At 34.4% G+C, this 72,089-nt stretch overlaps 4 protein-coding genes and 1 non-coding gene across 9 annotated transcripts in view; 3 read left to right on the plus strand and 2 right to left on the minus strand.

Annotated features, from left to right (window-relative positions):
- LOC112738306 (nuclear transcription factor Y subunit A-3) overlaps window positions 1-873 on the plus strand; it is a 3,254-nt gene extending 2,381 nt beyond the window's left edge. For all 5 annotated transcript variants that reach the window (XM_025788686.3, XM_025788689.3, XM_025788685.3 and 2 more), the window contains exons 4-5: window positions 27-206; window positions 311-873. In XM_025788686.3, the coding sequence (XP_025644471.1) occupies window positions 27-206; window positions 311-622 (492 nt within the window). In that variant the 3' untranslated portion in view covers window positions 623-873. The remainder of the gene's footprint in view (window positions 1-26; window positions 207-310) is intronic.
- Window positions 874-21,342: 20,469 nt separating this feature from the next.
- LOC112739066 (small nucleolar RNA R71) lies at window positions 21,343-21,450 on the plus strand. Its single transcript, XR_003170006.1, has one exon. It is a non-coding gene; the product is annotated as a small nucleolar RNA R71 (small nucleolar RNA).
- Window positions 21,451-27,126: 5,676 nt separating this feature from the next.
- Window positions 27,127-35,962, minus strand: LOC112735910 (phospholipid:diacylglycerol acyltransferase 1-like). Its single transcript, XM_025785343.1, has 6 exons — window positions 35,517-35,962; window positions 34,327-34,549; window positions 33,391-33,674; window positions 31,866-32,157; window positions 29,486-29,745; window positions 27,127-27,610 (listed from the first exon to the last, which is right to left on the minus strand). The coding sequence occupies exons 1-6, from the start codon at window positions 35,960-35,962 to the stop codon at window positions 27,127-27,129; spliced, it is 1,989 nt and encodes a 662-aa protein (XP_025641128.1).
- Window positions 35,963-45,697: 9,735 nt separating this feature from the next.
- Window positions 45,698-46,045, minus strand: LOC112734068 (uncharacterized). Its single transcript, XM_025783255.1, has one exon. It carries the CDS (start codon window positions 46,043-46,045, stop codon window positions 45,698-45,700), a length of 348 nt encoding a protein of 115 aa, XP_025639040.1.
- Window positions 46,046-48,795: 2,750 nt separating this feature from the next.
- LOC112738308 (protein Brevis radix-like 4) lies at window positions 48,796-56,527 on the plus strand. Its single transcript, XM_025788691.3, has 6 exons — window positions 48,796-49,085; window positions 49,204-49,511; window positions 49,659-50,074; window positions 53,947-54,082; window positions 54,708-55,105; window positions 55,794-56,527. Exons 2-6 carry the CDS (start codon window positions 49,398-49,400, stop codon window positions 55,870-55,872), a joined length of 1,143 nt encoding a protein of 380 aa, XP_025644476.1. The 5' UTR covers window positions 48,796-49,085; window positions 49,204-49,397; the 3' UTR covers window positions 55,873-56,527.
- The last annotated feature ends 15,562 nt before the right edge of the window (window positions 56,528-72,089 follow it).

Below are 72,089 nucleotides of genomic sequence, written 5' to 3' on the forward strand. Positions count from 1 at the left end.
TTCACTGTTTGTTTAAAATATTATAGAATCAACCCCAAATGTTGCCCCAGATGCTGGGATTGCAATCCACTAGAGTTGCTTTACCACTTGATCTTGCCGAGGATGGCCCCGTTTATGTCAATGCAAAACAATACCACGGTATACTGAGAAGGCGTCAGTCGCGAGCAAAGCTTGAGGCTCAGAACAAACTTATAAAAAATCGTAAGGTATGCTCTATAACATGGTGATGGTAGCTTTGCTTTTGTTCAGTAATCTTGTATGCATGAAATGAAAGAATTCTGCAAAATATATTGATTCTCTTTCTTTTCAGCCATATCTACACGAGTCTCGCCATCGCCATGCTTTGAATAGGGTGAGGGGTTCCGGGGGACGATTCCTGAGCACCAAACAGTTTGAACAATCTAATGCTGAAGTTGTCACCGGCGCGCATTCTAGCTCAGACACCAGCAAGGATGCATCCAAGGTTGAAAGTCATCTCTTGAGAACCGCTGGCAATGCATCTTCAATCACAACCTGCTCGGATCGGACGTCCTTGTCAAGCAACAGTGTTAGCAGGCAGCCGGAAGCGCAGCTGTTCCTGGCAGGCCCTGCAAACTTGGGCCGAGCTCCAGTGGTCCGGTGAGAGGTGGAACTGGACCACGCAAGATCGATCGAGCTTCATCGGTCAGGCAACTCATCCTTGGCTCTGTCACTTTACTTTCTACTTTGTGTTTTCATGTGGTGTTGTAAAATGTTAGTTTTAAAACTGAAGACTTCTACTAATGCCTTTTCTATGACGGGGCCTTTTCTACGTATTGTAATGTTGCTGTTGCATGTACTGGTCTTGTAATCTTGTTGAAGTGGATTGGATATATATATTTGTCATTTGTGATCCATTATCTGTATATTCAAAACTTTGAAACTGTGTCACAGCTTCTTTGTCCAAATTGGCAAATATTTGAGTCATACGAGACTATGTATGTGCTTCTACACATTTTGTACAAGGGAATTGTTATTTCAACATCACAACTAAAAAAGTAGTTTTAAGTTCATATTCCGCATAAAGCAACTTACCTTTCTATCCAATACTCCCGTCCTGTGCAAAGCAAAAATCTCTTCTTTCTTTCCATGACACATGCAATTCAAGTCCGTTCTTATTTTTACATACAAATTCACACTCCATACAAGTCTTTCTTCTTCTCCGTTTCCTCATCCTCAAATCCAAATTTTAACGTATCTTTCAACACAAAATCTCTGATCTCTGTTTTGTACTGGTTCAATTTGGTGCTGGTATCAACACAGGTGACAATAATGCTGGCGCTTAGCAGTGAGATCGAAACAACATTTGCGATTAGAAATGAATTTGATTGAAGAATACTATGAGGCTGAATTTGATTTGTTTAGAATTGATGCAAAGGATAAACTGAAGGCTCAAATTAGGTGTGAATCTTGTGGAATTTGAAGTTATTTTGTTGCAAATAATGGTTGAACTTGGATTTAGAATTGTTTTGCATGTTTTGCATAAGCCATTGTAAGACAAAATATATGGAATATAAGTTCGATACGAGAAAGAGAAGCACTAACATAAAGTGAAAATTAGAGACTACCACAAGTTAAGTGATTTAAGTATCTTCCACAAGATAATAGAGAATTCAAGTAAACTGGCCAAAGAATAGAGTACGTAGTAATTAGTAAAGGTGTTTAGGGGTGTTCATGTGTCGGATAAAAGTGGATTTGATGTGATTCAGACCCGCCCCGAAATATATATCGGGCTTATTTGTTAGACTCGAACCCGGTTCTAAACCCGATGAAACCTACACACTTTTGGGTCACGATTATATCGGGTAAAAATCGGGCCGTTAACATTAGTTTCTTGTAAGCTAACATGTGAAAATATCTAAATTTTCAAGACTCAAACCATTATTTCACATGGTAAAATTCACTTGGAAAAATATAACAAGAACTAACCCTTCTCTAAAATTAAAGCATAACCACAATCAATACTAATATTGTTTAATAACACCAAATATTTAAATTAATACAATAACACAATATTATGCATTAGTCTAAAGTCTTATGCATTTTAAACATGAAATATTAACTTATAGTCTTATAATGACTAATAACACAAAATATTAAGGTTTACAATACTTAAATTCCACATAAGAATGACCATCATCCATCACTAATAACACAAAATATTAATTGTGTATGATGACCGGGCTGAGTTCGGGTGACCCGAGTTATGACCCGGACCCGATCCGAAATAATGACCGGGTCTATTTTTGAGACCCAACTCTAGACCCGGTGAAATCGCACCAAATTAGCTCCTAAAATGTTTGGGGTCGGGACGGGTCATTGAGCCGGATCGGGCCATGTACACCCCTAAAGGTATTTTTAAAAAAACATAAATTCGTTAGCTGATTAAAAAATTTTAACCAAATTATAAATAACTGGTTTTTTGAAATGGTTTATAAATGATAACCAATTTAAAAAAACGATTGACCAAATTAGTAAAAATTGATATGTAAATCGGTTAGCCAAACCAAAAACAGTTTTATTGTTTGGAGTTTTGAAATTAGTTTTTTAAATATAATTGTTTAATAGATTTAAATTGATTTTATAATATGCAAAAAAGATTAAATTGATTTTTTAGAATGTTAGAAATCGGTTTATAAATTAAAAATTGATCTTTTTATAAAATCGATTTTCAAATGAAAAAGACGATTTTCATTGAAATCGATTATTTTTTTAAATTGTTTTTATATTTAGAATCAGTTTAAAATTGGTTTATTATTTTTATAATTAGTTTTTTTTTCCATTTAAAACCAATTTGGTTTGCTAACTACACCAAATTTCTAGTTAATTAAAATCCGATTTGGTTTTTTGGTTAATCTTAATTTCTAGTTAAATTATTTCTAGCGCTTTGTTTTATATATGATAAAAAAATAATTTTAAAATTTAAGAGTAAATTTCATTGTACCACTATTAAACCAACTATTTTAAATGGAGCAAAGTATTGAGTAGTAAAAAATTAGCATAAGGATAAGTATAATGTGATAGAGATGTAGATGCTTAGCTAAGATAGATGAGTAACTAAACACGTATTGACAAAATAAAGGTGGAGAATATAAAAGAAGAAGTTAAAGTAATGCCCATTATTAAAAAAGATGAGAGAATCTTATCTTATGTAGTTTGGGTATGTGAGAAGAAGATAAGTACAGTATCGATTAAAATGATGGATCAGATAAAAGATAAACAAGTGACAAAAAATAGAGAAAAACCTAAAACGACTCTATATGAGATGATAAAAAAAATTTATGTGTAAACGATTTTAATTAATAAAAATATGATCTGACACAATAATATCATTTGATCTATGTATTTAATTGATTTAGAGAATAGTTTGAAGTAAAAATAGTTATTGTTATTATAGTAATTCTAAAATATTTTGCAGCTAAATTTAAAGTTAGAAAAAAAATTTTAATATTTCAAAATATAAATCGAGAGTTTAGGCTCGAACTATATTTTAAGGAAGGGCATTACAATTGATCATGCAATAAAGGAAGGTTGAGTGCAAATATACACTACAACATTTTTAGTCTATGGCTATGATGCGTGAGCATCTTTTCTATTTTTTCTAGTGAAATTGTATTTGAATTGTTAAGTTTAATCGAGATTTAAATATCTTTTAGACACTATGAATACTACTTTGAGTCGTGTACATTTCTGTTTATTTCAGGTAGCATTCGGATGGATTTGATGGAGTTTTTGTAGAAGAAGAGAAGAAAGTGAATGGTGCTGTCAACCCAGACCTCTCTGCACTCCAACAGAAATAACTTGAGCTACAAAGATCCAATTGATGTGATTTCAGTGGAATTGGAAAGCTAACTTTCAGATCTTTCCAACGATATATAATAGTACACACTTCTTCTCCAGCAATTGGCCATACTGGCGCCTAACTTGACTATTTCCAAGTTAGGCGCCAAAAGAAGGATTTACTTTGAGTGTACGCTGCATAGGTGGCGCCTAACTTGGCTTTTCCCAAGTTAGGCGCCAAGACAAGAGGAAACCTTCAAGAGCTCACTGCCAAGGTGGCGACTAACTTGGGTTTCACCAAGTTAGGCGCCAGGTACAACCATCAGCACTCATTCTATTTGGCCAAGCTCAAGTCCAACTTCAACATCTTCAAGTTAGGCGCCAACCAAGCATAAATACATGGTCCCCACATCTATCAAAGGAAAGCCACGAAGATTTCATTCAATTTTGATTAAACTTTGTTTTATTTACAAATAGGAAAAGATATTATTTAGCTTTAGAAAATATATTTTACATTAATTAAGATTAGATATAATAGGAAAAGAATCAGCCCTTCGGGCTCTTCTCTTCTCTTGGACCTCATTCCGCACTTTATAGTTTTTCAAAACTCTAGTTTTCTCTCTGAGCCATGAGCAACTAAACCTCCACTGTTAAGGTTAGGAGCTCTATTTATTCTATGGATTAATACTATTACTTTTCTATTTTAATTCATGTATTGATTTCAATTTCAAGAATTGTTTTCATTCTTCATCTTATGAATCTGGGTGGAACGGAAGTATGACCCTTATTCTATTTGAGTTCTTGTAAAACTTGGAAAAGTAATTTACCTGAACAACAGCTTGAAAACAAATTCTCCTAAATCACTAATTATCTGGAATTAACGGGAGACGTGACATATAGTCCTCTTATATTTGGGTAATTAGGGTTTATGTGGCATATAAACTAGATTTGAACTTAACCCTCTAATTGGAATCAAGTGACCAAAGAATTGGCAGTTGATGAAGATTAGAGGAGACTAAAAAAGTTTAAGAAATTAGGGTTTAGTCACATATAGTTTGCCATGAATTGAATCTTGCATGATTAAAATAGTTGGTAAGAAAAGTTAATACGGAAAATAAATATCTCTTAAGCTTTAACTGTTTTCTCTCATATTATTCACACCAATTTACTATTTGCTTTCTGATATTCTGAATTTACTATTAATGATTTTGAACTCTTTAAACACCATTTTCTGTTTGTCTAACTAAGTAAATCATGCAATCATTGTTGTTTAGTCCATCAATCCTTGTGGGATCGACCCTCATTCACTTGAGGCACTACTTGGTATGATATGATGCACTTGTCGATTAGTTTGTGGGTTATAAATTCTGCACCAGGCTACAGTTTTTTTTGTCATGGTAAAAAATCGTAATCATAAAGGGTCTATGATCACGATTTTGACTATGACAAAAAAAATTCTGGTCATAATTTTTTAAAAAATGATATGGTACGGTTTTAGGAGTGACTTAAAAAGATTTATAGTCACAATTTTTCAAAAACTGATGACCTAAAAGGGGTCTAAATCACGGTTTAGGTAACCATTTTTGTATGCTACTAGGTTAGTTTTATTTTATAAATCATTGAACAATGAATGGTCATGAGCAAAGAGCAATAATAGATTCTTCAGTGTATGAATGTGTAGCATATGATTCTTTATGTGATGTAGAATAATCACCATTAATAGGCTGAAGAATATAAAAATGGTTGTGTTGTGAGAAGTTTTTTCAATTAATGAAGAAAATCTCATGTCCTAAGCTATTCAAGTTGTGATGTTAATGGTTTAACGAACCAGAACAGAAAGAGGAAGAGTAAAAGTTGAAAGAGAGAAAAAAATTAGTTCTTCTCATTTTAAAAATTTCAAATGAATGAAAACTGAAAATTGAAAAAGATGTTTTTGTGGCTAACCTTATGTACTCCTACTATGATTAATTACCATCAACATTAAACTATTAAAAAAATAATAAGCTAGGTAACACCCTCCCACAAGCTAGAATTGTATAAATCTAACAATCCTAGCTTAGAAACATTAGTAAGTAAATGACCCAGTGGCATAGTTTTAGTAAGAAAATCAGCAAGTTGATCTTTAGAACGAACTGGCATAAGATGAATGAGATCAGACAAATGCTTTTTACGAACAATGTGAAAGTCTACTTCAATGTGTTTAGTTCTTTCATAAAAGATGGGATTATTTGCAATGTGAATGGATGACTGGTTATCACAGAATAGAGTGATAGACTTTTGGAGCGGCAAAATCCATTAAGAAAGATAACCAACTAGCTTCACAAGTGGCAACAGCAAGAGACTTATATTCAGCTTTTGCAGAGAACTTGACAATGGTGGTTTGCTTCTTACTCTTCCAGCTAACGAGAGAGTTCCCAAGCATGAAGCAATAACTAGAAACGGAACGACGAGTATCGGCATAGGTACCCAGTCAGCGTTGGCAAATCCGATGAGATGCAGATTAGAAGTAGAGGAGAAGAATAGACCAGTTGTAGGTTTGTCTTTTAAATATCAGAGTACATGAAAAGCAGCCTGTAGGTGAGAAGTGGTTGCACAGTCTAAAAACTGGTTCAAACGTCCCACAGCATAAGAGATATCGAATTTAGTGTTTGTGAGGTAAAGGAGTCTACCGATGAGCTATCTGTAAGTAGTGTTATCCGTTAAAATAGTACCTGACTCCTTCGAGAGTTTTTTACTATAATCAAATGGGGTGGAGAGAGGCTTACAATTTAGATAACCAAAATTCTTGAGAAGGTCTATAACATCCTAACCTCATGATCGCACTAAAAGTCCGGGCGTCACCTACCTCTACTCCTTTAATTTCATATTATATTTATTTAATATTGAACCTTTGCAAATACGAACTGAAACCTTTAATTAAGAAAATGAAGATTCTTTATTTTAAATCACTTAATCACAAAAGTATATATATTCACATGGCTTTATATACATAGACTTAGTCAAAGAACCTCAATTACAAGTCCTACCCCTCTAAAAACTAAAAGAATAAACCACGAGGGGAAAATAAATTCTACAACTCAACTCGTAAACATCATCTTCTATGCTCCTGTAGCTCCGCACTAAACCTTCGCACCTGCAGCTGAAAGGGGTGAAAATAGGGGTAAGAATTAGGGAGTTCTTAGTAGGGTCAGAGTTAGAAGTTAAGTTCATTTCATTATGTTCTCAGTCAATAACAATAGTCAACAAAGTATAATCCAACTCAGCAATTACAGAACATAGAATCTAATCACAAGCACACACAATCATAGAAAACACAATCACAAACAAATATGCGCAAACAAGTATGATGCATGTCTAGTCCTATACAAGCCATGAGCTCATGTGTCGGTTTGTTGCCCGGTTCCCAACACTGGTCCTGAGATAAGCATTTCATATTGTCGTCCTTATCTCAGCCAACATCCCCTTCATGAGTCTTATGCATCGCCGTCCTATAGTATCAAGTGAGCGTTACGCATCGCCGTCCTCACTAGACACTTGGCACTAAGGCCCAAACAACACTCAATTTCTTTTTAACATTTGCTCTCTACTCTATTGCAGCAGAGATCCCTTTAATTAATACCTTCTTTTCTATCTGCTCTACTGTGGCAGATGTTCATTAAAATATTTTCAGTCACTTCTCTCTGCTCTTCTATGACAAAGATCCTTTTACTTAATGCATCCTTCTCTTTTTATTCTTTTTCTTTTCTTTTTTTCTCATCTTTCTCTTTTATTTTCTTACTTCTTTTCTTTCTCTCTTCTTTTCTTCAATATTTTAATTCTTTACCATAATTCAACTCGCCTTTCCCTAATGACTTATGAACAAGAATCATAAAAGTCTTAAATTAACTGTGTCCTCTAAAGCTTTTTAAGGGTCCTTCTGTTTGCTCTTCTCTGACTTAAATATTCTTAATAAAAAATATAACGATAATATAAATAAGATAATTTAAATGATAAATAAATAATATTTATATCTCTCTTTTTTTAAAAAAAAAAACTTAACTTTGTAAAGCTTTTATTCTTAAACTCTTATTATTTACGTTTTAAACCTCAAACTTTTAAATGTTTTATTTTTAACCTAACAATTTTATAAAATTATATTTGAAACTTCACTTATCTCAATATTTATAAAAGTAATCCTGAATTTTTATAAAATACCCATTTTACCCCTGTGCTTTATTTATTACCTGAAATACCCGAAAAATTATATAATTACAAATTATACCTCGATTTTTATATACAAATAAAATGTTACTGTTCAAAAATAAAATTTAATTACTATCTTTCTCTTATACCAAAATCGGAAACCCTTAACCTTTCTCTTTCAGAATATTACTTGTATTTTAATCCGTTTTCGAGTTTTTTGGTTACCGATTCATTGTAACTATTAATTTAATTCCGCGGCCATCAAACCTCACCAATTTTATCTCAAAATAGCGCACCACAACAGCCCCAAAATTGCCAAAACACCCCCAACTGGCTGTTCATACATTGCAAACCCAAAATCTCAAGCAAACAACAATAATTCAACATAAACTTAATCAAACTCAAACAGTAATCAATCAAACCAACATTCACTCATCCAATTCACTTTTAATTATTATAAAATTAACAAACCCTACCTCTGTACGAAATTAAAATACTCAAAATTTCGGAAAAACTTTTTGACCGAGTTGTCGAAGAGGAAAACGTCAGAAATCGTTTGTACCTCCTAGAACTCCAATTGGCTGAACTCAAGGGGAAAAAGAGCTACATCACCGTTAACTTCTACTGAACAAAAGTAATGCCAACGTGTCGAGGAGGAGGATACGAACACTTTTATCGGATTATATTTTTTTATTGGAGTTACGAATCTCAAGAAATTAAAGCCGAAAGGTTTATGTATGTTTCCATGAAATTCACATTCTCTCTCTCTCGATTTTCTTTCTTTTTCCTCTCACGGTTCCTTCTCTATTTTTTCTTTGCTTAGTTTGGTGATTGGGAGAAAGAGAAATAAATGATGATGATGTGGTGGCAAGGGAGGGGGAGTGTGTCACGAAACCAATCTGCTGAGCCAGCTGTAACACTCTCACTATCAGAAGTCACGCTTCCGGCTGCGCTACTCTGATAGCAAGAAGTATTACGACTACTTTACATACTAAATACTAAAATATGAGCCTGTGACTCGACACTGTATCGTTGATTTCTTAGAAAACCGAAAATAAACACTTTATCTTAAGAAAAATACAAACAGGCATAAATTCATATACAAGACTCCTTACATAATAATTCATAATATAATATACATATAAAACATACAATTCCTATCCCTCTTACAAACTTGTAATAACAAAGACGAGGGAAGAAAATATCTAATTAATACAACATCTTATAAACCGAACGCAGTATAACTCTTCTTAATGCTTCTTCATTCGGTTCCTGAAAAGGTAAAGCTGTAGGGGGTGAGAACCTAACCACACGGTCTCACCACGCAGTTTCAAAGTTGTCATAAGAAGATATTTAATAAGAAAACTGTTTTCAAGCTCAATGATTATCATTGCCTTATGAATCTTTTAAAAACCAGTAGGTAATCGTTCCAAACCTTTTCAAAGAAACGTTTAATCTATCAAAAATCCGAAACCTTTCCTTTCTTATAAGAAAAATCTCAATCAGAAACCAACCACGCAATCAAACAACACAATCATTAATTCAGCACCAAAGTTCATTCTCAAATGTAGCACGCCAGAACAAACACAAGCAAGACAGGCAAGGAAAGCACAATTAGGTAGCAGTTACAGCAAATAGTTCAAGTAGCAGTTAAGAACAGTTTAGCAATTAGACAATCCAAAAACAAGTTCAAACCCAAGCAAAACATACAAATGCATATGATGCATGCCTGTCCTATGGCTGATGAGGCTCATCTGTCGGTTATCCAGCCAACCCGACAAGTCTGAATTGTACTTAGACTGTCCCCCGACGTGCATCCCCAAGAGTCTATGCATAGTTTTTCTCAAATAATCAATAATACTCAATGGGGGTAACATTCCCGGGAATTTATATAGTGCCCGGTCACACACTTACGTCGTAGGGTCAACAGAGTATCGAGTTTTCAACCTGGTACACGTGGTGGCAAGCCACGGCACTTAATCCAGGGAACCTCGTATCTCAGATCATTAAATCATTTAAGCCCAATCTCATACATAATCATTCATCAATATCTAAGCCATTCTCAAAATCATTATCATTCGTCAATCCATATCTCATTCCCAAATTCATTCAGAAATCATATTTCAAAATCAATCCTTATCATCCTTCTTTCCGTTCCATTAATCAACAAATCTCAGTCCAAAACATAATTCTTTCTTTTCTAAATAAATCAATCTTAAAACATATAACGTTCAAAAACTAAATCTTTTTAAATAATTACTTCAGGAAAAACTTTCAATTTTATAAAATTTCGGCAGCATCTCCTCTAAAACTCAGATACTGCCACCCTTTTCGGGTCCCACCCAAACATTTCTCAAACCTTTTCTCAACCATTTCCAAATTCCAAACAATTTCCAGAGTTGAACCAGTTCCAATATCAAATTATTCTCAAATCAGACCAATTCCAAAAATAAAACTCTTTAAAATAAAACCTTTAAATCATTTATAAAATCAAACCGACTCAAAATCAAACCATTTCCCAAGTTAACCAAGTTTCATATTCCAAATCATTTCCAAAGCCAATTCCTTTACATTATCAAAAATAGCTTCAAAACCAAGAAAAACCAGTTTTTATAATAAATAACTAAATAGCCTTTCAAACTAATTTCTTTTCAGCAATCACAAACTACTCAAGCAATCAAGCAATCAGTCATTCAGTCCAGCAAACAACCACATTTAGAAGACAATCATAATAAAAAACATATGTTCTCTCACATTAATATCTATTTATCACAACTCTGTAATATAAATTAGATTTTAATAAAAACCCCTACCTCGAAAGTTGAACCCATAACTAAAGGTGTCACAAGAACCATTCCTCTCCGCCCGAAATCAACTGCAGCTTCAATCGCAGGTCTGCTCACTTCTGAAATAGCAGAAACGGCTTTAATTGCAACAGGCAATCCCAATAACTCAATCCTAAAACATAAATATCGCGAAAACCTTAATAACACATAACAGGAAACTAACGGCGAGGGTTCGCAATAAAATATACCTACAGTAAGAACAAAATGGAACAGCCGCAATCTCGAGCTGACCCGGAGGCATCTCCGACAGCGGCCAGAAACTTCGATGGTCCAACTGTAACCTTAACTTTGATATAAAATCATCGGAATTCAATCCTACAATACCAACAGCTCAGAGCCTCTAATAACTTATATTGGAATATTGATTTCAGAAGTTCTGGAAGGTGACACGGATCTGGCGGCGGGACAGCGGTGGAAGGTGTCTCCCTTTACCGTCACGTTCTGACCCTTCCTTCCATAGCTCAGCTCGGCGATGAAACAGATCCACGGCGCTGATGGAAACACCGCGGTGACGAGGCAGATCTGACGGCGACGGGATCCTCGACGGCGTCTTCTCTCTCTTCCCGCGAGCGTTCCCCCTTGGTGTGACTGCGCGGCGACTTGGCGGCGAGGCTTCGGCGGCAACGTCTTGACTCAGCGGCGGCGCAGGAAACGATGGTGCTGGTTGCGGTAGAGCGCGGCGGCTCTTTTCTTCCTCGCTTCGTCGGCGGCAACAGTGATCCCTCCTGGGTGCTTCCCTCAGTCACGCGTTTTCCCCCTCCATCAATCGGTGACGGCGAGGCGGCAGCAGCAGCGGCGCCTCCTCTCCCTCGCGACGGCGCAGTAGCTCCCTCCGACTCTCTCTTCCTCAGACGAGTCACTCTCTCTCTCCCCTCGGTTCTCTCCTGCGCTGGTGGTGTGGTCAGCCCCCTCTTCCCCTTCTCTTCTTCATTTACGTTGCAACTCTCTTCTCTCTTTTCCTCTAATTCCATTTCCCTTTTTTTTTTCTTTCTTTCTTCGATGAGTGGTGTTATTGGGGGTGAAAGTAATTGGCGGCTGAATGAGGTAAGGGGCAGCTAGGGTTTCTTTTGGGGTAAAGGGAAAATTACATGTTAATTAGGGTTAGGGTTGTGTGTTTGATTTTAGGATTAGGGTTTAATTTGGGGCAAATGTGAAATTAGGGATTTTTGGGCAAATTAGAGTTTTGTTAAATTTTAATAAAATTAAGAGATATTATATTAAATTAAATATAAAATATCCATTCTTACAATATCTTTCAATTACAAATTTATAAATTAGTTTCGATTAAATGCTAATTAAATAAAAATTAGAGACAAATAAATTAATTCTCCTTCATTTATAAAATAAGGTTAAAAATATAAATATTTAAAATTAAGACATAAAATATTCACTATTTTTCAATTATAAGAACTCTAAATAAAAAAATAAGAGTTTACTCAACTTTTATATAAAAATCTCCGAAGTACATTCTTAAATAAATATAATGCATCGTAAATAATTAATTAATAACTTTTAAAAAGTTAGAGATCTTACACCAGCAATTCAAGTTATTAAAACACAAGTAATAATATATATGAGTTACTAATATAAATGACATTAGAAACATAATGATAAAAGATATATGATGAAGCATTAACAAAGCTAAGTTCATCGAAGAGTACTGATATTTACTCATATCGGCGGATATTGAGCTCGATAATAATATTATTAATTAAACTTTATTTTTAAATTAAAAATATCAATTACTCAAATTAAAATATATATATATATATATATATATATAATTTTTTTATTTATAAATTACTAAAATTATAGTTTTAATTATGTAAATATTTCATCATAATAAAAATATATATAAAAATCTGAATTTAATTGAACTCAAATAGTTATAAAATTAATTTAATTATTTTAATAAAATAATTTCTAAAAATAAGAAACTCCAATTTATGAAATGAATTATAACTTATTTATATTTATATTTTCAAAATTGTGGGTCATTACAAGGTCTATGGCATACTTCTGCTGATAAATGTGAATTCCAGAGTTAGAGCATGCTTCTTCCATTCCTAAGAAGTACTTGAGATCACTAAAATCTTTTATTTTGAATTTGTCATCCAAAATTTTCTTGATGGAATTGATTTTGCCAATGTCACATCCCCGGTTAAAACCAAGTCATCAACATATACTAGAATGGTAGTGAAGCTTTTGGATTGTTTCTTGATGAAGAGAAAATGATCATAAAAAAACTGCTTATAACCAGTATCAACAAGAGTCTGAGCGAGTTTAATGTTCCATTGTCTGCTTGATTGCTTAAGCCTATATAGAGACTTTTGTAATTTACAAACAAAACCTGGTTGTGACATAACCAAACCGAGTGGGTATCCTCATATAAACTTCCTTGTCCAAATCTCCGTGAAGGAAGGTAGTATTGACATCCAGCTATTTCAACTGCCATTTCTTTGTCATTGCTAATGCTAACATTACTCGTAGAGTAGTCATTTTGACAACTAGACTAAAAATATCACCATAATCCACTCCTTACACTTGAGTGAATCCTTTTACAACTAGCCTCATTTTGTGCCTTTCTATGGTACTATCGGAATTAAATTTTACTCGAGAAATCCATTTACAACCCACAACCTTCTTGCCTTTTGGGAGATCAGTGAAACACCAAGTTCTGTTCTGATCTAGAGCTATCAATTCAACTTGTATTGTCTTTCTTCAACATTCATGTGCAGTCGCTTCCTCATAAGTTCTAGGTTCTAGATTTGAGGTGATGGCTAGAGAAAGAGACTTATATTTTGGGGTTAGTTTATCATATGACAAGTGTTGTGAGATAGGATATAAAGAGTCAGAGTTGGCAAAGTTATTAAAGTGAGCTGCGTGGATTATCATACAATGGTAGTCCTTCAAATAAGTAGGCGATTTCTTAACTCTTTCAAATTTTCTAGTGATGCAGTCATATGTGATGTCGGAGTTTTGTTATGCAGGTGCATTGTTAGTGTGTGGTGTGGTAATGGGTGCAATGGTGTGTGAGAAAATTGGTGAGTGCATTGAGTTTGAAAAATGTTCATTTGAATCTGTGAGTGTGGTATGTGTGGGTGATTGCAAATGATGTGTGGATAGTGTATCATATTGAAAAAGATCAATGCATTGTGAAATATGAGTGGGTACCGCAGAAATGTTAGTGCTAGTAGAATGTGAAAATAGAAAATGAGTTTCATAGAAAGTTACATATCTAAATATGAAATTTTTTTTATTTTAGATCAATAAGTCGAAAACTCTTTGTTCCTAATTTAAAACCGAGAAAAGCTATTTTTCTGGCTTTTGGATCTAATTTTGTTCTTGAATTTGTTAATGTGGAGGCATATGCAAGAGAACCAAATACTCTTAAATATGAAAGGTTAGGTAAGTTACCATACAAAAGCTTATAGGGACTAGCATTATCCAGTTTAGTGTAGGACAGCCTATTAATTAGGTGAATAGCGTGAGCAACTGCGTATTGCCAAAAACAATGTGAAATTCCTTATTAAAATAACAGTGCTCTAGCAACACCTAAAATGTGCTGGTGTTTTCGCTCTACAATCTCGTTTTGTTATGATATTTCTACACAAGAAGTTTGGTGTAAAATGTCAGTTGATGCAAAAAAAGATTTTAGAGTGAATTCTGGCCCATTGTCAGTTGTTATACACTTAACTTGTTTTTCAAATTGTACTCTAACAAAATTCACAAAATTAATAACCAATTGTGATGTCTTAGATTTGGTTTTCATAAAAAAGATCCAAGTGAATCAGCTCTTACCATCCACCACAGTAAAAAAATACCTTTGTCCTTCATTGGAAGGGATAGAAAAGGGACCCTAGATATCCATATGAACTAAGTCAAAACAATCTTTTATTTCAGTTGTACTAAGATCAAAAGATAATTTCTTTTGTTTTGAAAAATGACATGAGTCACAAGAAAGTTTTGAAGCAATACAATCTATAAAAGGATAATATTTCTTCAGTAAAATCAATTTATGCATAGGTATGTGTCCTAATCTAAGATGCCAAATGTTGTTGCACTCAGTGTGTGAAGGTGTTGTGGGATGAGTAGTAGTCGTAGTTGCCGCCAATGAAGCTTGCTTTGTTGGAGGAGGGAGAAAGTGAGAGAATTCTGGTTCTCTACTCATTATATATAACCCTTCTCTACAGTCAGCAATGCCAATTATCTTTGATGTGGATCGATCTTGTATCTTACAACACTTATCATCGATTAACAGTTGGCAATGTAAGTTTGAGGTTAATTTTAACACAGAGATCAGTTTAAAATCAAAAGAAGGAATGTACGAAACATTTTTGAGAAAAAAGCTTTTTAGAGAATGTAATTATGCAAATGATGGTGCTGACAGTTTTGATCTCATATGACAATATCACATTGATTAAAGCAATATTTTGAAAGCTTACAAAATCTTTTAAGTCAAAACTCACATGATCTGTTGCACCAGAGTCGATGACCCATAGTGCAAATTTTAGAGTGATAATGTTCATAATTTTTGCATTAAAATGTAATGTAATGGTTTTACCTAGAGTGGAGGTCTGAATGAAATTAGTCAAAATTTGGTTTGCATTATGAGGTTGTTGCTGCACACTTTTGTCTTTAATAAACTCTAACAAGACAAATCTTTGCTCTGGATTGAACTCAGATCTTGATATTCCAGTGTTCCCTTGGAGACAATTGAGTTGGGATTGTTTATCACTGAGTATATAATCATGCTCCTCAGTGATCACGTGATTGATAGTGGTGTTATGTTGCTGCCATTGATGAAAATGGGAGGAATACTCATGCTTCTTATAGCACATATCTTCTGTGTAGCCTTACTTGTTACCATGAGAGCATTCCATTATAGCTCTACGACCTCTACTACCTAGATTTTCTCTAGGGTAGAAAAAATAAGGGTTTGATTGATATTGGAATTGCTCTGGTAGTCAAAACCACCACTCGAGAATCTGTTTACCATGTCCGCCATTTTGAGAAATCAATGAATCACAAAGTAATAAGGATTCAGATCTTCTTCCTTCCAACTCGTTGATCGGAACAGTTTTGTTCACCAAGAAAAAATCTTGTAAAATAGCCTCTCATCAAACTCTGTTGGATGAGTTTGAAGGAAGAGACAAGAAAGGGGATAAGAAAATGTCAAAGAAAAAATAAGGGAAAGAAAGAAAATAGTGTCATCGATAACTATTGGCAATCCACAACTTTTTAATTCGATTCATAAATTGGTTGCTCTCCACGCTCACCGCACCATGAAAAAAAACTTATGTCCTAAACTATTATGTTAATGGTTTAATGAAGCAAAAGAGAGAGAAGAAGAAAGAAAGTTAAGAGAGCAAGAAAAATTGATTCTTTTCATTTTAAAAATTTTAAATGAATGAAAACAGAAAACTAAAAAAAATATTTTTGCGACTAACCTTATGTACTTCTACTATAATTAATTACCATTAACATTAAATTAATAAAAAAATAATAATTTAGGTAACAATTAAACTGGCCTTGATAATTTATGGTTTGTGATGAGCGGATAATTTATACGCTTTTTGGCATTGTTTTTAGTATGTTTTTAGTAGGATCTAGTTACTTTTAGGGATGTTTTCATTAGTTTTTATGTTAAATTCACATTTTTGGACTTTACTATGAGTTTGTGTGTTTTTCTGTGATTTCAAGTATTTTCTGGCTGAAATTGAGGGACTTGAGCAGAAATCAGATTTAGAGGTTGAAGAAGGACTGCTGATGTTGTTGGATTCTGACCTCCCTGCACTCAAAATGGATTTTCTGGAAATACAGAACTCAAAATGGCGCGCTTCTAATTGCGTTGGAAAGTAGACATCCAGGGCTTTCCAGCAATATATAATAGTCCATACTTTGGCCAAGAATAGACGACGCAAACTGGTGTTCAACGCCAGCTCTCTGCCCAATTCTGGCGTCCAGCGCCAGAAAAGGATCCAAAACCAGAGTTGAACGCTAGAAATGGATCAAAACCTGGCGTTCAACTCCACAAATGGCCTCTGCACATGAAAAGTTAAAGCTCAGCCCAAGCACACACCAAGTGGGCCCCGGAAGTGAATTTATGCATCAATTACTTACTCATGTAAACCCTAGTAGCTAGTTTATTATAAATAGGACCTTTTACTATTGTATTAGACATCTTTGGACGCCTAGTTCTTAGATCAGAGGGGCTGGCCATCTCGGCCATGCCTGGACCTTTCACTTATGTAATTTTAACGGTAGAGTTTCTACACTCCATAGATTAAGGTGTGGAGCTCTGCTGTTCCTCAAAGATTAATGCAAAGTACTACTGTTTTCTATTCAATTCATCTTATTTTGCTTCTAAGATATTCATTCGCACTTCAACCTGAATGTGATGAACGTGACAATCATCATCATTCCCTATGAACGCGTGCCTGACAACCACTTCCGTTCTACATTAGATTGAATGAGCATCTCTTAGATCTCTTAATCGGAATCTTCGTGGTGTAAGCTAGAATGATGGCGGCATTCAAGAGAATCCGGAAGGTCTAAACCTTGTCTGTGGTATTCCGAGTAGGATTCGATGAATGAATGACTGTGACGAGCTCCAAACTCGCGATTGCTGGGCGTTAGTGACAGACGCAAACTCTAAGTTTGGTGTTGGGAGGCCACAACCAAACTCTAAGTTTGGTGTTGAACTCCCATATCCAAACTCTAAGTTTGGTGTTGGGAGGTCTCAACAAAGCTCTGCACATCTGTGAGGCTCCATGAGAGCCCACTGTCAAGCTATTGACATTAAAGAAGCGCTTGTTGGGAGGCAACCCAATGTTTATTTATCTAATCCTATTATTTCTGTTTTTCATGTTTTCTTAGGTTCATGATCATGTGGAGTCACAAAATAAACAAAAAAAATTAGAAACAGAATCCAAAACAGCAGAAGAAAAATCACACCCTGGAGGAAGCACCTGCCTGGCGTTCAACGCCAGAACAGAGCATGGTTCTGGCGCTGAACGCCCAAAATGGGCAGCATCTAGGCGTTGAACGCCCAGAACAAGCATGGTTCTGGCGTTCAACGCCAGAAATGGCAACAAATGGGCGTTGAACGCCCAAAATGGGCACCAACCTGGCGCTGAACGCCCAGAGTTATGTGCAAGGGCATTTTTACATGCCTAATGGGTGCAGGGTGATGCGCATAAACTAGTTATGCTACGATTTAGGAAATTGCACGATCGGCAAAATTCCTTCCGGCAAGTGCACCGGTTATCGTCAAGTAAAAACTCACAATAGAGTGAGGTCGAATCCCACAAGGATTGGTTGAGTGAGCAATTCGGATTAGAAGTGTGTTCTAGTTGAGTGGAATCAAGATTGAGATGAGAATTGCGGAATGTAAAATTGGCGGGAAAAGTAAATGACAAGAAATTGAAATGGCGGAATCTTAAATTGCATGAATTAAAGAGCAGAAACTAAATTGCTGAAATTAAAAGGGAATGGGGGTGATTGCATGAATTGAGTTGCAGAATGTAAAGAGAAGATGTAATCAGAATTGGGGGATTCATTGGGTTATAGGAGATATTGAGATCTCCGAATCAAAACATGTTTATCTCTTCCTCAAGCAATGCGTTCATTGAATTTTGCTTGGCAATCTTATATGATTGGATCCCAATCCCTTGGCTCACCAATTCTCTCTAAAAATGAACAAATTCCCAATCCCTTGGTTTAAATGTTCATAAGAAGAGATGATGCTCGATCACTGATTATACCACACAGTTTCATGAACCACAATTTGGTAGGATTACATGTCACAATATCCATCCAAACCCCAATCCAATTCACTGTGAGAAAGCTTCTATAGCATGAATCCTCCATTCCTTTCCCAAGGTTCCGAAGGATTCCAATTATGGGTAGTTTCTTTTCCAAGACAACTACCCAATGGAATTAGATCGAGAAGCTTTCTAACAAAATTCAAGAGAAAAGATTGAAGAAGAAGATAAACTATTATTGATTCATTGAATTACAATAGAGCTCCCTAACCCAATGAAAGGGGGTTTAGTGAGTCATAGCTCTGAATTCAATTACAAAGATATGAAAACTAGCTAAAAGTGAAGGTAAAAGTCCTCTCTAACTTAAATTCTATCCTATTTATACACTTTCTATATTGAGCTTCTGTTGTGTTTCTTGGGCTTTGAGGCCTCTCCCTGCTTTCCTTTTGCCTTGGGTTTATGATCCATAATCTTGATGAGGCTGCTGGTCCAAATTCTGTAACATTCATTGAGCCAACTTAGTGATAATCAAATAATGGCACATGACTCAATAAATTGAAATTTCAGACTCATCAATCCTTCAGGCCCAATCCCATAAACCATGATATTCAATTGGGTTTCATACCAGAATAAGTTTAAGTTAATGTTTGTGCTCAAATACTAACTTAAACCACAATATCTTTGGTCCAGAAACCTTTTCCAAGAGTGGCGTTTAAGTTGCAGTTTAAGCTTAAACTGCAGCTTAAACGCCAGACACTTCCAGTGAGGCCTTTTGTAGAAGCACGTTTAAGCTTTAGTTTAAGGTTAAACTGAAGCTTAAACGTGGAAATGGAAGAAGGCAGCCCTGGAGAGTCATGTAGTCGAACACGTTTAAGCTCCAGTTTGAGGTCAAACTGAAGCTTAAACGTGGATATAGGAAGGGCAGCCCTGGAGGTCGAACACGTTTAACCTCCAGTTTAAGGTCAAACTGGAGGTTAAACGTGGAAATGGAAGGAGGCATCCTGGAGGTCGAACACGTTTAACCTCCAGTTTAAGGTTAAACTGGAGGTTAAACGTGGAAGCTTAGAAAGGTAGCCCTGGAGGTGTCGAACACGTTTAAACTCCAGTTTGAGGTCAAACTGGAGCTTAAACGTGGAAATGGAGAGAGCAACCCTGGAGGAGAAAACTTGGTCGAACACGTTTAAGCTCCAGTTTGAGGTCAAACTGGAGCTTAAACGTGGAAATGGCTCCCTGGTGCTTTTCCCATTCTGGCGTTTAACCTCCAGTTTGAGGTCAAACTGGAGGTTAAACGTGGAACTCCTTCCTGAGTGGCATTATCATTCTGGCGTTTAACCTCCAGTTTGAGGTCAAACTGGAGGTTAAACGTGGAATGCTTCTTTGGTGAGACTTTTCATTCTGGCGTTTAACCTCCAGTTTGAGGTCAAACTGGAGGTTAAACTTCAATTCCAGCATTTCTTAGCCTTCATGATTCTGGCGTTTAAGCTCCAGTTTAGGCTTAAACTGGAACTTAAACTCCACATGTGATATTCAAGCTTCCTTTATTGATTTTGTTGCTTCCTTGCCTAGCCTCTTCTTCCCTGAAATCATCCAAACAATTGCATCAAAGTCTTGCAAAATTTCATGAGAAATCTTCCATTCATAGCATTCAAGTAATATAACTAAAACTCATGGATATTGCATCAAAATCATATTGTTTGGATGGTTCATTGCTTTGTTATTCTTTTAACCATTCTTGGTTACTTTAAGCTCAAGAAAGTGCATAAAACCACTAAAACTAACAGAAAAATACTAGTGAAACTAGCCTAAGATGCCTTGGCATCACTCCTCTCCTGCAGTGTGGTTCCAGACCTTAGGGTGATGGCATTAATGCCTCCCTTTGGATTGGGTAATGGTTGAGAGGGGATTCCAGTGGAGCTTGAAGGTTGGTTACTGGAATTTTGCGTTGATCCAAGCTGTGACATAAGAGCTTGCAAAGTAGAGGTGAGACCATTCAGACTGGCGTTAATACTATTCATGTTATTTTCCATGGTCTGTTGTCTTCGCTCAAAAGATTGTAGTAGCTCTTCATTAGGAGATAAATAAGAATGAGTAAATTGAGATGTCTGCTGTTGATTGTTCTGTGGTCCTTGGTTTTGCCTCAGGTGAGGTGCTCTGTAAGGTTGATTCTGCTGCCTGTTGTTGTTATTATTCCACCTCTGATTTCACTGATTATCTCGGCCTCCTCTGTTATTGTTGTCCCTCCAATTCTGGTTAGAATTGTCCTGCCATCCATGGTTATTATTTCCACTTTGATTGTACCCTTGGTTGGGGCGGTCATAGAAGTTATGAGTGGATGCCACCATGTTGTCTTCTTGTTAGAGCTGCGGGCATTCATCAGTGTAATGGCTGTAATCAGCACAGATTTCGCAAATTCTTTGTGGGACTAGTTGTTGGTTTTGCTGTGGCGAAGGAGGTTGAGCTTGCTGAGCTTGTTGTTGATTCAATTGCATCTGCTTCAGCAAGTTGGTCATCTCACATATCCTTTGAGTTAGAGCAGAAGTCTCTCTATTAGAGGATACTTCTGCAACGGCTTTTGAACGGCCTTGCCTTTGTCTGTGGTTCCTAGTAGATTCAGCTAAATCACTGATCAATTGCCAAGCCTCATCAGTGGTCTTGTACTTCTTCATAGACCCATTGCTAGCACTTTCCAATGTGGTCTTATCTTGGGGCCTCATGCCCTGTGTGATATAGCTAAGTAACACTATCTTGTCAATCATGTGGTGGGGGCATGCTTCCAGAAGATTATTGAAGCGCTCCCAGTATTCAAAGAGAGTTTCATTGTCATCCTGAACAATTATGGAAATATCCTTCCTCAGTTTATCAGTAACTTCAGATGGAAAGAATTTCTCCAAAAACTCCTTTCTGAGTGTATCCTAGTTGGATACATTTACTAGAGGTTGAGTGTAGTACCACTCTCTTGCTTTTCCCTCAAGAGAAAACGGGAAAGCTTTCAGCAAAATTGAAGTTTCATCAGTACCATCACGCCTGACAGTAGAATAGGCTGCCTGGAAATCTCTCAAGTGCTTGATAGGCTCTTGAGCAGGTAGGCCATGAAACTTGGGCATCAAATTTAGCAGTGCGATCTTTATTTCAAAATATGTAGCTACCGCTGGATGATGCGCTTGAAACGGTTGCATTGTAAAATCAGGGGCTCCTTCCTCCTAGATGGTAACTCTCCTAGCTGCCATGTCTTCTGCACGTAAAACAACCGAATCAGTAGAACGGGGGCTGGTTTCTTCCTCAAGTTCACTCTCAGATCCGCCCTCAGAGCAGACTAACAGACACTGTTCTCTCCTTATTCGTGAAATAGTCCTTTCAATTTCAGGATCAAATATTAGCAAGCGCGGATCAGGAAGTGAACGTGTCATTTGACGGAAGAAACATGCAGCTCATAGTAGCAAAATAAAATAAAATGCAAATAAATAAATTCTAATTAATAACTTTAGCACTCTATTACAACTCCCCGGCAACGGTGCCAAAAATTGATGAGGCGCAGAAGTTGGTGAATTAAAAATTATTAAAATAGTTACGTTGCAAGTATAGTTCTTAACTCACCAAAAATCTGCCTATCAATTTAGAAATATGTCACAAAGAGTTTAAATTAAAAATTACTGGGAGTTGGAGTCCCAGGTCGTTTCCCAACGAGTTGCAGAAAAGTGTGCTATTTTATTAATCAGATGTTCCAAGAAGTTGAGTTAAGTAGAGGGAAAATTAAAAAGAGGAAATTTAAATAATATGAATAAGAGCCTTGACTGGGAGTTGATTAGTTAGAATCTCTATTATTGATGGGATGATTTCAAGATTAATTTATAATTAATGGTTGTTCCGTCTAGTTATCCTTTACTAGGTAAAGGAAAATCAAACAAGTTGGAATGCTAAATCTGTTCACGAGTTGCAACCCACTTAGTTCAAAGGGATTGGTGTTAGTGATTAGATAACAATCCAATAGTTAACCCAATTACAATTTTTCTTTCAATCCTTCCAACTCAAGAGTTCCTTTCAATCAACTCCCCATCAAGTGAGGGAACTACTCACTCATTGTAAATAATAAATCCATAACACATGAAAGGAAATTAAAAGAAGACATGATTATTGGAATGGAAAAATAAATCAAAATGGAAGAAATAATCCTTGTATCAAATAATCATGAAAGTATTCAAATGACAAAATTGAACAAAGCAAAGAACATGGAAGAATAAAACCAAGTTAAGAGAATGAACTAGAATGATGAGGTCTTGATGAGGAAATAACTCTTCTCAATATTCCAATGCTAAGATCAATTCAAAATTAAAATTCCTAAAACCTAGAGAAGAAAACCTAAAGGAGTGAAACTAGATCTAAAAACTGTCCACTGTGTAGAATGAATGTTGTCCATTTATTTCTGCATATTCTCTGGCTCTAGTATGCTGTTCCGGGCCGAAAATTGGGTCGAAATAAGGTCCAAAATCGCCCCCAGCGAAGTCTGCAGATTATGCAGATCGCACATGTCACGCAATCGCGTCATCCATGCAGACGCGTCATTCGCGCTTTTCTTTGCCACGCGTTCGCGTCGTCCACGCTACCGCGTCGCCTGAGCTTTTCCAATCCGTGCGGCCGCGTGAGTCATGCGGTCGCGTCACTGCGATTTGCTCTCCATCGCGCGGTCGCGTGAGCCATGCGACCGCGTCACTTCTCGCTAGTTATCTCCTCAAATTCTTGTGTTCCTTCTATTTTTGCTAGCTTCCTTTCCAATCTCCAACTCATTCATGCCCTATAAAGTCTGAAACATTCAACACACAGATCACGGCATCGAATGGAATAAAGGAGAATTAAAAATACATAATTAAAGTCTCTAGGAAGCGGTTTCCAAACATGTTATAAATTTAGGAAGGAATTATAATTTCATGCTAATTTAATGAATAAGTGGGTAATAATCATGATAAAACCACACAATTAAACACAATATAAACCATAAAATAGTGGTTTATCAATAACTCATAGAGAAAATTGAAAATAAAAACTAAAGACATTAATTAAAAAAAGAAACAACATCCTAATTAATAGAAAAAATAATCAAACAACTCATAAAGTATCTATTCACACTATTCACATATTCACAACAACCAAAATTTTAGCACTCATTGCACTAGCTCCTCGGCAACAGCGCCAAAAACTTTTTGGATGGCCTAAAGTGGGTTAGGAATTTCACAAAGATAGAATTTCTCCATTTCAAGTATAGTCCCAACCCAACAATTGACCATCAATCAAAGTTTAAATTCAAATTCAAATAACCGAGAGTGATTAAACCTCAGGTCGTCTTCCCTAGGAACTAGTGACAATAAGCGCACAATTTTGGTTGTGAGAAGCAAGGGAGTTTTCAATCATGAAGCAAGCAATTAAGAAATAAAAAGAACACTCAAAATTGTAATTAATAAACTAATAAAGGAATAAAAGAACTATGTATGTAATATAGACAAGTAAAGCTTTAAAGTGAGTGAAGAGCGGTTCAAAACATAAATGGAAGCCTTGACTTGGGATGAGTTATGGAATTCCTTCCTTGCCATAACTACAACTATGATAATTATGATGGATTAATCTCACCTAGTCAACCCTTAACATCGAAGAGTAAGTCAAGTGAGCATAATTGTTATTAATCCACAAATCCTAGCTAACTTACTAATTACCTTAGCAAAAAGCTAGCGTTAGTAGAAACAATAACAACTAACAACTCGAGAATTATCATTAAATGTCGGACATTATGACTCTAGTGATCCATATACTCATTTTCCAAGTCAAGGGGTGGAAATTCACTCCATATTCAAAATTGACATTTTATCAAAAACATGGTAGGCATATTCGCAAAACATGGCAAAATTGCAATAATACTCAAAACTATGAACAACCAAGGAACAAAATCAACAATGGAAACTCAACAAATATATAATAATCACTAAATATCAAATTCATTAACTAAAACTCAAAATTGCAAAACTATATATATTGCCAAAGGAAATTAAAGTGTAAGAAGATGTAGAACAAGTAGTGCAATAAAAGAGAAAATTAAGAAATACTTACAATGAAAATAAGCAAGAGACCAAGATCAAAATTGGAAATTGAAAGCATGAAATATAAACCCTAATTACATCCTAAGAAATTTGAGAGAAAACCTAAACTAAACTACCCTAAAACTATCCTAAGTGTGTTGTATATTGTATTGTTTGAATGGGTGTGTTGCTAGCCTCCTTATATGCTCCAAGCCCATTAGAAATGGGCCAAAAAGCCTCCAAATCGCGAGCCACGTGACTTTTTAATGAAGTCATGTGTAGGAACTTGTGCGTATGCACAGGTGTGATTCTATTCTATTAATGAAGTTACGCACAGTATGAGCAATACTAAACCTCCTAGGTTAAGGTCAGGAGCTCTGCTGATTCCTATGGATTAATACAATTACTTTTCTATTCTAATTTATGTCTGATTCTATTCTATGATGCATTTTCATTCTTCATCCTTATGAATCTGGGGTGGAACTGACGTATGACCCCTTATTCTACATGAGTTCTTGTAAGTCCCTGACAGGATAGTATAGAGCTACAGCTTGAGAGTGCATCATAGATTCCAACACGTATCTGGGCTAATTGGGATAAAATACATAAAATCTCGTTAGTCATGGATAACTGAGGTTTCTGTGGCGTTAAGGCTAGAACCATAGAGCTTCATTCTCCGATCCGGAAGATCCGACTTTGTCTGTGGCGTTTTGAGTAGGATCACCAGAGACTAAATGCGTGGGCTTCACCCTCATCCAGATTGAATGATCACTGACCCTGGCTTTGATCACTTACAGCGTTTCCATTGAATGAGTCATTCGTTGTTGAAGTAGACAGTAAGAAGTATTAATCTGGAAGAACAAGCATCTTCGAGGCCTTAATTGAGTCTCCACCATCGTTTCTATATCAATTCAGTATTGCTTTCTCTATTATTTCATTTTATGCGTTTACAACAACAATCAACTTTTTATTCGCCTGACTAAGATCTGCAGAATAACCACAGCTTGCTCAATCCAACAATCTTCGTGGGATTCGACCCTCACTCACCTGAGGTATTACTTGAACGACCTGGTGCACTAGCCAGTTCAGTTGTGCGAGTCACAAATTTGTGCACCATAAGTCCAACATAAAATTTAAACAATTCATTATATTCAGAGATAGAAAACCAACCTAGAATATTATTGCATAGACAACAGAAGAAAGAAACTACAATTGATCTCAAAGAAAATAGCATCGTCCTAATTCAAAATTCCTTTTTGACATAATAGGTACAACTCATTATTCCAATTAATTAAAACCTAATTCGTTTAATTCAACCAAATTAACAATAGGCATGACAAAAATGTGTGACATAAGTTTAATGCAATTGAATGAATCAATCACTAAACTCAACTAAAATCTTCTGACAACTCAAGCACTCTGAATCTCACCTTACTTAATCTACCCTAACATTATTTAATTTTTGTTTACATTAAATTAATACAACAAATCCTAATAACAAACTTCATTAAACAAATTTAACCACTGATTTAACAAAAAACCTAACAAAATATTAAACTTACAAAATAATCTGAAAACATATAATAACCATACTTACAAACCAATCTGATGATAGTGGTTACAGTGTTTCTTTAATGTGGTGGTGACAAAGGCGATGGTGACAGCGACATTAACACCAACCGTGGCAGAGGATGCGACGGGGATAGCAGTAGCAGCAGAATCACATGGAGTTGCGGTGACAGCGGGTGCTCCAAGTGCGGTGGTGAATTTAGCCCCAATTTTACCATCGGATTTATCGTCAGATTAAATCACCAAAACGACGCGTTTCATTAAACCGTGATACCGTCAGAATTTTTCGTCATTAAATCCAATGGTAACGTTGGTGTGCATGACTTCTGTTTTTACGCCAATAATTGCCATCAGATTTAGCACAGAAAATCTGTTCTGACAGTAACTTTTTATGGCAACGAATTTCTTCTCTTTTTTATCGGAAACTCCGACGCTAAATCCATCAGTACAGGTCGATGCTAATTCCGACGATAAGTCAACGGTACTCAATGTTTTTTTTGTAGTGACTAAAACCAGATTAATAGACTAATAACAAAATTTTTTTTTGTAGTGACTAAAACCAGATTAATAGACTAATAACAAACACTCATGTATCATAAATGCAACCAACGTTTACAAGAAGAATCAAAATATGTAAAATTCGACAAATTGAGACTTACAAAGTATTGCTATATATATTCTAGCCATATTCCATAACTAATGCAATAATAGTACTCCTTTTGTTTAATGTTTAAATAAGTATTTGTTTTACTTTTTGGTTTTACTAAAAAGTTAATTTTCAAATACATTAAGATGGTCTAAATATATTAAATTTTTTTAACAAATCTAAAATGTAAAAAAACCTAATTTTTAAAACAAAAAAGTATCTCAACAAAAATATAGTTTCTGAGTATATGAATCCTATTAAAGTTTTAAATTAATCTTTTCAGACCACTTAAAAATATCAGAGTAAACTCTTTCTCCCCCTAAATCCTCACAAGTGGCTCCAGCAGCTACTCTTATAATATCTTCGATCAACGCAAAGTTGCCTAATATATCAACATGGGCACCACTTTGAGTACCACGACCTTCTAGAAGATTTGCTGGAGGAGAGTGATCATACTCTCTTATATATGTACGAATCCCGGAAGGGTTAAAACGGGTTTTTCCCCTCCACCCCTTAGCAAACATGAAGCCAGAGCTCAAAACAGGAACAGTTTCATCACCGTCAGCAGAGTAAACCCCACCTTGTAAACAAGAATCCTCTTTTCCACCGTCAGCTGATGTATCAATTTTAAATGGAATGTTGCATTCAGAATCTGAATTTACTTTGTAGACATAGGCTCTTTCAGTAGGGATTCCAACACCATACATTGAGTAGATTTCCATATCTGTGGCATTTGGTAATCTATAACACAAGTAAACCAACAAAATATATTATTTTTTTTAAATATTTGGACACAGTTTAGAAATCATAGTAGCCATAAGTTATTTTTTTGTTTACATTTATTAATTATTATTGAAATAAATACATAATATTAGATGTAATAAATATATAATTATAAATATTACACACATAAAATTATAGATATTAAATTAAATAAAATAATTTTGGATTGTTATCTTCTTAATATTACTCAATTTTAATAACATGCCTCATTATGATATTAGATTGCGGTTTTTAAGGTTTAGTAAATGCATTAAAATTGAATGACACGACATGAAATTAATTACTTTGTTTCATTTATTATTTGCGAATGATATATTTATTCAAAATGTGTGTTTTATTTTTAGATGGTAGTGGAGATTATTTGATAATTTTTTTCTTCTATGAAACAAGTTTATTTGTTCCAATCGTATGTTATTAACAAAATTCTATATAATACTTTGCAAGTTATAATGCTTGAAGCTAACAAAACTTTACTTGGCATATTTCATAAGCATTTCTAAGGAAAATGAATAACTAAGAAACATTTTTTTGACAAATATTTGGATTCGAAATGCTTGCTTGAAAAATACATTTCTTTGTCATTTTCCTATTTTAGATAAAGAACAAAAATATATTGTTGTACTGATAGTGTTTGGAATTAGATCTTTGAGTAAATTAGATGATTGTTTTTTCTAAGAGTTCATGTTAAGAGATCTCCCAATACTTAAAAGTATTGAGATATTAAGTATAAGAAATAAAATCTCATGTTAGGTGAAAATAAATTGTATAAAGAATTTATAATATGGAAGACTCATTGATTCTCGTAACCTTATTATTTTAAGTCAAAAAATGGCATTTGATGACAAATTTTTGAAAAGTGTTTCAATTTGTGACGGATTATTCTATGGTCTATCAATCTAAAGGATATTGTGAAGAAAGAAAAAGAATATAATGTGTGAATGTTCAAAAATTTGGTCCCTGACAGAGTTTTCTCCTTATTCTATTGTTGTGGAGGTTTTCAAGGAGATAATGATATCATTTACATGTAAATCCGGAGTAAAAATATTTCTTTTGTGTATTATGGATCAAAGAAGCCATAATTCTAAAGACAAATTGGTAAAATTAAAATGCTAAACTCATAACAACGTAAAACACTAATTTATTTGTCTTAATCAAGAGAGTTATTCTAGCATCTTCTATTCTCTAGTATCTTCTATTGTTGGTACAATGTACTGTAGCAATAGGGCTTTTGCTAAATATATACTAAATGATGCATCTTGTTTCTGAATGATTAACTTGAGGAATTCGAGAAACAAAGATGAGACTTGATAATTGGTTAAGGGAAGGTGAAAAGTTTTTCTTCCTTAACAAAATATTTTACCTATCCATTAAGCTAATTGTTAAATAGTTATAAAAATATTATAAAAAGAAAGAAAAACTTTATAAAAAATAATTTTATCCTTGTATTATAAAATATATTAAAAAAAGAGTAATATTAGAAGTAGAGAAACATAATAAGTTTTTTCTCTTTTTTTTCTTCTAATATTGGAGAGAAAAAAAGTCCGTGGTTTTTATCCACTTTTTATACTATTCAGCTTTTCCTCTCTAATTTCTCTCCTCAACCAAACAATGAAAAATAATCATTTTCCTTCTAATTTCCTTTTCTCCCTTTTCTTTCTTTTTCATTTTCTCTCAAACAAATATAACCTTAATGAGTCTCTTTGCATTTTCTTTAATTTTAATTCAAATTTTTATAATAATTTTAAACTCTTAGTAAATAAATATAAATTAATTACTAATTCTCAAAAACAAAAACAAAACGTAAACAAAAAAGGTTAAAGAAGAAAGTCTTACGTTGTTGTTAAAGGATTTGACCAATATTTATAATGATTGTATTTTGGATCATCTAAATCATCAGCAATACCATGTGAAAAATGAGCATCTCCACGCTTCATCATCTTTGGAGCAACAAAATAAAGCAAATCCAAAATTGAATCAGCTGTATATGCTTTGTATTTTGCAATAGCTTCGACATTCTCAATACCCATTTCATGATACTCAGTCCATACATCACAAATAGATACGTTTACATGCTTCTTATCTTTAAGAGCACCCTATCAATTATACAAACCAACCATAAATGTTTAAGAGTCAAATAATTCAATAATTTTAATAAGTTATATGCTCAAATTTGTTACACAAATCAAACTCAGGGCTATGCTAGAAATGACATTGTAATCATGATTAACCACATATATATATACATATTGAGTAATTAATTTAAAAGTTAATATTCTTTGAATTGAGAAGTCAATGTAAAAAATACTCAAAGAAAAATGTTCAATAGTTTATAGTTTATAGTTATTGTTAGCTTCATGATATATCAGAATATATGTTGATTATTAACAAATTTAAATATAATTTAATAATTTTATTAATGTATTATCTAATATTTGTTCAAATATATTAATAAAGTAAAGATTTTTTTTTCCTTAAGTAATCAAAACAAATTAAGTAATTTTTAAATTTGACAAAGTCACTCAGAAACTAAGCTGAGTAAATTGACAATCTCAAAAGCTGTCAAATAACTACCTTAGAAGCATGATTGTATGCCTTATAAGCTCGACAATCCCACTTTCACTTGCAAAATTGTAAAAGCAAAAAAATCGCTAACCTAAAAAAAGTGGCCTAGTTTCTAACATTTAAAAATAAGCGTATTCAACAAGCAAACAGTTTTGGAGACTTTTTCTCTCATTTGTAACAAAGTATAATATGAAGTTTCCTTTAATAAACGTGGAGACGAATATAGAAGAAGGAGTTTTCAACATATCTTTAATTATCTCTGCACACACACACACACACACACATATATATATATATATATGATCCAAACTCTTGAAGAAATACAAAGCTGTTGTTAGAATAAATCAAGAAATTTGATTTTTTATATTTTCTCTTCTTTCTTTTTTTTTATCTTAGAAAAATTTCATTACTTCAAAGTTGTAATCTATACATATCATAATTTTATATCTTAAACCATATTACATTCTTGTAAATATGATACTAGTTTGTGTTTATTTATATCATACACTGAACAATGTTAGAGAACTAGGAGTAAATTCGTCAACTCTGTTGTAGAAGTTGAGAATATCTTTCTTGTTAGTTCATATTACGTGTTATTTAACTTTATAATTTCTCATTGTAACTTGATCCAATAGTGATTTCTAGTTCTGGGAAGACTTACGGAAATAATATCTAAAGTTCTTAGGTCAAGTTGCTGTTTGATCTAACTCTTGCTTGAAAATGTGAAGAAAATATCAAATGTTCTTAGTTGATGGAGTATCCAACTAAGTCAATTTTTAACTTGAGAAGGCTTGAGGCAAGAATATTTAAGGTTTTTAGGTTGGTGAAAAAATAATATTTAACACTTTTAAGTTAGTGGAGTATCCAATTTGAGTCTTACTTGATAAGGTCATTAGAATATCTAAAGTTCTTGGTTGATCGGATATCCAATCAAGTCTTGCTAGAGATAGTCAAATGGAATATCAAATATCTTTAGATAGGGCTGCTATTTAGTCTGATGAGACAAAGTTGTAATATGGGTGGACTATGTGCAAATAATATCTTTATATACTTATTCTTTTATTGGAATTGTCAAGTTATTTGAGGATTGGACTTCGGTATTTTAGACTAAACCAATATATATCACTTTTATACTTCTTCTAAACTTTATCTCCTAAATTTATTTCTCTTTTAATTTGTGTAGTTTAAAAATCTTAGTTACACCTGAGATACCTGAAAAGTCAATTTAAAATGTTATCTAAAATTTGTTAAGACCTCAGAAGGTGTTTTTTTTTTTATTTTGAAATATGAATATATATTTTTAATAGAACTTAAAGCTAGTTTGTTTTCTGAACACACTTACATATATATGTTTCATATAAGTCTAAAGACTTTTAAAGCTTTTAATCCTCTTCTTGTTCACTATTATTACCTCAGTTATAACTCTTGATTTGAGAAATATTGATTGATGTACATATAAAATAGAACTTGATGCAAGTATTTTTTTTATTTGTAAAATTGATTCTTGATAATGAAATCAAAATAACATAAATACTTTATGTATAGATGTTCAAATTGATTGGAAACACTGTATTATTCAAACAAGGGTGAAAGAGTAGTAAATAGCTTATACGCAAAACATCAAATATTTCGACAATATGTGGAACATTACCTTAAAATCCAACCTCTCAAGTTTGGATGAATGTAATGTAGCTACTTCCTTTCCAAACGAAATGAGTCTCCCATAATTCATATTCTTCACTGATGGCTTATGATTGTCTTTATGTTGCTTTGTATTGCATTCATAATGCCCTTCAGGGGACCAATCAAGGCCACCCCATATTGTTTCTCCACCTTTTGGTATCATTGACATTGTTGAATCCCACGTTCGAGTCATTCGCATTAAATGTTGCAATGTTTGAAAATGAAAGACATCACTTTCTAAAACATGTGGTGCAAAAGCCCTGCAAATCAACATTATAATGTTTAAGTTCTACCAAACTTTATTGATATATAGTGGTAAAATTAGAATTTTAATATTAAGGGGACCAAGTTTTTATAATTAATGTTAAATTTACAATGTTTTTAGCTTTAGTTCTTTTTATTATAATGAACTTATTCTAAAAACACTTTTTAAAAGTATAATAATAAAAAATTTGACAATTCTTTATGTATTTAACGTATTGAAGATATAAAAAAAATTATATTTTTTAAAATTTTTTAATAAAATATATTTTTTAGGCCAAATCTATCTTAAAAACATTTGTGTACATAAAATGAAGAGGAATACTTAATTTTATTTTAAAAATTAACAAAAATAAAATAATATATTCCATATAATAATTATTCAATCACTCATTAAAAAAATAGTATAATCTATAAAATTACTATATAAATTTATACTAAAAATATGCTTAATAAACTAAAAAAACTAGAAGCAAATAATTAATAATTTAACATATATATATATAATTAAAAGATTTTTTTCGAAGGGGGACTGTGGCCGACGCTGGCCCCCTTGGTTCCGTCGCTGTTGGTATAACAACTTTTGACCAATACCTAGATCTCCATATTCATCAACAAAGGTTTCATTGACAGGAAATAAAACACAAAATTAAATGTTTAAAATAATTCAAGTGAAAGTGTATGCACAAGTTGGCACACACACAATATATTTTACATAATTATATTATTACTTAAGCCCACAAAAGGAATACAATTCAAAAGATTAATTCACTATATGAGAGAAGTTTATGAATTAAGTACCACACTAATCCTACTTATTTCTATAATATGAGACTCTTGACATTGGCGACTCCTTTAAGGTAATGCCAATGACCTCACTTTATCAACATTAGCAATAGTCATTTTTACTTTATTGATCATGAATCTAAGTTTTGTTTCTTCCTGTTTGGGTTGAAATTGTACGAACGATCTAAAAAAATTTATATATAAGTATTCATTAAGATAACATGAACTACTTAATATAACCTATAGCTAATTTTTTTTAAATCTAACTTCTTAATAAAGGCACCAATTGTTATTATATATTTAAATCCATAGAGAGTTTAACCAAATAACTGGCCCATTAGATGGGGTTAGAGATTCTATAATCGTTAAATATACAAAAAGTATGATATGAATTAAAAGAAACACATAAACAAAGAACCACATAATAGAATAGCTTAAATACATACTTGACAATAGCGATATCCTTGGCTTCCATAGAGAAAAGTCCAGCAAGTGTTTTTGGAACACCAAGAAAGGGTCCTCCAATGTTCATTACTGCTTTAATATGTTTGGCACACCAATCAGAACCACCCCCTCCTCCCATTGGTGCTGGTGCTTCAACCCATTTCATAAAATGTAAAAAGTACAATGTACCCATTGAATGTGGAATTACAACCACCTTTTTACCTCCATTTGTAGCCACCATGAGTTCTATATTGCTTTTCATCCTACTTAGGGTTTGATCTCTAACCTGTAAAAAAATAACTCAAATTGGCAACACAATTATAGCTGTCAAACTCCGTAATTCATTAAAGAGTAAATCACTAAATGCAAATTTTGGTGTTTACAAAAAGGATTCCAAAAGTAAAAAGGTTTTCTTGCGTGGTTGCTAAAGGATTGTGAGTGTTTGATAAATAAATGGTCTAACTTTAAACTTATTTTCTCTTTGTTAATGTAAATGCGCAGGTCAATATTCACATACAGAATACCAATATACATAACATACACAAAGCAGGTATATTTGATGATGGAACAATATATTATTTAAAAAATAATAAAATTCAGATAACTTATCATTCACTTTTACTCTTGTTGTAATTTTTATACATTTCTTTCTATATCAAAATAGGTACCATCAATATAACCTCCAAATATGTCATTTATGGAGGTACATGTCACACTTTAACTATTCACTTCAAAAATTATATTAACAAAAATAGAAGCTAGTTTGCAGTTAGACGATTTTATCAAATATAAATGATAGAAACACATTAAAATTTCTTTCTTTTAATTTGCGTAGTCTGCCAAAATCTTTTAGGTACTAATTTAATAGCTTAGTCTTCACTAAGATATATCAACTGTAAATAAGTTGGAAAAATATGATAACAATTACTCAAAGTTACCTCTGTATTCTGAAATGAGAGTCTCCAATCATAAGAAGCCATATACATGTTTTTCTCCTCATACCCAATACGTGCTAAATTAGCAATTAGAACCGCCCAAACAAAGAATCCAGGTGCAAAATAATCAGCTGCCACTAAGCCAGATACAGGCCTTATTCTCATTCCAGGAGGATCTAGTCCTGTCTCATTGTCTAGTGACATGTGCTTCACCCAGCATAGTGGTCTGAATATAATAAAATGAATTAAATTATCTATTACAACATACATATCACTACAGTCAAATTTAATTTGCATAAACTAGTCATATCTCAAAGTAACTTGAAACAGCATATATGTATTGTCACTCAGCAACAAATTTTTATAAGGAAAATTCCAAATATTCCAAAAGGTGTTGTAGATCAATCATGAACAATCAATCAAACTCCTTAAATTTTGCACCTACTATTATTCAAATAGATCTTCCATATTTATAAGAGAAATTTTAATACTAGACAATCAAGTTGATATAAGTAATAGTTCATCAATTAACTCAATATTAATCTTAGTAAGTTAACTTAAAGTTATATCTTTTTCAGTTATAAATAAAATATTTCCTTCTATTTGAGATTGAAAATTATGAAAATATATGATTAACGATATCATTATTAAATTATGTCAAAAGATAGTACTTTATGTACATTACAACTTGTGACTAGAATGTTATTAAAATCTTGTTAACTTGATTTATGTCGTGTTTGTGCCTAGTAAATAGTAAGTTGAAGTAGAGTGGTAATATACTAGTACTATTCATGAAAACGTGTATAGTCATGATGCATTTAAGAGAAAATTTTATATGACTTTTCTATTATAATTCATATTGTTTGATAGATCAATTCACTACATTTTTATTTTCTTAACCATTCAGTGTCCTCTTATAGTCTCACCTATGAATTTGAATACAAAAATATTAAATAAGTTAAAATATGCGAATTATATATACTAAATTAATGCATAAACATGCAGATTTGACATAGCTAACAACAAATTCATAACTTTGATATTCAAACATTGAAAAGAGTGAAATAACATCCTAATTACCAAAAGTTATTGTTGAAAAGTCATTTTATCATAAAATCTCTTAGAAAGCTAAGATAATATTTTAGTATTTGTTTGTTTTTAACAAGCACTCTTTCAAAAAGGAATAACAATACCTTTTATACAATTCTCCAAAGGTTCCACCCCATAACCTCTTCCTAAATAAGCCATCAGCGCATGATTCACCTTCCCAAAGCTCGAGGCCACAGGTGACAATGCCTGGAACAAAGACCACTGGATGGTTAGCCTTGAGTCCTTCCTTCGCAAGTTTGATGCCCGGAGGGTCTGGCATCGGTCCGGCGATAACCTCCGTTACATATTGTGGTATCGATCTTGGCATGGCATTGTAGAGGAAAAGAAGGAACCACCATACTGTGCATACACCACCTACAAACCACCAACAATTATCCAAACATGACCATCGGGTGTTCGTATTCTTCCTTTTCTCTTCTCTTATTGTTTTTCTCTCTTTATCATTGTCAACGTCGCTATCATCATTGTTGTGGTCTGAATTAGGAGATGAAGGGGTTAAAGTTGGCTTTCTACGTCGTAAAAACGACATTGGTGTTTGGAATCACAAGAGTAAGAGTAGGAAAGAAGCTTTCGATGAATGGTAATTGAAGTTTCAAGTGTTCCTTAAATTATGTGAAAGCTTTTTTTTTCTTATGTAACTCATCATGAGCTTTTTTCGCTTCTTTTTCTTTTATGTAGTATTATTCATTTTTTATGATTTTTTTTTGGAAATAATATTTTCACCAAACCTGAAAGGTATATATAAAAAAAGACGTACTGAAAAGTAGTGTATATAACATTTTTCTTAAAAAATGTAGGCAAATTCCTTTTGTTTATGATTATTGGAATTTTCAAGTGTTGGACACATATGAGATATCACGATGTATATTTCAATAAGGAAAATATTAAAAGCTAATACTTTTAGTAGGAAAAAAATTAATCATATTAGGTATACACATTGAATATAAAATATTTATTAAAAATAATATTGAACTATATTAATATATAAATATATGGTGGTTGACTTTAGTGTGAATATAGTATTTTTGAGAAAAAGTTAGAAAAATTTATTTGTTTTGGTTCAAATACAAGACAAATATAGGAAAAAAAGGCATTGGTAATCTAACATTTTTTTTATGATGACAAATATTTCATAGAATATATGTTATCCTAAATTTTTTATTATGAGTGATGCAGGTCTCAAACTTGGTTAGGTAAAATCTTTACTTTTTAAAAGTAATTTATAAAAGCTAACTTTTAAAATATAGTTTTTTAAAAATTATAGCATCTATGTTTAGTAAATTAAATTAAAAATAGATTTTAATAAGCACAAGCAACAACAAGTTTATTTGGTAAAATAGCTTTTAAAATTAAAAAAAAAAAAACTATAATAGACATTAATGTAAAACTTAAATTTGGATATTAATTAATGTATGATATTATATGAAACTTTTTTATTTTGATAAGCACAAGCCAACTTTAAAAAGCTTTTTCTTTGGTGCTTCCAAAAGCATCCCTAACTTTTTTGAAAGCTTCAAGCACAAGCACATAAGCTCTTTAATTTACCAAACACAAAACAAGGTGCTTGTTCTATTGAAAAGTGCAAATACCTCTTCAAAAAGCTTTACCACACCAAGCCTTAATGGCATCAATATTGAAAAGCATTCAATGGCTAATTATTCAGCAAGCAATATATTAAGGATATCATCTATAATTAAAGAATATCCTCCAACATCAAATCAAGCCTAACAAAGAAAAGATGATGCACATTATTATCAAGCAAAAGAAGAAATGATTTTCATTCATTGCCAATTGTAAGTTCTGAGTAATTAGTAACTAATTAACTAATAAATTAATTATTATTTAAAGAAATTAGGAAATTTAATTTTATAGTTTAATGAAGTAGAAATAATTAAAATATGAATTTTAACATTACTTTTAAAGAATTTGGCCTAAAATCGGGCTAATAGGCCAAACCGGTTGAATCGGACTCACATTGAGCCCAAGGCCCAACCCAAACACCACTTTAATGAAGTGGCTTCAGCCACCTCTTCCTCTCATTATGAAACTCACGCTGGAAACTTGGAGGGGAAGAAGAGGAACTCCAAACCCTAACCTTGCATTCAATCCCATTTATCTCTCAATCTGGAGCTCTGATCGTCACACCGTTTACGGCCACGCAATCACCGCGTCGAGCTCTACAAAATCCACTGAACAATTTGTAAGGTAAGCCTCAGTTTCTTTTCCATCTGCTCACCTTTCATTTTCGAAAATCTTAAGCCTTTGTGTTGAGATTTTGTTGAATTTTGATGTTTAGGATCAAATTAGCTTTGTGGACTTGCCAGATCTTGTTACAAATTTCTGTTGGCAAGGTGAGAAACCTCTAACCCTTGTGAAATTGTTAAATTATCAAAACCTTTTTTGATTTTGTGGTATTTATGTGGAATTAGAGTGAGATATATGTTTTGGAAACAAATTTGGTGATATCGGTGATTAGAAAGCAAACCGTGGAGGTTGGGTTTTCGTTCGGTGAGGATTCGGGGCTTTGGACACTTGAGGAATGGAGAAATTTGTGGTGCTTTGGCATTAGGGAGGAATCGGCCAAGGTATGATTTTGGTTTCTCATAGATAATATATAATGTCATGTGAAAATTTAGGCTAGATGACCATAGTATAGGTTGGAATGTGCAAGCATGTTAATGTTTAGTAACTTTGATGGAAATATTGAATGATTTTGAGAATGAGTTAATGATTGATGATTTTGTTGAAAGTATGATTTTGGTGTTTGATGATGATGTTAAATTATGATGTTGAATTGATTTTTGGGTTGTTTGGAGTGAAAATAAATATGATTGAGTAAACGGTGTAGTGGGGAGAAGATGGTATGGTTCTGGACTTGTTTATGCACAATGAGGGTTGTTTTGTGGAGTGTTACATTGGTTTTTAAATGAAATTTTGGTAAAAATAGAAGTTTGGCATTTCTTTGAAAAAATTAATTTTTGACGGAACTTCGGAGAATCATAACTTTGCTTTCGGACCCTAAACTTTGTTGAACTTATTTTAAATACAAATTGGGTCTGTGAAGTTTATACCATTTGAACAACGGATGAAAAATCATTTAAAATGAAAGAGTTATGCACGTTTGAAGTTTGGTATCAAATTTTGGAAATTCTACAACTTACCAGTTTTTTAAGAAAAAGGAAGAGTCGCGTACGTGAATACACACGTGACGCAGACTTTAGGCTCTGTCCAGACGTCCCGCGAGCATGCACATGCGTACGTGAAAGGGATATCTTACAGGCTCGTGTACGCGGGCAAGTACCACACAACGCGGGACATCTTCCCTGTCCGAGGGGCTCGCGTATGCGGATGAGGATCGCGTACGCGAGTTCAGCAAATTACACCCCTGTGTACACGAAACATGGCATGCGTATGCAGAACCCTTATTTTTGGAAAAAGTGGATTTTTGTGATTTTAACTTATTTTCTAACATCAAACATCTATAGTTACCCTCTAAAGTCCCAAATTTAGTTCCTAATCATAAGTAGAGGGGTAAACTTAGAGGAGAAGTTAACTTGCTAGTGAAGAAAGGTTTTGAAGTAATGATTTGTTGTTGAGGAAGTGTGGAAATGATGATGATACAGTGAATCATGAATTGAAATGATGTTGAGAAAGAATTTTTGGATGAGATACCTGGGCAGTAGAAAGGATTGTGGTTTGTCCCACTTGCTCCGGGTCAGTGATCGAGATACCTGGACAGTAGCAAGGATTGTGGTTTATCCCGCTTACTCCAGATTAGTGATTATGATGCCTGGGTAGTAGCAGCAGTAGTGGATTATTCCACTTGCTCCAGGTTGAGTTTTTAAACACTTGTCTGGGTAGTAACAGTAGTAGAACAGGTTGAATGTCTTAATAGAAGAATACTTCGAAGTAACTTTATCATGTGGTTGAACTTGAATAATGTTGGTTGATATGTGCAGCTGTGCATGTTCTAAAGTTACAGCATTTCTGAGTAGAAAAAGAAAAGAAAAAAAAAATCAGAATCACAAAGGAATCTTAACTAATGATAAAATAGCATCCCTATGCTAACAGAAAACTAGAAACACTATTAAATTAACAACAAATAAATTCAATTTCTTGTTTATACTATACAACACACACAGACCTCGGTCACTGGTGGGATTGAAAACAAAAGGGATCCCCAATCAAATTCAAACCTACAGCAAGAAAAAGCTACTGTTGCTAAACAACTAAAGTTGGAAGAGGGTAACAAAGAAATCACCCTCATTTCAGCTAAAGCTATAAACTTTGAATTGAAACAGAATTGGGTATAGATTGAATTTCATTATTTAAACGCAAAAAAAAAAGAGAGAATTAGAGAAGAAAGACATACTTGTAGAGATTGGGATGAAGTTGAAGGAGAGAAGGTAGCGACTTGAAGCAATGCTTCTGCAGATTCCTAGCAGCAAACATTGATGAATCGAAGAATCGAAGGTGGTGGTTGAATCAGTTAACAGTTAAAGTATATGCCACTATTCACTATTCAGTAGTCACTCACTGACTCACTCTTCTTCGCTCTTCTTCGCTGTTCTTTCAGGGGTAATTAGTTAACAGTTAACAATTTATAGATTTTTAAACACTCTAGGTTGTTTTTAACACTCGCGTACGCGAACAGGGTGACGCGTACAAGGATGCCCAAATTTTGACTTATGCGTACGCGGGGCAGGGGTTCGTGTATGTGAAACCCCTGTTTTGCTAAAAATTTGTTTTTTTTTCACTTTTTCAAGGGTTCTTTAGCTTTCTAAACTTCTCTAATTACCGTTTAAGATTTCTATCTAGTAATTAGGTCCTAAGACTAATAGAGGTGAGTTAGTGAATCAAATTGATGAAATTCTGTTATAAGTTTAGAAGACGGTGACTTAGGCTTGGGAAGTTCTGTGGATGGAATAGCTTGAGTGTCTGGGCGGAGTGTTGAGGTGACAATGAATTGATAAACATAAATGATTATGGTTAATGAGATGAGTATATGCGGACTTGTGCTATGAGCAGTGATCTCTCAGATTGAGTATGTGTTTGTGATATGCATTGTTCTCCATTGTAAGGGCTGTTGCAGTCTCCTGCCTACGTCCAGATGTGAGGACTGTGGCAGTCTCCTGTTCACGTGACATGCATTGAATTGGTAAGTTGTTATGCACCTTGGGAAAGGGCTGTAGCAGTCTCCTGCTTGTCGAGGTAGCGGTGCTGGCATAAGGGCCGAGGCAGTCTCCCGCCTACATTGAGATGTGAGGACTGAGGTAGTCTCCCACTCGCATAACCTTCTATGTCGCCAAAGTGAACTCGATCACTATAACCCAAAAGAGTGTGTGTAACACCCCAATTACCCTAAGCCTTACCTCTAGCCGTAAAGCAAAGGTTAATCAAGGGTTACGACAATTTTAAGGCTTATACATACATACATACATACATATATATATATATATAAGGAAATAATATATTCTAGAAGCCTGATGAAGGAATAAATTCAAAGACAGATTTACAAAAGCGCGAAACGTTCACACGAAGCTAACACACAAGACACAAGGTTTAGATGTAAAAGAATGAAACATATATATAGATACAATATTATTATAATCATAGAGAACTAGCCGCAGCTTGCGGAGTTTAAGCCGACTAGTTACAAATAGAACAATACAGAGTTTTGGAATTTAAAACAGCTTATACAACTTATTTCTCAAATAAGCCTCTAAGGCCATAAAGTTGAATATACAAAAGGTGAGATAATACTGTGACATAAGTAAAACAGAAATAAACAAGGAACGAACCATACTCTGCTCTGTCACCATATCCGCAATCTCACCGAAGTAGATTACGATCTGCATCTGAAAAATAACAAAGTATGGAATGAGAACCGGAGGTTCTCAATATGGTAACAGTGCCCAATGATGTAAGATGTAAGGCTCCGGGACGCCGAAGACAATCCTAGAACTTCACATCACATACGGATATTCAAGCTTAGAACAAAGTAAATAAATATATAACGAACTTAAACCATGAACCGGGTTATCTAAACTTATGGGAATTCTAACTAACACTAATCACACCGCTGTATCCCATAGCCCTCGCCAACCTACCCTCCACGCGATGAATGTCTATCCTATTGGCTCGTGATATCACTTGTCGGTCCGTAAATGCCAACCCGACACATCCTCCCGGATGTAGCCTTTTCTGTCACGCCAGGGATATAGTGCCCTACGCACTCATGCAGCAGCTCTTCTGCTATGCCAGGGATATAGTGCCCTGCACACTCATGTAGTAGGGAGTCTACTACGCCAGGGATATAGGCCCCGCACACTTCATGCAGCAGAGAAGGAAATAACCATAACAAATCATGCAGCAGAACAATCTACCACGCTGGGGATATAGGCTCTACATACTCTCAACAACAACTAGTCATGCAGCAGAACAATCTGCCACGCCGGAGATATAGACTCTGCACACTATCAACAACTACTGGTCATGCAGCAGAACAATCTACCATGCCGGAGATATTGGCTTTGCACACTATTAACAATCCAATAACTTCATCCTCAAATCATCACCAGACATCACCATTTCTCATTTCAAATCACTTTCAACAACATCTACTCATGCAGCAGAGAAACCTGCTATGCCAGGGTTATAGGCTCTGCACACTTTCCTTCCATATCCATCATTAGTTCTTAATTCCATTTCGAACTCATTAGTTCATCAATTCCTCAAGTCATTATCAATAATCACCAATTCCACCACTCTTCCTTCTTCTCTCAACTAACTCATCCTTAATACACTAGAAACCTAAACCTCCATTCACTAACTTTCTAACGTAAAACCCAAATAAATCTCCTAGGACCTTTCCCTTATTCCAATGCCCAAAGATAAGCCCAAGAGTCTTAAAATGGTGTCATAGAAGTATAGAATCTTGTTGGGAAAGTGAAATAGTTTAAAAACAAAGTTTAAGTTATAAAACAGGACGTGTGCGTACGCACAGGGGGTGTACGTGCGCACGCCCAGAAGATTTTTAAGATGTGTGCGTACGCATAGAGGTGTGCGTACGCACATGCATTAACTTTCCCAACATGTGCGTGCGCACAGGTTGTAAAACCTCATTGGTGTGTGCACGCACACACTGTGCTAGCGCTGCAAACAGCACGCCCATCCCTGCCTGTACGTGTGCATAGATCCGTGCGTCCGCACAGGTCTAAAATTTTACAGGGTTGTGCGTGCACACAAGGCTGTGCGTGCGCACATACCAGAAATCACAAAATTCTGCAACTCTGCAAAATTTCAGATTTCGACACCAATCTTTGAATGATCATAACTTCCTCTACAAAATTCCAAATTTTATAAACTTTATATCAAATTGAAGGGTTTTCAATAATCTTTAATTCCAAACTAAATTCAATAAGTTTTGAAAATCGAGGCAAAAGTTATGATCAGACAAAGTTCATAAAAAATCCATTTTTACCCAAAACCTCATAACCTCAAATTCAACCAATTTTCAAACTAAAACCAATCTAGTCACAACCCAAACAATACCAAAACAACCCAAAACTCATACCACACACTACTTTAACTATTTTTTCAATCACGCAACTTTCTAAACCATTCAACAATCCCAATTCCAACCAAATTCACATTTTCCACTTTCCCTTATTAACGTCAACAAACCCCATCAACCATTAACAATCCTCAAAATCATCATTACCCAATTTTTCACATCATACACCAACACCATCATTTACCATAACCAACACAATTCATAAATAATCATCAACAATACCAACAACTCTCAACAACCATAATAAATATCAACACTCATCCTCAATTTTCTCAACATCAACAACTATCAACAATATTAATAATCACTACAAATCCTCATCAATCTCAATAATCATTAATCTCTCATCAACAACAATAAATCGCACATTCCTCACCAACATTCATAATCATCAAAAGCCAACAACATCAATATTCATCATAAACCATTAAATACCCACAACCTCATCAAATCATATAATCATTATTACTAGTATTTGAATTCATTCCACACAACACCACCACTTCATTTATCAATCCTCATCAACAACACCAATCATCAATACTCACTAACACCAATAATTACATCAATTCACATATAATTATTCATACACCAATATCATTCAATCCTATCTTAGGGTCAACTAGTCTAAGTGTCCATAAACATTACATATTACATAAAGGAAACCAAAACCATACCTTGGCCGATTCCCAAATGCTCCAAACACCAAAACTAAACCACCAAACTTGATCCAAAGCCTCAACCAACTCCAACAAACACCAAAGCTCAAACTAACAACACATATATCACCAAAATCAAAACCTAAGATACATAAAACAACTAAACACAAGGGTTTAGTAAAACCTTACCTTATCCAACGTGAGTAGGGGTAAAATACAACAATTACCCACTACTAGAGATCACCTAAACAAGCAAAACCACAAAACTTGCTCAAAAACCAAACCTAAAATGCGCAGAAACTTAGGACACGAAACTGGGAGTGAGATGCGAGCTCTTACCAAATTTATTTAGATAAAAAGAAAGAGCTCGTCAAGAGCTTCGCGTGGCCTCAAACAGCTCATCAATCGGAGCTCCGGATAAAAAGTTATGGAGTTTTGAAGGAGGAGGTAAATAGTAACCTTCTTCCTCCCTTCTCTCACCCAGCAGCGCCCCTTTCTTTTAATTTGGGGTGGAATGGCTGAGTTGCTCTTTAAATGAGCATATATATGTTGGGCCTCGGGCCCGGTTTGGACCCGGTCCAATTTGTTAGGGTTTTTAGCCCGTTTGACCCACTTTGGGCCAAAACCTTTAAGATTAGTGCCCAGTTTTCAATTCTAAATTATTTTTGTCCTTTTAAAACAATAATTAAATTTTCCAAAATATTATTTTTTCTGAAAACACGGTATCGGACAGGCTTAAATCGGTTCGAACGGATCGGTTGCCGGTTCTCAGTTTTTCGCAGAAAATACATTTTCTGACTTAGAAAAATTCACTGAAACCAATTTTCACATTTATATTTTCAAATTAAAACTTATAAATTTTGAATCTATTCCAGGCACTAAAATTATTTTATTAAAACAGTTTTGCGTGAAAAACTCGGGTTCTTACAGTGTGCCAGGCACTACAACTTACGGGGTGTAAGAAAGAGTGAGTAGGGCAATATATCCCTGGTCGTGGCAGAAAGGCGACATCCCGGGGATGTGTTAGTTGGCATTTTGAACCGACAAGTGATATCACGAGCCAAATAGGATAGACATTTATTATATGCATCTTTTACATGCTTTCTTGCTTTGATTACTGGAGTTATGCCTATTTGAATAATATGGCTAAATGCTAGTTGATTTACCTGCTATATATGTATACTATTTGTGCTTTACTTGTTTGCATTATATGTGTTTTACTGGCATTGAGGAGGTTAGGTAGGCGGTGGCGATGGGATCTCATGGAGGGTAGGTTGGTGAAGGATGTGGGACAACGATGATTAGTATTAGTTAGAAATCCCTTAAGTTAGACTACCCTGTTTATGGTTTAAGTTATTTACTTCTTTAGGCTTGAATATATCTGTTTTGATGTGAAGTTCTATGATTGCCTTTGACATCCCGGAACCTTATATCTTACATATTGGGCACTGTAACCATACTAAGAACCTCCGGTTCTCATGCCATATATTTTTGTTGTTTTTCAGATGCAGGTCACAAATTCACCCCGGTGAGTTTGCGGACATAGTGACAGAGCGGAGGATAGTTTCTCCTTTGTTTTAATTCTGCTTTATTTTGATGTAGTTACTCTCTCATCCTTTGTATTTATATAACTTTGTTGCCTTAGAGGCTTTTGCTTTAACCCTTGAGAGATAGGAAGTAAGCTTTTTATAAAACTATGTTGTATCTCTCGACTAGTCGGCCTAAACTTCGCAGGCTGTGACTAATTTTCTTTTTGTATATCATACTTATATATATCTTGTCTACTTAAATTATTACCTTATGTATCCTGGAGCTATCTACAAGGTTATATATGTATGTATTATGTTTTGTATCTTTTCATGCCAACGCATTTAGCTATCGTGTGTGAACGCTTCGCGCTTTGTAATTCCGGTTTATGCGACTTTGAGCTTTTATTCCTTCATTGGTCTTCTAGTATTAATATTTCTTTCTATATATTTTACTATACAAGTTTTAGAACTATCATGGCACTTTGTTATCCTTCAAACCTTTACGGTATGAGGTAAGGCATTGGGTAATAGGGTGTTACACTGTTGTCATCTTGTGCCACTGCAATAAGCAACACACCACCATATTTGCCATACATGTGCGTCCCATTGATAGAAACAAATGGCTTGTAATGCTTGAAAGCCTCGACATAAGACGGGAAGGCCCAGAATACTTTGTCGAACATGCTACAGTCGCGGACCATAAGGTGCCCATCATAGTAAGATAAGGCCCTGAGCTCACATACTGTTCCGGGACAACAACTCTGAAGTGCTTGTAGCAACTTCGGCACGTTGTTGTATGACTCCTCACAATCTCCGTATATCTGCGCAATTGCCTTTTGCTTTGCCATCCAGATCTTTCTATACGAGAGTTTGAAGTGATAGCTTTGTTGAACTGTACCCTGTAGGACATGGATACTGACAGATGGGTTGGACTATATCAACGGCAGGATGACATTGCAGATGAGGGTGCTGTCCAACTGTCGATGGTCTTGGGACATGGTAAGTGGTAAATATGTATGCGCTCCACCAACCTTCCGGACCTTCCTAACGAAATAAAACATTCATGGTCAGAAACTACACCAGATATAACAATCATAAATGAGTAAAAATGCCACAATTAAATTTGACCTCACCAATATCCGAGATTCTATCGGAGGGCTACACGGAGACTCCAGGGACTTCCAATTGCAGATTGGCAGCAATGCACATGGTACTTTAATCGGTCTGATTCAACAACTTGGTACTTAGCCCTTCTGCAAATGTTGTAGTTCTTCACACCCTGCATTACTGCATCTGTGCTTTTGAATTTGTGACTGACCCGAAACTCCACCCCACTGTAATCGTCTTTCCCGGTGTTGAAAAATGGAGATTTTTCATGCATCGCGTCTAGATCCAATGCATGATAGTGACTTGGTACATATGATAGCGCCGAAATCAGGTGGGGGAGGAGGCAAAACATAGCACACCGCTGTCTCGACTGGCATCTTTGGTACAAACTCCTCCTCATCATCATCTTCAGAAGAACCACTATCGTTGCTATCCGCAACATACTCCTCATCGGAGTCTTCATCATCCACGTCCATATCTTCCACTGGACTAGCAACATGAATCGGTGGTGGTGCGAGAGGTGGATCATCCTGCACAAAGGTCGAGTGGGCGGATCTGCCGCCACCAACATCACCAACCTCCGTGAAAAACTCCAGCACTTGTTCTGCCATGGAGCCGAAACAGACGACACCGAAAAACTCCATTTTCCAACGATACTAGCAACCTATACCCCACTCTTCCGATCCCTTTTCTCTGTAAATCACCAAGGTTACTCAATATTAAACTCGAACAAAGAACTTACTCGCCGAGTGCACAATAGTAACATATTATCATACTCAAATATCACCCCATTGTCATTGTTTCTCATACAACAATTGGGATACACACAGACAACAACATATCCGCTACTACTGGATATTTTTGCCTATTTTTTGAAAGAAAGATATAGGAGAAGAAGATATGAAATGTATATGGAGAATACCAAAGGTTGCACATCCTTTTATAGCTGTTGAAAATTTGTCTTATTGTATTTCATTTACACTGTAAACGTGATAATTTATCACGTATCTTGTTTACAGTGTAAACAAGATATGTGTAAACTTATCTCATTTACACTGTAAACAAGATAAGACATACTACATATTTTTGTAATTATTTTACAAATTATTTATTTCAATAAATAAAATATTTTTTATTTATTTAAAAGAAATCTCCTATAAAACCCAACAAATAAATTATCATCATTAAAAACAAATTAATCTAATGTAATTAATATTAATGATGTTGACATATTCTACCCACTCTACTTTGACACAAAACTTATCTACGAGTAGGGGTGGAAAAAGGCCAGGCGGCCTGCCAGGGGCCTGCAGCCTGGCCTGTGTTTGGCCTGACCTGGCCTGGCCTGTTATAAAATAGGTACAGGCCCAGGCTCATTTAAAAGCCTTAATACGTTAATAGGCCAGGCCCAGGCTCGCTAATTAATCTTATTGGCCTGTCAGGCCTGCTTGGGCCTGTTAAAATATAATTAAATATATAAATAATTATTTATTATAACAAAATTATGAGATATTTTAAATCTATTATATTTTATTATAAATATTTTTGTATATTTTAAATACATTAAAAGTTTAAAATTTTTTTATAAATATTAAATATATGACATATTACATATAAATATTTTTATTAAAAAATAATTTTTTTAAATAATAATTTTATTTTTGTAAAAAAAAAAAATCAGGCCTTTTAACAGGCTTCAGGCCAGGCCAGACTGAATAACAGGCCAGGCCTAGTACCTTATAAAGAGCCTATAACAGGCTGCAGGCCAGGCTCAGGCCAATTAACTGTATGACAGGCCAGGCCTGTTAAGAGTAAAGCCTGGCCTGGCCTGGCCTATTTCCACCCCTATCTACAAGTGTGGGAACAACACTAACACACGTCACCTCTCTTCTAGTGCTACACTTCTTCAGCCCATGAGAAAATTTTTTTTCCTTCAGTACAATAACATTACCCAAAAAAAGTACATAAAATATGGTGGGTAAGAGGGTAAAGAAAAGAGTTGAGAGAAGGAGATGACAGGTCAAATAAAAAAAAGTTATCTAAAATGAGAAAATTGATAAAGTGGTTAAATAATATTATAATTATTTTTAAATTTATAACTTTTTATTATGTATAAGTTCATTTTCTTAATTTTATTAAAAAATGACTTCGTTACTTTACCAATGTTTTTATTTTGGAAAAGCTTGATCCGAGACAAAGATCCGAGGATGGAAGATGGGAGAAAGACTTGTCCTTGAGAACTTCTATCGTTTTTTTTTTTTTTTTTGGAGAACTTCAAGAATCGGCTACAGCAGGCAATGGGGAAAAAGTTCTCTCTTTTTTTAGTCGTTGTCATACATGGGTTATTAGTTATGTTTTCCTTGAGCCCCAAATTGTGTACTTTTTTTTTTGGTCGATAAATTGTGTACGTTATTGGGATGTATTGTCTTCTGTCCAATAGAAAAACGGGCTCAGCCAACACAAGTAGCTGAGTCCACAACGAGCCCAACAAATACTGAAAAGCTTGAAGGGACGGCAACCGCGAAACTCAGCTCAAGAGAGACAGATACAGACACGCACATCCGCATTAACAGGTTAAAAGGAAATGATAGGCTGATATAGGCTGATAGTCCCACCCCAAAGACAAAAAGCAGATTCCACAGTCTCCTACTCTCCTCAAATCAAATCATCTCCTCTCCCATTAAAAACAAAAACAAACACACTTGACTTACTCTCTCTTCTTCCCACTGCCACCTGAATCCGCCAGTTACTTCCGACCACATGGTCCCCTCCCTCATACTAGTACTGTTAAACCCCCTCCTCCAATTTTCATTAATTAACTAATTAACACGCTGCTGCCACCACACTTTAGTGCTCACATCTTTACATGTTTTATATATTTTTTATTTATATTTTGCAGTTTCTATCAGCAGAGAGAAGACAGTCTGTGATCTCGTCGTAGTAATTGAAGTTGCTGCTGCTTCTTCGCATGGCACCAACTCATAATCGTTTCTCGGTTACCACGCTTTTTTATAATCCAACAATCTGATCTAACCTTCTATTCCCCTCTCAACTCACTCTTCTTCTCTTTCAAAAGAGAAAAAGAAAAAGAAAATGCTGACGTGCATAGCTCGGCCGAAGAAACTCGGGGAAGACTCACTGAGTCACCCGGACGATCCCAATTCCAGCATCGGAAAGAATCAATCCGTCAAGTCCATCACCTCTCAGGTAACTTCTATTAGAGAAAAGGAAAAGAAACAAAAAAGAAACAAAAAAAGTGCAAGAGCTCTCTCTTTCTCTCATTGCTTTATCTAAGTGTCGTGATTTAAACTCTCCACCGCGGGCGCGTGTGTTTGTTTTTTTGGTTTTCTTCAGTTAAAGGATATGGCGTTGAAGGCGTCGGGTGCGTACAAGAACTGCAGTCCGTGCGCGCCGCCGAGTCGACTCAGGACAGCCAGTGGAGTGGGCGGTGCCAGTATTGGAAGCGGTGGAGACTCGGATGGGGACTCGGATCGGTTCCGGTGGTCGTACAGACGGACAGGGAGCTCAAGCTCGTCGGCGGGGACAAGGACAGGGTGGGGAAAGGAGATGGAGGCGAGGCTTAAGGGGATATCGAGCGGCGAGGGGACGCCGAGCTCCGCCGGAGGGAGCGGGCGGAGGGCGGAGCCGGTGGTGGTGCTAGTGGAGGAGAACGAGCCGAAGGAGTGGGTGGCGCAGGTGGAGCCTGGCGTCTTGATCACGTTCGTGTCGCTTCCCCGTGGCGGGAACGACCTCAAGCGCATACGATTCAGGTGCGCGTATACGTATATTATATCCGAAAAAACTCGAACGCATGCTTTTGTTGTCGTTTGCCTGGTTTTTGTTGCCGTTTTGTGTTGTATATTGTGTGTAAGGAATTTTTTAGGGATGGTATTTGATAGTGACTGTTCATTAAGGTGAACGTGGTGCTGGTCGATGTTATCGGAATCGCCACATTTAGTGCTATTATTTATTAATTTATTAAAAAATAATATAAAATCATCAAAATTGTTTTGGCCATTAATTTGTTATTTACTAAAGTATGTTATTGGACTTCTTTAAGTAAAGAAATTGAGTTTATAGTTGAGTTTATAGTTAAAAGTAATGATAAAAAATAATGAATTTTGATGATCTTCTAAAAATACTTTTTATTTATTAATTATTAAGTAATCTCTAGAATAATATTTTAACATGAAAAATAATATAATTTTCTTAAATATTATCTAATATTAGCCACTACTTAGTATCCTGTTACTACTGCTGTATTTATGTTAAATTATGGGGAATGGATATGGTCAAATGTCACTCCTATTTTACAAATTTATAAAAATATATAATGTAAAAAAATGTGCAAAGTGATATTATTAAAAATAAGAGTAATAATAGCATTTTTTAAAATTATATATATTAATTAATTATGAATTTTAATGGACACAAAAAATTTTAAAATTTTAACAACACTTAAAAAATACAGTTAAAATTAATGTTACACTTTTTAATTTCACAACACTTTTTAATTAGATATATGGGAAATTGTTATATGTGTGTATTTTTGAAAAATGTTTTGTGTGTTAGATTTATTAATTGTATGAAATAAAAATGATGAAATTGTCATTTTTTCCCATAATTTTAAAATAATAGTTTAACTATAAAATTCATACATTTATTTGTTATGTATAAAAGTGTGAAATTGTAAATTCAGCAGAAATTATTTTTAATATAGAGATGAAGATGACGTTTTAGTTGAATATCGATAATTGAAGTGTATTTCAGTATTATGAATATGTATAAAATGTGTCCAACAAGCACCTTGCATGTTGAATGTTTACACGTATCCAACACCATCCTGTGTATTGCTTGTCAGAATGATGACATGTGTCCAACGTGTTGCAACACACACACTGCATGTTAACTTTCTATCTGGAAAATCAACCTGTAATTTCACCAAATAATCCTATTTTCAACAAAAACATCAATATTTTTTTCATATAAAAAAAAAATTAGCCTTAATTCGGATGAAACATTTTTGGATATTATTGAATGCAATCAATTTGAATGTGGGGATAGTGCTACAGTGATAATGACAATGGTCAATAGGTGCCTTGTGTTTTGGGGTATGGTGGACTGTCAACTTCCCTTGTCATTAAGTAGGTACTTCTATTTTTACTAACTTTTGGGACATCCTCATTTTCTTCGTTAAATGCATGGACATATATAGGAGTAGTAGTATAGTACTTATAGGTTATTAGCTTATGGTAGTTGTTTCTTCTTTGTTCTTAACCTTGTTTCGTTTGTTGGGGATTAACGCCTTGAATTTCTGGGTCTTGTTTTGTTTGGTTTATGGTAACAATGAAATGAGTTGGGATTTGTTTCCTTACATGATGATTTTGTTTTCTCTTTATTGAAATAACAACCTGATTGAAAATTTCACCAACTTTGTTTTGATCATAGTATTTTATTTGGAACGTTCAAAAAGTATAATGTGGTTTGATGTGAATAGAATTTTTGTTAGGTAGCAAATTATTATTTTATTAACCTAAAAAACTCACATTCCACCCAAAAAAAAAAAAGAAGCATTTTGATATGATTATGGAGTTTGAATTCACAGAACATTTACAAGTCGGGTACAAGACTGTCTTTACTATCTAGATGTAAAACATTTAGTGCAATTAAAGTATCATTTGTCTTTGAACCATGATTCTGAATGAGGTGAATGATGGTCCACAACCAGGCAATTAATGATTTCTGAATCCCGAAAATAATCCAAAATTTTAAAACTTTCTAGATATTATCACAGCTTATTGTCTATTCTGTTTTGGTCAAGAGCGTTGCTTGGATTGGAAAAGAGGTAACAGAATATAGCTATAACTATTTTTGTGATCACTATTATCAATCATGCTCAGTCACCACACCAATCACTATTGTCCTTATTTTTGAAGCATCCTAATTCCAAAGTCTTCCAATTTCCCAAAGCCTGAATCAATCAACCCTCCTCCGTAGAGTAGAGTAGATATATGAAAAATGGGTTATTAGGTAGGGGTCCACAGTTCCACTGTTATTTCACGCCCTTGCCAAAAGCAATCTCAAAAAGTGGGTCCTAAAGAGAAAGAAAGAAAGAAAAAACTGACTGTGGCTTTCGTAAGTGGTGGTGGGTCAGTGTTCATTGTGCTGGTAACCTTTTTAAAACCGAGCCTTGTCGTTTGGTCGGATGAAGACTCTTATGGTTTCTTTTCTTGTTGATTCCCTATTATTAGTGACTTTGTCTTCCTCTAAAATACAAGATTTTGTCTTTTAATCTGCAATTTGCTGGGGTAAGTGCTCTGAATTCTCATCATCTTCCATTCAAGAACTATGTATATATATATACAAGACAAAATTTGAATGAAATGAACCAGTACTAGGTGGGCATAAAACAAAGTTAAAGTTGAAGATAACATAATATTTTACCTTATTTTTTGTCTTTCTTTCATCATATCGTAGGATAAAAGCACCAGTGGTGTCAAGTGTAGTTTTGGACCTACATGGTTCCTAGTAGTGCCATCCTAACCAATATGGTGCTGGTGGGTGGGTCAGTACACAAATGATTTTTCTTTTTCTTTTCTAGTTTTCTGCCGATATGTTTCTGAGTTTAATTTCTATCTACAATTTTTGTAAACTCTTTCACACTGAGGATATCTCATAAATCAAACCTTTTGAGCTGGTGTGTGTGGAAATTAATTGTTTTTTTCTGCACTGCAGCACTTGATTAGATGTCTTTCATAGCAATTAACTCCATCATTCTTATTCTATTTCTTTTATTTTCTTTTTATGAATTTAAACTCAACAATTTTAGGCTTAGAGTGTTCTTAAGCTAATATTAGAACCTAATGAATCGTCTGAATCATTACATATTTAGGCGCGCTTAGTAGTGCATTTAGTTGACACTAAAGTTTGGGACCCACTTGCATTCGTTTGCTTGGACAACTCCACTGTACGTAAGGTCAATGTTGGCCTCTTGGCCTTAGAGCAACTTTAATTTTCACGCACAGAATGGCCGGTTTGCCTTTAATTATTCAAGTGAGAATTCTTTGTCAAAAAGCATCTCCAATTGAGTGACCTAGTCTAGCATGATTGGCTACAGTGTCACACACCACTAACAATCAAAACGATTCCTATTAAAAGAAAAAAAAAATGGTGGTCAACACAATTAACATAATCATAACATTAACAAGTAACAACTTGTTAGTTGGATGTTTCAAGCTTTGTTTGGTGGATCAGTCATACGCTGATGCCCACATTGGAAAAGCTTAATTATATTTGCAAATTTGAAGAATTATTATTTGGGTCTTGCTAGTTGGCTACTTGCTATGGTTAGAAATGTTTACAAATTTTTCTTCAATAAATGCATTAAAAAAGTATTGGAAAATTCAGATATTTATTTTTCAAAAAAAGCTTTCTACATTAAGCATCTTTAGCAAAACTCTTATTAATTTACCACTTAATTTCCATCCTGCAAACAGAAGAAAAATGTAGAACGAAGGGGTGGTAAAGAAGAAGAGAAGAAACCCTTATTTCGCCGTTGTTAAATTATGGTTGAACTGCACTTTTCCAAACATTTCAAAGATGAGAAGTAGTGGATTAATATTTGTTTAGTTTTATTGTATAGTCGGGAGATATTTAACAAATGGCAAGCTCAAAGATGGTGGGCAGAGAACTATGACAAGGTCATGGAACTTTACAATGTTCAAAGGCTTAACCGCCAAGCTTTCCCTCTTCCAACTCCACCACGGTCTGAAGATGAGGTAATTTTGAATTGAATAGCTCATGATCATTATTTGTCGTGCACAATGTAGTATTTGGAAGCTGGGTGTTACTTAGGATAATGTTTATTTTGGCCTTTTGGGAAATTCTATTGCATATCAAAATGTAAGTAAGTTTTAATCTATTACTGTATTTGCAATTTCACTCGATCACTTTCAGTATGGTGCTAATAACAGATTTTGTTCTAGTAGGTAGTTGGTTATACTTTACCATAATGTTCCTCATTTTGGTTTGGGCCTATTCATAATTAGTCAATGGAAGACTGTTATTCGATAATGAAGATATAAATGTATAAAGTTGATAAGTGTATTTGCACTGCTAGAGTAAGAAATTTCGCACCTGAAAAATAAAGAGTTGATCGTTGGATAGAGTAAACTAGTATAACCCACCTAATGATTTAAGTGTTAACCAGCAGTATGTCATATCATTTGGACAAAAAGCAGAGTAAGATGTTAATTCTTTTTTCCATTATATTTGCATATTAGGCAAATGTTGAAACAAACAAGCTTTTTGTAGTCGCTGTCCTCAGTTTTGATGTACTGGGCGGAAGTTAGTACTTAGTATTTTACTATATTTTGATCTGGTGCATTTCTGGGTTGAAAACAGAGTTCAAAGCGTGAATCAATAGAAGACAGCCCTGTAACACCTCCACTAACCAAGGAACGGCTACCTCGAAATTTGTACCGCCCAACAGGGGTGGGAATGGGATACTCATCCTCAGATTCCTTTGATCATCAGTCAATGCAATCCCGGCATTACAATGATTCAAACGGTCTGAACTCAACCCCAAAGGTTTCAACCATTAGCGCTGCCAAGACAGAGATGTCATCGATGGATGCTTCTATAAGTAGCTCATCCAGAGAAGTGGACCATTCCGGGGAACTATCAATGAGCAATGCTAGTGACTTGGAGACTGAATGGGTTGAGCAGGATGAACCTGGAGTCTACATTACCATTAGAGCACTCCCAGGTGGCAAACGGGAGCTCAAACGAGTGAGGTTCAGGTACAATATCGCCAACTTCATGGCTAGATAATTCCCTCATGTATGATGATTTCGCTCACTACTATTTAACTAGGATGAAGTATTAGACATAATCCTGGGAGTTTGGGTTGTTCTAAACTTCCATGTTAGACATAAAAGTGTGTATTTGCCTCTAAATAGTGGTCCTAACAATTTAAATTTTTAGTAATTATAGTTGACAAAAATTTCGGTCAAATGGGGCCCCAATTTTTATAGGTTAAAATTTTGGGTACAAGTAAGCATTATGTCAACTCAAGTTTTTCAGGGAGATGGTCTTTCAAAATTGATAGGTCATAGTTGTTTACTTGAGAGATTATATGACATTAAGAACATGCTTTAGGATTAGCTCAAAAAGTTGAAGTGAGAATCAATTTTTACTTGTTGCTGATACAACAAAAATCTAAAAGGACTTAATGCAGAGTACTGTAAATTTTTCTATCTAGGATTTCAAGTTAGAAATATTGGTCAAGCATCCTATGTACTTAACTGTGTTTGACCCTGTCACTAGTTAATCTGTTCTGTATAATACAGTTAGACACTCTACTCTCCCGGTTTGAATTTTTTACCATTTGTGAAGCAAGAATGAAGCTGTGCATTTGAGTTCAATTTTTGTGGTTACATATTAAAACTGTTTGGAATTTTTCTTCTTATTCCCTTGAATGTGGTACAGCCGAGAAAAATTCGGGGAGATGCATGCTCGACTTTGGTGGGAGGAGAATCGTGCCAGAATACATGAACAATACTTGTAAGATTTATCAAGTTGGTGGCTCCTGCTGATGCTGTGGAATATGTGGAGGTGGTGTTGCTTATTTAATTAAAATTTTTCGCATCTCTTGTTATACAAGGTATCTTTATAAATGATCAGATGTTAGGGGCTGGCACTACTTGTGCCACTTCCTTTTTTGGGTTTATACACACATCCTAGACCTTCGCACGCTGGCGTCTCATCTTCATGCCATCGGTTCTGGGTATTACCATGGACATGGGAAGTAAATTTAGCATCTATTAGTCAAACATATTGGTGGATCAAGGCAGCAATTGCTTACTTGAAAGTTGAAAACTTCTGAGTCTGGTGGGTGTAAATTACATGGCCGTTGAAATTGGATACAAAGAAATCTACTCAATCATTTTTGTTTTTACTCTACATATCTAATTTCTGCATCCAGTTTGCAATAGCATATCTACTCATAATACTAACTTCAACCTGTCTATCGTTGGAATAGCCTACAATGGTCATCAATACTGATATTTGTCCTTACTTTTGTTGACAATTGACATTATTCACCACTTTCATCTTTGCTGTCATGTTATTCATCTTTGCAAATGACTGTGCAACGCCTCAGTTAAATAGTTGTATGTATTTGCACACTCTCGTGTTCAATAAATATGAACTTATTATGTACATATCTTCATCCTTAATTTATAGCTCTTAAAATATAAAAGAAAAGGTTATGGAAATCTAAACATGACAACTTTGTGTCTGTTATGGACAGTGTATTCAAATCTTTGTTGTATTGTGTTCTCTCTACCAGAATGAATTTAGAGGAATGAAAAAGTAAAGTGGCACACATGGGAAAATTAGTTAAAATTCATTTAAGTAGATATTATTGTACCTTATGTTTGGATTGCCTTTCCCACCTTTTGTTCACCAGTTACCCATTCGATCTGAACAGAATTACTGGAGGCCGAAAAATTCTCTGCTTCACTTGACACTCAAAAAAGTGAAAAACACAAGTTTCTACTTATACATTTGTTAAGTAAATTCCTCTAAAAAAGTCCCCGAAAAATTTTAAAAATTTCAAAACAGTACCTGAAAAATTTTAGAATAGTCTCTTCGAATATTTTTAATCTTTTTTAAAAGTGATTGTCTTATAATATTTTTATTAATTAGAAAAATAAAATATTATTAAAAATATATAATAATAAAGAATATTATATAGTAAAATATAATTTTATTTATTAACACTAAAATGTCATAAAAATAATATTATTTAATCATTAACATATGATATTTACATTGAGATGATGTAGAAACCATAATAATAATAATAACTAAATTTAAGAAGTTATTGAATTATGAAAATCATTATTTATATACTAACTTCCTAAGATATTGATATCAAATAAATTTAGAAAGATATTCCCAAGCGAAAAAAAAAATATTTTTTCTTGGTATAATTGTTAACTGTGGTAGTACAAACAGTTTTAACTCAGCCTATTTTGTGCAATATTTTAACAACTAAATTTCAAAACTTTTTAAAGAATATGAACAGAACACTTGAATTTGTCAAGACATTTCTTCTTCAAGTATTACAAAGTATGAGGAGTTTCATATTGGGATTTTGTAAATCTACATTGATCTTGTGGTTGACTAACACTTATAAATTTGACTTCATAGATGACTTGGTTCACAATGCATGCAAGTTCTAAAGTGTTACGTTCGTAAGCATTTGCACAAATATTTTTAATTGTTTATATGAACAAGTTTATGTTAAATGAGAGTTCTCCTATCTCTTTAAGCAACAATAGCTCATTTTTTTCTTCATCATTAAAGAATAAGCATAGAATATGACACCTATAAATTACATTAAAATAATATCTTGCATGATAAAAAATAAATATGGGTTTATTTATTTTAAAAATTATTTCTTTTTGAAAAAAAAAAGCCTTTTCAAAATTAATTTATAATTTATCTTAAAAATAAATAAAAAATTTTGTATATAAATAATCAAATTTGAGGTTGAAGGTTGTAGAAGGTTTAGAGAAGGGGGGTTGAATCTATGACATTCTTTTGCTTTAATGAAATAACCATTTTAAAACAAACTTTCAGTCTAAATCTGTTTGAACTCAGCAGCGGAAAATTTATGAGACAATTTAGTTTTGTCTCATGAATATCAGAAAACAGAACAGAGCAGGGAAGAGAGAAGCTGATACCATCATGTATCTTGGTTCAGTTGCCTTGTGCAATGCAACATACATCCAGTCTCCACCACAACTGTGGTGGAATTTCCACTATAGTTAAAGTATTACATACACCAATTCTACAGGATTGACACAATCCTTTCACTCTCAAGTTCTAACCTAACTTGACTTGGTTATGCTAATACCTAACTCTTCACTCTTAGTGCTAACCCAACTAAGAAAGGGGTACCTCACTGGTACAAGATACAAGACCCAAGAAACAACCTAAAGAAATCTAAAATCACTCTAGGCTTTTCACTCAAGTGTTTCTCTCTGCCTCTTTCCACTCTTAGGCTCTTTCAAGAACTCTCTCATTCAGCCTTTTACCTCAAGAAATTACAGAAAGATAATCATTGAAAAGAAAATTACAATCTGTAAAACATGAAGAAGATTAATGCTTAAACAGCCTCTTTGCTATGTGATAAACCAGATTTGCTTGTCTCTGATTTAGTTCCTCACTCTGGCGGAATGATCCTTTGACTAGGCAGCACTGTCTAAGTTGATGAACTTCTTCAAAGAACTCTTCTCAGAACATAAACCTCAAAACACTGGTTCTCTCTCCTTACCTTTAAACTGAAGTGATTTTCCTATTTGTATGATTTCAATTTTTCACACCATAGGTTTGCTTTACACAGTTGACTTCTTCTTCTTACAAAAACAGAGCATCAGCTACGCAGAAGAGAGATGGAACTGTAGCAGAGATTTCAGATTTCATGCATTCATACCTTCCATCTTCTCTTTCATTCTTTTTCCAATATCTTCAAAAATCTGAACCATTTATTTTTGCTTTGGCTCCAAGTTCTTTTCTTGACCGTTGATCCACAGCAGAACTCCATAACATCCATTTTCTTCATTTTACCAGAAATGGGTATGAGGGGGGAAGGAAGCTTCAACAAGTTACTTTGGGGTACCAATAATGGAAAGATCTTTCTGATTTGCCTAAGATCTGATTTTGTCCTAGCTTCTGATTTCTTTTTCTTTCTTCTTTGAAGCTAACCTTCTTTTTCCTTCTAGGATGTGCACCATGGCATGGCCATCTCTGACTTAGGTTAGCTTGCTTTGATTAGGGTGATTAGACATTAGCTTTTTGTAATTTACCTTTCTCTCTCTTTCTTTCTGATTCATAATGAAGCAAACATGTGAGGTACTTTGGAAGGCTTCAGCTTGATGGAGTCTTTATGGGTTTGGATTGGATTTATTTTTCATTCAGCCCAGCTGATTCCTTTGCATTATTTCCTTGGGCTTTGAGAGTTAGAGAGCACACCGAAAATTCTTGTTTCTTTACTCTATTCCTTTGGGCTGCTGCCTCTTTAGTTTTGGCATGTAACACTAATCAAGACCATTAAAACTAATTGGGTGTTTAATGTAACACCCTCATTACCAGAATGTCACGCTTCCGGTTGCGCCATTCTGATAGCAAGAAGTATTACGACTAATTTATATACTTAATATTAAAATAGAAGCCTGTGGCTCGATACCGTATCGCTGACTTCTTTGAAAACCGGAAATAAATACTTTATCTAAAAAAAAAAGCAATCATAGATTCATAATATATATATATATATAACATACAACTCCTATCCCTGTTACAAAATTGTAATAACAAAGACGAGGGAAGAAAATAATCTAATTAACATAACAACATATAAACCAAATGCAGTATAACTCTTCTTAATGCTTCTTCATCCGGTTCCTAAAAAGGTAAAGCTGTAGGGGGTGAGAACCTAACCACACGGTCTCACCATGCAGTTTCACAATTGTTATAAGAAGATACTTAATAAGAAAACTTTTTTCAAGCTCAGTGATTATCATTGCCATGTGAATCTTTTAAAAACCAATAGCTAATCATTCAAAAACTTTTTCAAAGAAACAAGATTTAATCTTTCTGAAATCCAAAACCTTTCTTTTCTTATAAGAAAATCTTAATCAGAAACCAACTACGCAATCAATCAACACAATCATCAATTCAGCACCAAAGCTCATTCTTAGGAGTAGCACACCAGGACAAACACAAGCAAAACAGACAAGGAAAGCACAAATTTAGGTAGCAGTTACAGCAAATAGTTCTGGTAACAGTTAAGAACAGTTTAACAATTAGACAAACCAAAACAAATTCAAACCCAAGCAAAGCATACAAATGCATATGATACATGCCTGTCTTATGGCTAATGATCTCATCTGTCGGTTATCCAGCCAACATGACAAGTCCGAAAACCTTAGAATGTCTTTCGTCGCGCATCCCCATGAGTCTATGCATAGATTTTACATTCATACATTATTCAAATCACTCACTGGGGGCTATCCATACCCGGGAATTTATATGTGCCCGGTCACCCTTACGACGTAGGGTCAACAGAGTATCGAGATTCAACCTGGAACACGTGGTGGCAAGTCACGGTACTTTACCTAGGAAAACTCGTTTCTCAGATAAAAGTGCGGAAGCCACATATATTTATTCATAATCATAGAAATATCAATTATTTGAATTAAATCACATAAAAATTCTTTTCATTCCATAACTACTAATTTTGTAATGAAAATAATTCAATAATTATAAAATTAGGTAAAATTCTAATTAATTATCAAAATCTGATTTAATTAGTTTTAATAAAAATAATTTCTGAAAATAAAATTTTTCATGAATAAATAAATTAAAATTAACTCATAATAAGATTTATTTGAAAATCCTGGGTCTTACATCCTACCTACCTTACAAAAATTTTCGTCCTCGAAAATTGATAAAAAATGAAAGAGACTTCATATCACTTTATTTTCAATCACATTTAAAGAAAAACAAAAGATTGCAGCATATATATATACAGTTTCATATACCAAGATTTTCATATGGCATGAGGATATAAGGATATAAGTGTGATGCGAAACAGAAGCTACAAAACAAGCTTGGTGCAAAAGATCACAAAGCAGACTGGTATTGAAACAATATGGCTAACGTTCTCAACACTGATCTCACACCAACTTCAGGGATTCAACTTCCTAAACTTCAACATGATGTAACTTCACTATTTCCAACTACACGTTATCAAACAGATCCATCGGGAATTCTCCACCTTATCTATCACTCCGCAAACTCGCTACTAGTCACAAATCCAACATTGACAAAACCCTTTTGCGTAAAACACAGCTCCATAACATCTTGTAGCATCGCACACTCATCTTCCGTATTCACTAACCGTGATCTAAGAATTAACGTATTACTTGCCGTATCTAAGATCGCAGGTGGCATTAAAACAAATCTCGAATTTACTCAGAAGGACACAAGACTTTTTTTGAAAGGAAATGACAAGCGACAAAGACAGTAATCATAGAAATTTGAAAGAATTAATGAAATTACAGTTAAACACAGATGCACAAGCAATGAGGAGTGTTGGAAAGGAGTCAATTGGTAACTACAAGGATAACTCTTGAAACAGAAAAATTTCAATAGGATCAATAAGGAGAAAAATAGCGTATTAGTTTGAAACAAATTCAAACTAAGTAAAAAAAATATGAGATCTACAGAAGAAGAATATCCAAAACCAAAGATAAAGCTTATAGAACTCAATAGTATGGTTTAAAAATACTTTCGAATACATTGTTTGTACAGAATGGAAAACTTAAGGGAAAATTATTTCATGTTCTATAAGAGAAAATGAGTAACAAACATTCTTCAAAAGATTAATAAGAGTGTAAATATGGCATTATTTCAATATAAATTCAAGTCGAAATAGATTACACAAAGTTTGTAAATGGAAAGATTAATTTGACTAAAAGCAAAATTGTATTTTTTTTCTTTTTCAAGCATGCATAAAAAATGCGATCTTGTTGGAAAGAAACCTGAGATAAAGTTTTGCTCATAAAAGAAAAGAGGTTGCATTACAGTCGAATAGGTTTAAATCACATACAAAAAATTTTAGAGTATAAGGTAAAGAAGTGTAGGTTGAATTGAAAGCGATTTTATTAAAACTTCAATCGATGGTTATATCGCATCAAAACAAGTTCAAATCACATCAAAGAGAGGCACTGCTCAAGTAAAGGAATGCAAAGTCAAGGACAACTTTGCATAATAATAAACCAAAACTTGTTTAAAAAGGTTTAAAACAAAAATCCAATAATATACTTGAAATCACATCCTTATAAAGATGTTCAATAATATTAAGATGCGCTAAGAAGGAAACCAACTCATTTCAAGAAAGAAACTTAAATTAAAGGATTTCAATTAGGATTCATAAAGCATGTCACTCATAGAAACGAAAAGCTTAAGAAGGAACTTAACAACTTAAAAAGTTGATTCAAAACTTAAATTTCTTCAAAAGAATTCAAAACCTTTTCAAAAATGGATCAAAACAAAATTCTAAAAGTATACTTGGAGTAACCACCTCACAAGAATCATTTAAGAAGATTACGATGCGCTTGAAAAGAAATCAGTCCATGGAAGAAAGGATCTTTAAATTAAGGAAATTCAAATAAGAACTCACTAGGCATGGATTATTAAACGAGTTTCCAATTGGTCCAACGGAATATAAAACGCGCCAGGAAGACAACTCAATCAATAGAAAATTCTCAAGAAAGAACCTTTGACTAAAGAAGACAAATAAAAGACAAATGGTGCTTTAGATGGAAATGAATTCAAGTTGACTCGGATGAGTATGAGATTCACAAGAAATGGAAAACTAAGACTACTAGTGACGTTCCAAAAAAAAAAAATCTTGTGTCCCTCTGAGTAAATTCGAGATTTGTTTTAATGTCACCTGCGATCTTAGATATGGCAAGTAATACGTTAATTCTTAGAGCACGGTTAGTGAATGCGGAAGATGAAGCTTGTAAGTGTGCGATGCTACAAGATGTTATGGAGCTGTGTTTTACGCAAAAGGGTTTTGTCAATGTTGGATTTGTGACCGGTAGCGAGTTTGCGGAGTGATAGATAAGGTGGAGAATTCTCGAGGGATCTGTTTGATAATGTAACACCCTCACTACCAGAATGTCACGCTTCCGGCTGTGCCGCTCTGATACCATAATGTAACACTCTCACTACCAGAATGTCACGCTTCCGGCTGCGCCACTCTGATAGCAAGAAGTATTACGACTAATTTATATACTTAATATTAAAATAGAAGCCTGTGACTCGACACCGTATTGCTGACTTCTTTGAAAACCAGAAATAAATACTTTATCTAAAAAAAACAAGCAGTCATATATATATATATATATATAACATACAACTCCTATCCCTCCTACAAAATTGTAATAACAAAGACGAGGGAAGAAAATAATCTAATTAATACAACAACATATAAACCAAATGCAGTATAACTCTTCTTAATGCTTCTTCATCCGATTCTTGAAAAGGTAAAGCTGTAGGGGTGAGAACCTAACCACACGGTCTCACCACGCAGTTTCACAATTGTCATAAGAAGATACTTAATAAGAAAACTATTTTCAAGCTCAGTGATTATCATTGCCCTGTGAATCTTTTAAATACCAATAGCTAATCATTCAAAAACTTTTTCAAAGAAACAAGATTTAATCTTTCTGAAATCCAAAACCTTTCTTTTCTTATAAGAAAATCTTAATCAGAAACCAACTACGCAATCAATCAACACAATCATCAATTCAGCACCAAAGCTCATTCTCAGAAGTAGCACACCAGGACAAACACAAGCAAAATAGACAAGAAAAACACAAATTTAGGTAGCAGTTACAGCAAATAGTTCAGGTAACAGTTAAGAACAGTTTAATAATTAGGCAAACCAAAACAAATTCAAACCCAAGCAAAGCATACAAATGCATATGATGCATGCCTATCCTATGGCTAATGAGCTCATCTGTCGGTTATCCAGCTAACCCGACAAGTCCGAAAACCTTAGACTGTCCCCCGTTGCGCATCCCATGAGTCTATGCATAGATTTTACATTCATACATCATTCAAATCACTCATTGGGGGCTATCCATACCCGGGAATTTATACGTGCCCGGTCACCCTTACGACGTAGGGTCAACAGAGTATCGAGATTCAACCTGGAACACGTGGTGGCAAGCCACGGTACTTTACTCAGGAAAACTCGTATCTCAGATAAAAGTGCGGAAGCCACATATATTTATTCATAATCATAGAAATATCAATTATTTGAATTAAATCACATAAAAATTCTTTTCATTTCATAACTACTAATTTTGTAATTTAAATATAGAAAATAATTCAATAATTATAAAATTAGGTAAAATTCTAATTAATTATCAAAATTTGATTTAATTAGCTTTAATAAAAATAATTTCTGAAAATAAAATTTTTCATGAATAAATAAATTAAAATTAACTCATAATAAGATTTATTTGAAAATCCTGGGTCTTACATTTAACCCTATAAAATAATGTTTGTCATCATCATTTATGTTAGTTAATTCCTTAACTCAACAATCTCCCCCTTGATGACAAACATTATATATAAGGTAATTAATCAAAAGATTTGAAATAGAAATGGTTCAGATACTTCCCTTTGATGATACCAGATTAACTTGATATGCTCCCCCTTTCTTTCATAAGAGTTGCTCCCCTTAATGTATGCTTATCGTTTAACCTGAGGACACATACAATAATGCCAGCACAACAATCCAATGTATATACATGCTTATCTATAATTCTATAGTTGCACAAAAGTATTATAATCCATACAAGCACATATTGCAAAATATGGCAGCATGTAAGCAACAATTCACCAGCACAACATAAAGTTTAAATAACTTAAAGTCAACCAAGTTCAGTTCACAAATACAAGATAAATTTCAAATGACTTAAAGTCAACCAAGTTCAGTTCACAAATACAAGATAAATCACAAACATAAGACTAATCAAAACTAATATCCAATAATCTCAGTAAGCCTTATGTCTTATCAAGCCTCATATATACATTTTCCTCCCCTTTTGTCATCAAGGTAGAAAAAAATAAAACAAAAACTAAACCTACAAAATAGTGTATTGGAGGCATGTTGAAACTAAATGTTGCGTCTTGAAATATAAAAAATTGGAAGAGAAATGAAGATCATATTTCAACCAGCAACACCATAGTTATGAGAAAGTTGTACTACCAATATAAAAAAATTATCAAATAAAAAAAATTCATGATATGCAAAGACCAATTCTTAGTAAAAACTCATATGGACCAAAAAGAGTTTCAGAAAACAAAAATAACCACATGTGTAATAAGATTTAAGCATGGTTCTTGTCCTTTTCTACACTTCAAAATTCAGATCACAAATATCTTATCCAACAAATGTCTCTTTGACCTGCAATACAAAATTCTCAAATAGGACATTAGCACAATTAAAACAAAGAATCGTAACTCAAAATGCCTAAACTTGTTCTTAATTTACAAAACATGTCTTCAGCCAGAGGTTTAGTAAATATATCAACAAATTGTTCCTCTGATTTAACAAATTGAATGCTTATATTTTCTTTTTGATGAACATGTTTCCTAATTGAGTGAAATCTCACTTCAATGTGTTTTGTTCTAGAGTGCAAAACAGGATTTTTAGAAATATTAATGGCACTCATGTTATCACAAAACAAGGGAATGTTATTAGTATTCAATTTATAATCAGCTAGTTGTGTTTTCAACCACAACAATTGGGAACAGCAAGAAAATGTAGCAATGTATTCGGCTTCTGCAGTGGAGAGAGCCACTGTTGACTGCTTCTTACTTGACCAAATATTCAAAGATCTGCCCAGAAAACAGCAAATACCAGATGTACTTCTTCTATGAATTCTGTCCCCAGCAAAGTCTGCATCACAATAACCAATTGCAGAAAATTTATCAGACCTATGATACCATAAACCATAGTTAGATGTGCCATGTACATATCTAATGATCCTTTTAACTGCAGAAAGATGTGATTCTTTTTGTTTAGATTGGAATCTTGAATACATTCCAACACTTTGCACAATGTCAGGTCTAGAGGAAGTTAGGTACATAAGAGATCCAATCATTCCTCTATACCTAGTCTCATCAACATCTTTCTCAGTTTCTCCCTTTTCTAATTTAGAGCTAGGGTGCATGGGAGTTCTCATGGGTTTGGCATTTTCCATACCAAATTTCGTAACTAATTCCTTGACATACTTTTCTTGATGAATAAAAATACCATTTTCAGTTTGCTTAATTTGTAGCCCAAGAAAAAAATTAAGTTCACCCATCATGCTCATGTCAAATTCACTTGTCATAAATTTTCCAAATTCAGTACAAAGAGATTCATTGGCTGATCCAAAAATAATGTCATCAACATAAATTTGGACTAGAATAAAAGAATCATTAGAATTCTTAATAAATAGAGTAGTGTCTATGGTGTCTCTTTGAAAACTATTTTTCAAAAGAAAAGAGCTAAGTCTCTCATACCAAGCTCTAGGAGCTTGCCTTAAACCATAGAGAGCTTTTAATAGTTTGAAAACATGGTTAGGAAATTCTTTATTTTCAAAACTAGGTGGCTGTGCCACATATACTTCTCTATCTATCACACCATTCAAAAATGCATATTTCACATCCATTTGATACAATTTGAAACCACAATAAGCAGCATAAGGTAAAAGAAGTCTTATGGCTTCCATTCGGGCAACAAGGGCAAAGAATTCATCAAAATATATTCCCTCTTCTTGGACATATCCTTGTGCCACCAATCTAGCTTTATTTCTAGCAATGCTACCATCTTCACCCACCTTGTTCCTGAATATCCACTTTGTGCCTGTCACTTTCTTGTCACTTGGCTTAGGAACCAATATCCAAACTTGGTTCTTTTCAAATTCGTGAATCTCTTCCTCCATTGTCTTTACCCAAGAGGGGTCATCAAGAGCTTCTTTGATATTTTGTGGCTCCATTTGAGAGAGAAAAGCAATGTTTATTTCTTCATTTGCCTTTCTAGTGGAGGAACGAGTTTTGACACCTTCAGAAATGTCCCCAATGACAAATTCCTATGGATAGTTCTTTAGGAATCTCCACTCACAAGGTCTAGTGGACTTAGAAGCAGATTCGGTCACTGAGGGATTCAATGAACTGGTGGTTTCAGGATTTTCGCCAGTTTCATGAGACAAAACAGAATTGTCTCCTACAGGATTTTTAGCAGCAGCAGTTTCTGATTCAATTTGCTCAGAATTCTCATTTTCATGATTTTGTGCCTTTTCATCATCCTTTTGAACCTAATTTTCTATATCACAGTCTTCCAAAATACTTTGAACCAAGTTACTGTCACAAAATATAACATGTATGGACTCCTCAATTATTCTAGCATCTTAATGATAAACTCTATATGCTTTACTAGTTGTGGAATGTCCTACAAATAAACACTCATATGTCTTTGGATCAAATTTTTCCAAATTATCTTTGTTATTTAGAACAAAACATTTGCATCCAAAGATATGCAATAATGCAAGTAATTTAAATTTGGTGGGTGACCTTTCCAAAGTTCATAAGGTGTTTTCTTCAAAAATTTCCTTATGATAGTTCTATTCAAAATGTGGCAAGCTATGTTAACCGCTTCAGCCCAAAGGAATTTCGGAACATTACTCTCACAAAGCATGGCTCTTGTCATTTCTTGAATACTTCTAATTTCTTCTTTCCACAAAACCATTTTGTTGTGGTGTCCTTGGACAAGAGAAGTTATGAGATATTCCAAATTCTTCACAAAAGGATTCAAATAATTGGTTTTCAATTTCAGTTCCATGATCACTTCTTATAGAAGAGATCTTTAAATCCTTTTCATTTTGAACTTTCTTGCTAAAAATTTCAAAGGCCGAAAAGGCTCATTTTTGTGTGCAAGAAATAAAATCCAACCAAACCTAAAGTAGTCATCCACAATTACTAAACCATAATGTTTACCACTTAAGCTTTGAGTTCTTGTTGGACCAAATAAATCAATATGTAGCAATTCAAGTGGTCTTTTAGTAGAGATGTCTTCTTTTGATTTAAATGAGCTCTTTGTTTGTTTTTCCATTTGGCAAGCATCACAAGTGATGTCTTTGTCAAACCTTATTAAAGGAAGACCTCTTACTAATCCTTTCTTGATAAGTTTGTTAATTTGAAACATACTTACATGTCCCAATCTTTTGTGCCATAGCCACTTTTAAGATTTTTTAGAATGAAAACAAGTTACATTTTGATCCTTTAGTTCATCAAGGGTAAGTCCATACACCTTATTACAACGCTTAGCAATAAACAACACTTCATTGGTCTTTTCATTTATAACACAGCATTCCAATCTTTTAAAAATTACCAAATAACCCAAATCACACAGTTGACTTATGCTCAACAAGTTATGCCTTAAACCATTAACCAAGAAGACATCATCAATGAAAGTAGAGTGATTATTACCTACTTTTCTAATAGCCACAATTTTACCTTTTCCATCATCTCCAAAGGTCATAAAGCCTCCATCATACTTGTTTAGTTTGATGAAGAAGGTTGACCTTCCAGTCATATGCCTTGAGCATCCACTGTCCAAGTACCACATATCCTTTTTGTTCTTGGATGCTAGGCAAATCTGCATTAAAACTTCAAGTAACTTTAGGTATCCAAATTAATTTGGATCCTTTGAAGTTAATCCACCTTGGCTGTGCAAGTGCATTGAAGTCACAAACAACATTGTAAATTTGGTTTCTTACTATTCTTTTTTCAATGAAGCATTGTGAGTATGAATGACCAAATTTCTTACAATTAAAACAATGATTTTCTAATTCTTGTTGCTGAAATTGACGTGAGTTATGATGCTGAAAATGATTAACGGACTGAAATTTTCTGATTTTTGGAAGAGGTGCATTCTTTTGACAAAATGATTTTTGTTATGATTGTTCCTTTTTGTAAAAGCATTCCAACAAGAATTTTTGAATGAGTTTTGGCTTTTTGAAAATGAGGTTCTATTGTTAAATGTTGGTTTTTTTAATGTGACCTCATTAGTTGGAACATAGCCTAGACCCGACTTGTTAGAAACAGTTTTGGTTCTTGAAGACAAAGCATTTTCATTTGAAAAGGAACTTCCATATTTTTCTTTATATATGGGAACATGTTCCAAAACAGATTTGTTCATGTTGGACTTAGTTTTCGATGAAGAGGCCAGAAATATTGTAGGAGATCTATCAAAAACAGCATGATCGTTTGTCACATATCCTAAACCAGATTTTTCAAACAATGGTCTTTGATTTGCAAGTAATTTGTCCAAGTTGCTAGAACTTTGAGCAAATTTTGCTAAGTCACCATTCAATCTTTTAATCATTTCATGTAGTCTTTCATTTTCAGCAATAAGCTCTTGAGAAGGATTCACAATGTGCTTTCCTTTTAGTTTTTCAGGTTCAGATTTTAGAAATCTGTTTTCTTCAATAATATCCAAAGCACATTCAATTTTCTTCACCTTTTCTCTCAAAAAATTATTTTCATCTTTCAACATCTCTTTTTCAGATTTACATTTAGTGTATTTTTCCAGCAGTTTTGAAGAATTTTTCGTGAGATCATCAATTATAACGTGTAAATCATATATGGCCAAGTCATAGTAATTTACCTCATCAAGCTGATCATCACTAGCCATGAAGCAGATTTTATCTTCACTTTTGGAGTCTTCTTCCTCATCCGAATCATTCTCAAGATCCTCCTAAGATGCCATGAGCACTCTCTTCTTTTCTTTCTTCCCTTTGTCCTCCTTCTTGAGCTTTGGACAGTTGAACTTAAAATGTCCAGCCTCCTTGCAATGATGACAAACCACCTTACTCAAGTCCTTCTTGTATTCCTTTGAGCTTGACCCTTTGTACTTGCCTTTGTTTCTCATTATCCTTCTGAGTCTCCTAGCACAAAACATAAGTTCATCATCTAAAAAACCATCACTAGACTCACTCTCTTTTGATTCTATTTTTGACTTAAGGGCTATTCCCTTTTCTTTGAGTCCGGGTTTGTGTGTGTGACTTCATAGGCAAGGAGTTTTCCTCTCAGCTCATCATAGGTTATGGGACTTAGGTTGTTACTCTCGGCTAGAATAGTGGCTGTTGTTTCCCATTCCTTTGTGTGGCTTCTAAGTAGTTTCTTACTAGGGTTTGTTCTGAGTAGGTTGTTCCCATAGCATCGAGGTTGTTGATTATGATTGAGAATCTTTCAAACACTTCATCAATACTTTCTCCATCCTTCATGTTGAACATCTCGTATTCTTTTCGCAACATATCAATCCTCGTTTCTTTGACCTGTTTGGTGCCTTCGTGTGTAACCTGGAGTTTCTCCCAAATTTCTTTGGCTGTCTTGCATCTAGACACCTTTCGGTACTCTTCAAAGCTGATAGCACAATGAAGAAGATTGAAGCCTTTAGCATTCAGCTCCATTTTCTTCTTGTCGTCATCATTCCATTCAGTTTCTTCATTTGGAGTCATCACTCCATCAGCACTTGTTTTTTGTTGGAATTTTGCGGCCGCTTACAACATCTTCCATATGTTGTAGTCAATGGATTGGATGAAGATCCACATCCTTTCTTTCCAATAAGTATAGTTCTTCCCATTGAAGAAGGGAGGCCTGTTATTTGACTAGCCTTCAGCTAGAGTGTAGGCAACTATGGTTGTACCCAAGTTGTTCGCCATTGGACCTTTGCTCCAAGCGGTGAAGCTTGATTCTTGAGACCCTGGCTCTTGATACCAATTGAAGGTTGTAGAAGGCTTAGAGAAGGGGGTTGAATTTATGACCTTCTTTTGCTTTAATGAAATAACCCTTTTAAAACAAACTTTCAGTCTGAATCTGTTTGAACTCAGCAGCGGAAAATTTATAAGACAATTTAGTTTTGTCTCATGAATATCAAAAAACAGAACAGAGCAGGAAAGAGAGAAGCTGACACTATCATGTATCCTGGTTCAGTTGCCTTATACAATACAACCTACATCCAGTCTCCACCACAACTGTGGTTGAATTTTCACTATAGTTAAAGTATTACATACACCAATTCTACAGGATTGACACAATCCTTTCACTCTCAAGTTCTAACCTAACTTGACTTGGTTATGCTAATAACTAACTCTTCACCCTTAGTGCTAACCCAACTAAGAAAGGGGTACCTCACTGGTACAAGATACAAGACCCAAGAAACAACCTAAAGAAATCTGAAATCACTCTAGGCTTTTCACTCAAGTGTTTTTCTTTGCCTATTTTCACTCTTAGACTCTTTCAAGAACTCTCTCATTCAGCCTTTTACCTCAAGAAATTACAGAAAGATAAACATTGAAAAGAAAATTACAATCTGTAAAACATGAAGGAGATTAATGCTTAAATAGCCTCTTTGCTATGTGATAAACCAAATTTGCTTGTCTCTGATTTAGTTCCTCACTCTGGTGGAATGCTCCTTTGACTAGGAAGCACTGTCCAAGTTAATGAACTTCTTCAGAGAACTCTTCTCAGAACATAAACCTCAAAATACTGGTTCTCTCTCCTTACCTTCAAACTGAAGTGATTTTCCTATTTGTATGATTTCAATTTTTCACACCAAAGGCTTGCTTCACACAGTTGACTTCTTCTTCTCACAAAAACAGAGCAACAGCTATGCAGAAGAGAGATGGGACTGTAGCAGAGATTTCAGATTTCATGCATTCATACCTTCCATCTTCTCTTTCATCCTTTTTCCAAATATCTTCAAAAATCTAAACAATTTATTTTTGCTTTGGCTCCAAGTTCCTTTCTTGACCGTTGATCCACAGCAGAACTCCATAACATCCATTTTCTTCATTTTACCAGAAATGGGTATGAGGGGGAAGGAAGCTTCAGCAAGTTACTTTAGGGTACCAATAATGGAAAGATCTTTTTGATTTGCCTAAGATCTGATTTTTCCCTAACTTTTGATTTCTTCTTCTTTCTTCTTTGTAGCTAACCTCTTTTTCCTTTTAGGATGTGAACCATGGCATGGCCATCTTTGACTTAGGTTAACTTGCTTTGATCAGAGTGATTAGACATTAACTTTTTGTGATTTACCTTTCTCTCTCTTTCTTTTCTGATGAAAGAACAAGAAGAACGAAG

Source organism: Arachis hypogaea, chromosome 13 (genome assembly GCF_003086295.3).
Source record: "Arachis hypogaea cultivar Tifrunner chromosome 13, arahy.Tifrunner.gnm2.J5K5, whole genome shotgun sequence".
NCBI lineage: Eukaryota > Viridiplantae > Streptophyta > Magnoliopsida > Fabales > Fabaceae > Arachis > Arachis hypogaea.

Excerpts from the sequence above, each read along its gene's own strand:
- LOC112735910 (XM_025785343.1), bottom strand. The coding sequence starts at position 35,962 with ATGTCGTTTTTACGACGTAGAAAGCCAACTTTAACCCCTTCATCTCCT. Across the intron at positions 34,550-35,516 it reads TTTGGAGAATTGTATAAAAG|ACCACTATGCTGGGTGAAGC; the intron begins GTATTGTTATTC and ends TATTATATTCAG. Across the intron at positions 29,746-31,865 it reads TTGAGAGGTTGGATTTTAAG|GGTGCTCTTAAAGATAAGAA; the intron begins GTAATGTTCCAC and ends TATAATTGATAG.
- LOC112734068 (XM_025783255.1), bottom strand. The coding sequence starts at position 46,045 with ATGGCAAAGCAAAAGGCAATTGCGCAGATATACGGAGATTGTGAGGAG.
- LOC112738308 (XM_025788691.3), top strand. The coding sequence starts at position 49,398 with ATGCTGACGTGCATAGCTCGGCCGAAGAAACTCGGGGAAGACTCACTG. Across the intron at positions 54,083-54,707 it reads CACCACGGTCTGAAGATGAG|AGTTCAAAGCGTGAATCAAT; the intron begins GTAATTTTGAAT and ends GGTTGAAAACAG. Across the intron at positions 55,106-55,793 it reads CTCAAACGAGTGAGGTTCAG|CCGAGAAAAATTCGGGGAGA; the intron begins GTACAATATCGC and ends AATGTGGTACAG.